At 37.3% G+C, this 72089-nt stretch overlaps 1 protein-coding gene across 2 annotated transcripts; it reads right to left on the reverse strand.

Annotated features, from left to right (window-relative positions):
* Positions 1 to 22384: 22384 nt before the first annotated feature.
* On the reverse strand, positions 22385 to 44371 carry LOC103972780 (uncharacterized). Of its 2 annotated transcripts, XM_009387136.3 has the most exons (11): positions 44242 to 44371; positions 44066 to 44133; positions 39849 to 39930; positions 34913 to 34996; positions 33662 to 33701; positions 31751 to 31796; positions 30518 to 30576; positions 29423 to 29490; positions 23334 to 23417; positions 23165 to 23229; positions 22385 to 22689 (listed from the first exon to the last, which is right to left on the reverse strand). In XM_009387136.3, exons 1-11 carry the CDS (start codon positions 44295 to 44297, stop codon positions 22607 to 22609), a joined length of 735 nt encoding a protein of 244 aa, XP_009385411.2. In that variant the 5' UTR covers positions 44298 to 44371; the 3' UTR covers positions 22385 to 22606. The 2 variants fall into 2 exon arrangements, with proteins under 2 accessions (XP_009385411.2, XP_009385412.2); XM_009387137.3 differs by lacking the exons at positions 23165 to 23229; positions 23334 to 23417.
* Positions 44372 to 72089: the final 27718 nt, after the last annotated feature.

Genomic DNA, 72089 nt, shown 5'->3' on the forward strand with positions numbered 1-72089 from the left:
GGTCCAATGGATTGGATTCCCCTGTATCGTCTGGGGACTGCGGCGTAGTGGCCTAATACGCCCGTAGTCGATGAGTCGAATGAATTATTATGGAGATAATAATTCACTGAGCTAGAAGGAGTTCAGATAGGTATGACCCAGGGCCAGCTCGATATTGGGCCTACAAGGTCACACACATATGGTAGGCATTGTGATGAGTAGAGGTTCGGATATGAGATATACGTCGGAGCCCCTATCTTATTGGATATCCAATAAGCCCATGAATTATTAGATCTTATGGATGAGATCCAATAAAAGCCCATAAGAGATTATTGGATAGAGATTCGTAGCTCTATTGTGTAGATCACCGCTAGAGAGGAGGACACTTGACCTCCTTCATCCTCTCCTAGAGATCTACAAGGATTTAGGGATATACAATCTCCCTAAGTAACACAATCTACTCTATACGTAATTTTAAGTTTCATGAATTTTTACGCACCAATCTTCGCACAACGACGAATTTTCGTTCTTTCGATGCGCATGTGATGTCGCCTCCAAGATTTTCCACAAAACCTACTTCGATTTAGACAATTATTACAAAGCTTGAATCATGTTGTCCGGCATGTCATTGGTTCATCGGCGCATCATCCTCTCTTGTGGCCTATTGCCCAATCGGCCAGTTGACCTCCGCAACTACGATATCCTTGGCGTAATTTTCGCTCTTCTTGGCTCGATGCCCGAACTCATAGCCGAAAGCCTTCTGCCGATACATCGACTAATCCTCTAGCTCGACGTCCAATCTTTTAACATGTTCTACTCCAGCCCAACATGATTCTTCCTGCTTTAATTGCCTCTCCTTGATCGAAACCTCCTGCGTCACTCAAACGCATATTAAATCATAAACACTATCAATTAGTTTCATCATCAAAATCTGAGTTTCAACACGCTTGATAGAGCTCGAAGTTCGAGCTCTAGCGGTACCACCACCTGACAAGGGCGGTACCACTGCCTGGCAGCATTAACTGTCGATGGTACCACCGCCTAGACCACTTGGGAGACTGAGTCACCAAGCGGTGCCACCACCGACCATGACTTCAAGTACTGAATGGGTTGTTCAACCAGCCCAATTCAGCCCTATTAAGGGCCCAGTTGGCCTCTAACTGATTTAGTGGGATCCCAATCCTAACTCAACTTAAGGCCTAACTATGATAATTTAAGACATTAACTAAGTAATCTTGGTCTGGTATGTCAATTGTTCTTCCGGCGAGTTTCTGGCCATTTTTCGACGAACTTCTGATAATCTCTTAGCAATGTTCCAATGGACTCCTGGCAAGCTACTAGACTTTATGACGATATTCTTGGCGAGTTCCGACAAGCTTCTTTGGTAAGCTCCTGGACTTCTCGGTCAATTCCGACAGAACTTTCAATGAATGTCCGGACTTCCGACGAACTCTCGAACTCCCAACGAAATCTCGATCTTGACTCCAACCCAATATATATACTTTATGCCTTACTACTATCGTAGTTAATACTGCACACTTTTCTCAACATATAGATTAGATCATACACTTTACCAATTGATTTCATCATCAAAATTCAAGATTCAACAATCTCTCCCTTTTTTATGATAACAATCAATTGATGACGGAGTTAACCTTAACTCCCCCTATCTATATGTCATACTTGAGAAAAGATATTCTTAAATTCAAGGCCTTTGAATTCAAGCATCATACCGATAAATTATATTCATTTAAACTTATCAGCACACACATCATGATACTTATCATGATTTACCAATTCAAAATACGATAGCATGTATTTATAAAGAAATGATGTCAACATCCATTTTCAAGTCTAATGATGATAAACAATCATCATTTTCAAGTATGATACGAATTTCAAATATGAAATTTAGCAAGATGATAAAGATAGCAATTCATCATTCCATGATAAGATATCAATTGTAAATCGTGAGTTGAGCTCATGATATATTATCATAATGAAAGATATTTATTAAGCATTCATGAAACATTTCAAGTATTTATAGTACATTTTAATATGTTTCAAGCATTTACGACAAGATACATTTTATACATTTGTCTTAAATATTCAATTTGTTATCAATTTACCATATTTATCCCCCTTTGTCATCAACAAAAAGGAGAACCATTCAACAATGCAAGTGTCGTAAACAAAATTAAGCAAGTTTCACACCAATTTATCCGATCTATAAAGGAAGGTAAGCAAAAACTTTTCATGATAACCTTTTTGGATAAGCTAGAGTTTTTACTCGAGGGCTTTTTGGTTCTTCATTAGATGTGCAAGTTTCATTCTTCCTTTGTCATAAAAATAAGAAGAAGAGGAAGAAGGGTAAGGAAAGAATCCATGAAGAACCAAATTTATGATTTGAAAAGAATCCATTTTATCATACTTCAATTTTAACAAAGAGAAGGGATTCATGAAAAGGATCAAGGTATCCATGTGAATTCAAATCGCCATTCTTGCAAGTAATTATCACACACTAAAATTCATCTTTCAGGGATCAAGATATACATTGGAATTCATAAAATTCATCTTTCACAAGAAGAGTAAGGAATAATTCATGGGAGAGGAGCATCAGGAATAAAACTTCATAAGTTAAATCCGTTTCTCATTAAAAATTCACAAGAGTGAAATACGTGAGAGATGCTTTTATCAATGAATTCTATAAGTGAAGTGATTAAGTGTATCAAGAATCATTAAGTGATGGAGCAAGGGTATGAAATAAATTTGATACCAAGTAATTTGATATTCCGGATTTCATAAAGGCCTTAGATACGAAATGAAATAATTTCATGAATGCTTAAAAAAAAATTGAGAAAGTCCGGAAAAGATGTACATCAAATTCATGCATTCAGACAATTTAACATCCCTAACTCTCTTTTAAAGGTTTTATGAAGATATCGGTTAATTAATGTTTCGTATCAATAAACTCTAAAGATATGTCATGGTTATTAACATGATCTCTTATGAAATGATGCCTAATGTCAATATGTTTAGTTCTAGAGTATTGAATAGAATATTTTATTAAATATATTGCACTCATGGTATCATATTTTATTGGAATGTTCTTAAGGTGAATCTTATAATCTTCTAATGTATTTTTCATCTATACAACTTGTGCACAACATGCACTTGCCACTACGTATTCGGGTTCGGTTGTAGATAGTGCAACCGAATTTTGTTTCTTAGAAGACCAAGAGACAAGTGCATGACCTAAGAATTGACATGTTCTGAATGTGCTTTTTCTATCTATTCGACATCCAGCAAAATCCACATCAGCATAAGCAATTAGGTCAAAGTTTTCAGATTTTGGATACCATAATCCTAGATTAATGGTTCCTTTAAGATATCTAAGAATTATTTTAACTGCTTTAAGATGAGATAGCTTAGGATTAGATTAAAACCTAGCACAAACTCCTACGCTAAACATAATGTCCGGTCAGTTGCGGTGAGGTATAGTAAACTACCTATCATACCCCTATAAGCTTTTTGATCAAAGCTTTCTCCACTTTCATCAATGTCTAACTTAGTAGAGGTACTCATAGGAGTATTGATAGCCTTTGAACTATCCATACTAAACCATTTTAGCAAGTCTAATGTATATTTTGTTTGACTAAGAAAAATACCATTACTAAGTTGTTTGATTTGTAAGCCTAAAAAGAAAGTTAGTTCACCCATTAAACTCATTTCAAACTCTTGGCTCATACTCTTGGCAAACGATTCGCATAAAGATTCATTTGTAGATCCAAAAATAATATCATTAACATAAATTTGAACAATAAGAAAGTTTTTTTTTAAATTTTTAATAAACAATGTATTATCAACCTTGCCTTTAGAGAAATTATTTTGGATAAGAAAGGAGCTAAGTCTCTCGTACCAAGCCCTTGGGGCTTGTTTCAATCCATAGAGAGCTTTAGTCAATTTAAACACATGATTCGAAAAATTATCATTCTCAAATCTGGGAAGTTGTTCAATATAAACTTCTTCGGAAATAAAGCCATTAAGAGAAGTACTTTTGACATCCATTTGAAATAACTTCAAATTATTACTACTAGCATAGGCAAGGAGCATCCTTATGGCTTCTAATCGTGCCACAAGAGCGAAGGTTTCGTCATAATCGATACCTTCTTCTTGGTTGAAACCCTCAGCCACTAATCTAGCCTTGTTTCTAACCATGATACTAAATTCATCTTGCTTGTTTCTAAAAACCCATTTAGTACCAATAAATAAATAGTCATTTGGCTTAGGAACAAGCTTCCACACCTCATTTCTCTTAAGTTGGTTCAACTCTTCTTGCATTGTGATAACCCATGAATTATCTTTCAAAGCCTAGTCAATGCATTTAGGTTTAATTTGAGAGAGAAAATCGGTGTTGGCACAAAAATTCTTAAGAGAAGAATAAGTTTGAACCCCTTTTGATGTGTCTCCTATGATTAGTTCTTTAGGATGAGCATCTATATACTTCCATTCCTTGGATAAAGATATTTCGGAAGAAGATGCATCCAAGTTGCTGAATGGAGAAAGGGTTTCATTTAAATTCAAAGCATCAAAATTAACATCTTCATCAAAATCATTTTTCTTAACTTCGAAAACTTCATTAAAAATAACATGAATAGACTCTTCTATAACCAAAGTTCTTTTATTAAAAATATGAAATACTTTAGAAATAGAAAAATAGCCAAGAAAAATTCCTTCATCGGATTTTGCATCAAACTTTCTTAATGTATCTTTTTCATTCAAGATAAAACATTTACAATCGAAAACTTCAAAATATAAAACGTTGGGTTTTTTGTTATTCCATAATTCATAAGGAGTTTTGGAAAGTAATGGTCTTCCTAGAACCCTATTCATGACATAGCATGTCATATTAACGGCTTCGACCCGAAAGTATTTGGGTAGGCTATGTTGAACTAATGGTCTTCCTAGAACCCTATTCATGATATAGCATGTCATATTAACGGCTTCGGCCCAAAAGTATTTGGGTAGGCTATGTTCGTTCAACATAGCCTACCCAAATAGGAAGAGGGGAAGGTTGCGATTGGGAAAGAAGAGAAGGAAAGGAAAAAGAAGAGGGAGAAGAGAGGGAAGAAGAGGAAGAGGGGAAGGTGGCTGCGGCTACGGCAGCGGCAACGGCGATGGTTGCAGCAGCGGCGGTGGCTGCAACAAATGTGTTTGGGAAAGAAAAAGAAAGGAAGAGAAAAAAAAAAAGAGGGGGGGGGGGGGGGGGTGGTGCTGCGACCGTGGCTGCGACTGTGGCAATGGCAGCGGCAGTGGCTATGACAATTGCGGCTGGGAAAAAGAAGATAGATACAGAAAATGAAATAGGGAAAGGAGATGGAGGAAAAGTAGAAAAAGATTTTAGCTTACACCTTCTTCGGATCTTTGGATCAATACCTTTGAAAGACAAGTGTTTCGATCTTTCCTATTGCAAGTATTCTATTCTTTCCTATTGCAAGTGTTCTATCCTTTCCTGTTGCAAGTGTTTTGATCCCTCCTATTGCATGGGTTTCAGTCTTTTCTATTGCAATTACATCTCTACTTTTGCCTTGAATATGAAAACTTTGAATTGCTCTAGCCTTGCAATTGATACATCTCTTGTTTAGACGTAATGATTTGAATCTGGAAAACTTTTGAGATTCTAACCCTTCCACCTTGTTTTAGCTATAAATCCCTGCATAGATTTCCAAACTTGACAAAATTATTTAATCAGAATATAGACTCGTAAAATTTCTTTTGACAACTTATTTGAATAATTTGGAGTAGATTTGCCTATCTAAACTTCTGTTTCGATTGACCCTATGGATTCTGCAAAACAGAGTCCGTACCTTCTGACCTTTTGATACTAAACTACTTATAAGTCAATGCTAGGAATTCTGATTTATGCAAAATTTACTTTGTTGGAGACTAGACTCCTATATATTTCTTTTGATGCCTAGAATGAAAGATTTTGAGTACGAATACCTGCCCAGCTATTTGTTGAATCTGATCTTATGAATTTGGCCAAACAGAGATTTTATTCTCCGACCTTTGTTTACCAAATTATTTGTAACTCTCTATTGGGAACTTCAATTCGTATAAAGATTATTTTATCTGAAAGTAGATTGAAATATCTTTTGAATGATATATTTCTGAGTAAATGGAGCATAATTGATAGTTTGAATCATTGGTTCAATGTGCCTATCATATTCTGTCAAAAATCGAGCTTTGGTTGATTTCGCCTGTTCTTATTCTATTCCCTTTGGATATTGATTTCATCTAGCATTTTTTCTTCAATTAAGCTTTATATTACTGCTTTAAATTCTTGTATGCTCTTTTCCTTAAATTATTTGCATTCTTGATAAAGTAAAGTTTGTGTTGTATCGTATTATTTCGTATGGACACATGTATGTTTCATTGTTCCGTATGTGCTTCCGATATGTGCCAAAATCCTTGTATGCTCTTGCCTTTATTTCCTTTCAAATTTGAATGCATTTGTGAGAGATTATGTTTGTATCGCATTGACTCATAAAGGCACATGTATTTTTTGTTGTTCCGCATGTGCTTCAGATATATGTTATTTTTATTGTTCACACTGTCCTTTTGTACTCTGGTGTTTGTGGGATATTTTAGACCTTTGCCAGAAATGGTAAAGGGATTATGCTTAGAGCCCGCGATGCTCTGCCAACCCCCTCTGGCTTCACTTAGACATGGGTGGATGGAGTTCCCAAACGTGCAAGACTTTTGTCTGGTGGTCATTCAGAAATGGATAAATCACGTTTTGTCTGTGGTTCCACTGCACCTTTTGTATGTTTGATATGATATCCAAAGCTTTGGTTATATGTTTCTATACATGCTTTGGATAAGAATGATATGAATGCAACGTCAAATACGACATTTGAGCTTTTGTTTCGTATTTGTTCTTTGATATGCTCTGAAATGGTTCATATGTCGTTGATTTGCTTTGAAATATTTCATATACCATTGATATGTTCTGAAATGTTTCATTTGTCATTGATAAGCTCCGAAACATTTCATACGCCATTGATAAGCTTTGAAACATTTCATTTGTTATTGATATGCTCTAAATTATTTTATTTGCTATTGATATGCTCCGAAATGTTCCATACGCCGTTGATATGCTCCGGAACATTTCATACGCTATTGCTATGCTCCAATTACTACCTATTCCATTTGTTATGAACCAATTATGTTTTGAATGAAATAACATTTACGAATTTGTATCTAATGAAATGTTATCCTTGAATCACTTGTATTTTGCTTAGCATTGTTATACCTTGTTTGTTTGAAAACTGTTCCTTTTTATTCTGGATATGTTTTATCACTTGATGAGCTATTTTTAGCTCATTCTGTTATCAATCTTTTAGGTCAACTTGTCACTCTCTGATATGTTTGTATTGGGCTGAGGCAGTGAAGAGCTATTCAGAATTGTGGGCTAAGTCTTGTTGGTTGTTATATTAATGTTGAATAAGCATATTTTGTATGTAATGAAAATGTTATCGATGAACCTGAATAGATATATTGTGTAAAAGTGTTAGAAGATCTCTCTTATTTGGAATTTCGGAATGTTAAGTTTAGTCTACAATGATATGGACCGGTGGTAAATGGTTGGAGTTCTGATTGTATAAATTGCTTTACTTGTGGAATTATAAGTGTTGTTAATATTTTGTTAAGTTGACTTGAGTTTCTATTAATGTGAATTATCGAGTGATGTGATATATGATTATAAATTGCATAGGTTTTATGGCTCTGAATTTGATTGAATGTTTCTTAGTGTCCTCAAATGTTAGTTTGTGGATCCTAGATTGATTTGTGATGAAAAATTTTAAAATTATCGATTTGAGGGGGCATGACAGAGGTGGTTTCAAAGCATAGTTTAAGGATCACTGAAATATTTCATATGTTGATATGCAAAATATATTGAGGTCTAGAAAACAATAGTGATCGAAGAAAATTTTATTTGATGTCTTTAGGAATCTAGGAGGACGAGGACATTTAGTCCTCCTACTTCATGTGCTTCTAATAAATTAAGGAGGATAAAAGGGTTGATCAGTGATATTAAATCAGAGTGATGCAACGGAAGCGTAATGAACCTAATACATTGGTGGTAGAATAGTGGTAGAAAAATGGATAATGCGAATGGAGAAGATATTTGATATATGAAATTATTCTGATAATCGAAATAATTTCTAGAGATCAAGGACAGGAATAGCAAGGACAAGTTTACCAATAAAAATATAATTGAAAATGAATTAGAAAATGATAACAAGAGAGTCAAGACATTTGGATTTGAAAAGGGAAGTCACCATAAAAGACTCAATCCTGTGTAAGATGCAGGCTAAATTATGAAATAAGTCTATGTTTTCAAGTGATTGGAGCCTATTTTGTTTGTGGAAAGCTATATCATAAAATAAAATACTGCCCTTTGAATAAGAAGAAAGAGTCACTACCTCCTAAATCATCAGCCCATGTTAGAGTGTATATTATCACTGAATATGATTCTAAAGCTTTTGAATTAGTGGTCGAAGGTATTATTCATGTTTTTGAAAGAATGCAAAAAAATTTGTTTGACCATGGGTCTCATCTATGATTTGATTCATAATATTTTGCTTATCACTTGGGCATTCAACCTAAACCACTGGATTATATACTATTTGTAAATACGACCATTGGGGATCCTTTGATAACGAACTTGATCTAGTCATCTTGTTTGATTTCTATTGGAGAACACGAACTTCTTGCTGATTTGGTTCTCCTAGAGATTTAGAATTTTAATATTATACTTGGTATGGATTGACTATCTTCCTATCATACCAGCATAGATTGTTATACACAATGATCAATCTTGCATACTAGATCATCCCATCTTTTATTTTGAGAGTAATGGGTATGATTTACCTCCTTCTCTGATGTATCCCAAGATGACTTGCTAGGATTACGTCCAGACAGAGAGGGTGAATTTGCTTTTGATTTGGTCTTTGGGATAATTTCAATACCTAAGCCTCTCTATAGAATGAAACCATTTGAGTAAGTAGAATTGAAAAAGCAACTATAAAGACTATTAGATAAAGGTTTTATTTGACCCAGTGTTTCATCATGGGGTGCTTCGGTGGTGTTAGCTAAGAAGATGGATGGAACATTGAGACTTTACATTAGTTGTAGATAATTGAATCAGGTAACCATTAAAAAAAAATATCATCTACCCAAGAGTAATGACCTGTTGATCACTTACAGGGTGCATAAATATTTTTCAAGATTGATTAGAAGTCAGGTTACCACCTATTGAAGATCAAGGAAGAGGATATTTCAATCACTCTTAGATGATTGTGTAATTGTATTCTATTGATAAAACTATTTGGGAGCTGGAGAAGGAATAGAAGAAAAACATAATCCTCATCTTTTCATCGATTGAGATATGACCAATTTAGATGACTAAATTTTCTTTAGGGGGGGAGAGTGTAATATCCCTCACGTCTGAAATTTATTTATAAGGACGTATTTGTAAATCGGAAGACCTATATGTAAATATAGCAAATATAGTTATTAAACTGTTATGCTATAGAAAAAAAAAGAAAAAAAAGGGAAATGGCGGTTTTATCCCATCGCCTCCTACGCACTTTGTTTCCCTGGGAAATATAGAGAGGATCTGTGGAGCGTTGGGGAGAAGAAGAGAAGTAGAGAAGAAGGGAAGAAAAAGAAGAGGGAGAAGAGAGGGAAGAAGAGGAAGAGGGGAAGGTGGCTACGGCTATGGCAGCGGCAATAGTGGTGGTTGCAGCAGTGGCGGTGGCTATAGCAGTTGTGTTTGGGAAAGAAAAAGAAAGGAAGGGAAAAAAAAAAGGGTTGTGGTCGTGGCTGCGGTTGCGGTGCAACTGTGGCAGTGGCAGCAGCGGTGGCTGCGGCAATTGCGGTTGGGAAAAAGAAGATAGATACAGAAAATGAAACAAGGAAAGGAGATAGAGGAAAAGTAGAAAAAGATTTGGGCTTACACCTTCTTCGGATCTTTGGATCAAAACCTTCGAAAGGAAAGTATTTCAATCTTTCCTATTGCAAGTATTCTATTCTTTCCTATTGCAAGTGTTCTATTCTTTCCTATTGCAAGTGTTTTGTACCTTCCTATTGCATGTGTTTCAATCTTTTCTACTGTAATTCCATCTCTGCTTTTGCCTTGAATATGAAAACTTTGAATTGCTCTAGCCTTGGAATTGATACATCTCTTATTTAGACGTAACAATTTGAATCTGGAGAACTTTCGAGATTCTAACCCTTCCACCTTGTTTTAGCTATAGATCTCTGAATAGATTTCTAATCTAGACAAAACTTGTTTGATCAGAATATAGACTCGTAAACTTTTCTTTTGACAACTTATATAAATAATTTGGTGTAGAATTGCCTGCCTAAACTTCTGTTTCGATTGACCCTATGGATTCTACAAAACAAAATCTGTACCTTCTGACCTTTTGATACTAAATTGCTTATAAGTCCATGCTGGGAATTCTGATTCATGCAAAATTTACTTTGTTGGAAACTAGACTCCTAGATATTTATTTTGATACCTAGAATGAAATATTTGGAGTATGAATACCCACCCAGTTATCTATTGAATCCGATCCTATGAATTTGCCAAATAAAGATTTTGTTCTCCGACCTTTGTTTATCAAATTATTTGTAACTCTCTGTTGTGAACTTAAATTCGTATGAAGCTTGTTTTATCTGAAAGTAGATCAAAATATCTTTCCAACGATATATTTCTGAGTAAATTGGAGCACAATTGATAGTTTGAATCATTGGTTCAATGTGCCTCCCAAATTCTGCCAAAAATCGAGCTTTGATCGATTTCGCCTGTTCTTATTCCATTCCCTTTGGAAATTGATTTTATCTAGCATTCTTTCTTCAATTAAGCTTTATATTACTGCTTTGAATTCTTGTATGCTCTTTTCCTTAAATTATTTGCATTCTTGAAACCTATTATATAAAGTTTGTGTTGTATCATATTTTTCGTATGGACACATGTATGTTTCGTTGTTCCGTAAGTGCTTATGATATGTGCCAAAATCCTTGTATGCTCTTGCCTTTGTTTCCTTTCAAATTTGAATGCATTTGTGAAAGATTATGTTTACATCATATTGACTCATAAAGGCACATGTACATTCAATTGTTCAGTTGAATCTCGTATTTTGATGATGAAACCACTTGATATGTGTTTATGTTTTAATCTGTGTTTTGAGTGACGCAGGATGCATCGATCATGATGAGACAATTAAAGCAGGAAAAATCATATTGTGCTAGAGGAACATGTCAGAAGATTGAACGTCGAGCCGGTGGATCAGTCAACGTATCGACAGAAGGCTTCGGGACGTGGACTCGGGCATCGGACCAAGAAGAGTGGGTATTGTGCCAAGGATATCAGAGTTGCGGAGTCAACTGGCCGATTGGGCAATAGGCCGCAGGAGAGGACGATGCGCCGAAGAATCGGACGAAGTGTCGAGGGACCAATGGCATGCCGGACAACTTAGTTAATTGCTTAGGATTAATTGTCTCGATCGAAGTTTTGTTTTACATGTGCAGGATTAACTATGATGGAAGTAAGACATGCAGCAGGAGTTACGCCAGAGTCATGACTATGATCACGTTGGGAGTTCGAGAGTTCGATGGAAGTCCGGACGGTCGTCGGAGGTTCTGCGGGAACAAATCCGAGAAGTCCAGGAGCTTGCCAAAGAAGCTCGTCGGAACTCGCCAAGTGGATCGTCGCAAGTCCAGGAGTTTGCCGGAAGTCCGTAGAAGCATCAACGAGGGCTCATCGAATGATCGACGGAAGTTCGCCGGAAGCTCGCCGAAAGAAACAATTGACTTACTAGAGCAAGTTGCAGTAAATGTCTTAAGAAATATCATAGTTAGCACGATGATTAAGTTAGAAATGGGAGGTGATACCATTAACTTAATATGGAGGCAATTGGGCCCTTGATAGACTCAAATTGGGCCGAATGGATCAACCCATTTGGACCAAAATTCCTGCCAAGCGGTGGCACTGCCCGAGAGATGGTCTCCTAGGAAAGCTGGGCGGTGCAACCGCCTCGGTTAGGTGGTGGCACCGCCCAGAGGCTCAGTCTCCGAGCTCTGCCAAGCAGTGTAACTGCCCCTGACAAGCGGTGGCATCGCCCAAAGGCTCAGTCTCCGAGCTCTGTCAGGCGGTGCAACTGCCACAGTCAGGTGGTGCAACCGCCAGACCCCAAAATTTTGGGAGATGACAGTTTTGAACTTGGAATTCAAACTAGTTTGGGGCCTATAAATACCCCACCCTTTCCTGCATGAAAGGGCACCGAAAGCTTGATCCTACTCTGTGATTTTAGAGTTCAAAAGTGTTGTAAAGTCTAGAAGTTCTCCTCCCTCGTTTCTTCCAAGTTTTGATCTTTCAAGAGAGGAGAGAAACGTTTGTAAGGGTTGTCTCCTAAGCCCGTCAAAAGGAGTGAAACTGTAAAAGGGTGGTTGGCCTTCGCCTATTGAAGGAAGGCCTCTAGTGGACGTTGGTGACCTCGTCGGTGGAGGAAGCCAAAAGTGGATGTAGGTCAAGATTAACCGAACCACTCTAAATCTCGGTTTGCATTTACATTGAGCATCTTATCTTTACTGCAAACCTCCTCAATAGCTTACTGCCTTCTACTCATTTACGAACGTGTTTCATAGTAAAGTATTTTTTGAATCAGCGTTAAGACGAAAATCGGTTTTATCGTATGAACATCATATTTCAGTTTGCGCTTACATTCTGATTTCTATCTTAACTGCAAACTACCTTCCTTACTTTACTTCAAATACGTTTCCGTAAGCTTTCAAAGTTATTATATGCACGAAATGACTTTTACGTCTGAATCAGATTTCAACGTATGAACGCAGTTTTAATCATCGAAAGTTTTCCGCTACACTAATTCACCCCCCCTTCCCCCCCCCCCCCCCCCCCCCCTCTTAGTGCTTTTGATCCTAACAATTGGTATCAAAGCCTGGTATTTCTCATTTCGGATTTACACCCGAGAGAAATGGCTCTTCATGGCTTTCAAGAGGGCTTTTCGGTTGTTTGTCCACCGTTGTTTAATGGATTGGACTACACTTACTGGAAAACTCGAATGAGAGTTTTCTTGATTTCTATGAATTTGGATTTATGGAATATTGTTTAAAATGGTTTTCAACTTCCCTCTAAACCAATGAACGAATGGTCGGATTTGGAGAAGTATTTTTCTTTAAACGCAAAGGCTATGAATGCCTTATTTTGCGCTTTGGACAAAAATGAGTTCAATCAGATTTCTACGTGCGAAACGGCTTTTGATATTTGGCAAACACTTGAAATCACGCACGAGGGAACTAGTAGAGTCAAAGACTCGAAAGTTAATATTTTATTACATGATTTTGAGCTTTTTCGAATGTAACCAAGCGAGACTATAGGCGACATGTACACCCGTTTCACAGATGTCGTCAATAATCTAAGAGTTCTTGGTAAATCTTTTTCGAATTTTGATCTCGTAAGCAAGATCTTAAGATCCCTTCCAAAAAGGTGGGATCCTAAAATAACCGCAATACAAGAGATAAAAAATTTAAATGATTTTCTATTAGAAGAATTAATCGGGTCATTAATGACCTATGAAATGACACTTTTGGAACATTTTGAACCCGATGAGCACTTGAACCACCTTCCAAAGAATATGAAGGATTTGGAACTCCGGATAAATGAATACCACTTGAGCGATGACTCAAGTGATGAGGACAATGATAAACTTGAATTTTGAACATTAAATCTTAATAAGTTTATTAAATAAAAATCTAAAATAAACAATGAACTTGAACGGAGGAAGAGACCAAAGAAGAGGAAGAATATAACTTGGGATGAATCGAACTCCTCCGAAGACAAGGAGAAAATCAAGAAAGGCAAGGTGGCAAACTACGCCTTAAGGACATTCAACGATGAGGTAATCGAAACCCCCTTAATTTATTTTGAAATTACTTGATATTTTTCATGATGAATTTTTCTTTTTTTTGTTTAGAATTAATTTTCTTGAAAATTACATGTTTTATAATGAAAATACAAAAATTAGGAGTCATGCTTATCATTCTAGTAATTTCGAAAATAATCATGAAAATTACATGTTTATGATAAACAAAATGATTAAAAATACCTTATGAAATCATGCTATATGTGGTTAAGAAGTAATCATGTGTATCATGTTTGATTAACATTGTTGAATGGTATCATGTTTGATTAACTAATTTCTCGATTTTGATTAAATGAAATCATGTTTGATTTGAAGTAATGCATAATGATGTAATGAAAATATTAAATATTTTGATACCATGATTGACAATTTTATACATGAGATTTTAAGTTGTACATGATGATAAGCATGTGTTATTTTCATGAGTGTATTTTAAAAACATATGGCAAAACCATGTCCGAATGAATGAAAGTGTTAAATTTTATTTTCGGATTTTCTTGACCATAAAAATTCATTTTTGAGAATCTATTGATCTTGATGGTTTTATGATGAAATTCATTTTTCGATCCTAAACGTTGATGCATGTTTTTATTTAACATAAATGAAAAAGCATGCTAACATGAAATCAATCACTTAAAATAAAATACTTAAAAAAAATGGGAAATATATTATCAATGAAATCATGAATCTACCTGTGTTATGAATTTTGTGAACCATAAAAAGTGATTTTGATGATTTGAATTTGAAATGAGTTTTATCAAAATCATGATATTGATTTCTTGGAATAACATGAGATTACCTTTGATGATCATTTTGATTCATGGAATTTTGGATTCATGACTTGGTCTTACATCTGTTTATGAGATGGTTGAAATCTTTGTACCTTTGAATTATTCCCTTCTCCTTTCAATTTTTTAATTTATGCATGTTATATGTCAAACATTTGAAACCATGTTTTGGTATCATGCATATCTAAGAAATGTTGATTTGATAAATTGAATGAGTTGAAAATGAATGATGATTTTTCTTGAATATAACTTGTGATATTTTTTATATAAATCATCATTTTGATTTCTCGACATTCGATACATGAGATTTTATTATGAATAAAAAATTCTCATTAATCGATCTCCTACGATTTATTTTCATAAGAGGAGATTTTCTAAATGAATCATGATTTTTCCTTGTGAGTTCTTGGATTTATTACTTGATTTTCTTTTAAAACAAGATCTCTTCTTTGTACTCCTATGATTTTCCTTGATATTTTATTTAAAGAAGATATTTACTATATGAATTATGTCTTTTGGTATTCAAATGATTTTATCCTTCATGACATGATTTCTTTGTATTTATGGCTTGCATGGCTTGAAATATTTTGGAATGATGTATGCAATACTATGATTTTTCCCTTAGATAAAAATGCATGCAACACTATGATTTTTCCCTTAGATAAAAAGGCATGCAACACTTTGATTTTTTTTGAAATAATGTGAAAATCAATAATTATCATTTTATGATAGAATGATGATTTGGAATCATGCATGTAATGATGATATTATATTTTATATACATGATGATTTGGCATTATGCATGCAATACTTATGCCTTTTATTATGATGTATGTAATGTATTGCATATGATGTGAATCATGATTAAAATTGCCTTAATTTGAATTCAAGGTTTATCTCAATTATGGAATTTTGAAATAAGAATGATTACTCACCTTTGTCATAATCTGAAAATTGATATAAGGGTCTTTCCTTCTTTTTGACAATGACAAAGGGGGAGCAAGAATTTCTAGCGTAAACATCATGAAAAGAGGCAAACTAGCTAGCTTGCACAATTCAAAACGAAAGCAAAAATTACACTTCTCAAAAGAGAAGAAATTGCTATCTTGAACATCACCGATAATTGCTAGTTTGAAATCTCAAGAAGAAGCAAAATATGCTAAAGTGCACATCTAGCAAACTTGCATATTTCAAGAAGCAAGAGTTGCTTTCTTGAACATCTCTAAATTGCTAGCTTGCATATTCTAAAATGTTGTAACATTGCTAGCTTGCAAGATGTAGAGCTTGCTATCTTGAACATCTTAAGAAACAAAAATTACAAAAGTGCTATCTTGCCTATCTCAAGAAGCAAAACATGCCAACTTGCACATCTAGCAAAGTTGACAAAATTTACATATTTCAAGAAGCAAGAGTTGTCATCTTGAACATATCTAATTTGCTAGCTTGCATGATATAGAAGTTGCTATCTCAAAAGAAGCAAAAGTGCTATCTTGTAAAACTTGCATATCTAAAACTTGATAGCTTGAGTGTTCTAAGCATGATGTAACACTTGCTAAATTTTCTAGATTCAAAACTGCATGATGATAAAACTTGATATTATGTTTTTCATGCAATGAGTTAAACTTATATTCCAAACACGAGAATAGTTGGACTTCTCCTTTTTGTTGATGACAAAGGGGGAGAAGTATGATGTTATGCATAAGTTCATGATGACGTGTTACAAGTATTCATGATGAATATTGCAATGACTTGAATTCAGTTTGAATTCAAGGTTCTATCAATATAGCATATTGATAGGGGGAGTTTGTTTAAACTCCGGGAGTTAAGTTTAACTCCATCATCAAGTGGTTGTCAACATCAAAAAGGGGAAGATTGTTGAATGTCGTATTTTGATGATGAAACCACTTGATATGTGTTTATGTTTTAATCTGCATTTTGAGTGACGCAGGATGCTTCGATCAGGATGAGACAATTAAAGTAGGAAAAATCATGTTGTGCCGGAGGAACATGTCAGAAGATTGGACGTCGGGCTAGTGGATCGGTCGACGTATCGACAGAAGGCTTCGGGCCGTAGACTCGGGCATCGGACCAAGAAGAGCGGGTATTGTACCAAGGATATCGGAGTTGCGGAGTCAACTGGTTGATTGGGCAATAGGCCGCAGGAGAGGACGATGCGCCAAAGAATCAGACGAAGCGTCGAGGGACCAATGACATGCTAGACAACTTGGTTAATTGTTTAGGATTAATTGTCTAGATCGAAATTTTGTTTTACATGTGCAGGATTAACTACGATGGAAGTAAGACATGCAGCAGGAGTTGTGTCGTAGTCAAAACTATGATCATGTTGGGAGTTTGAGAGTTCGACGGAAGTCCGGACGGTCGTCGGAGATTCTATGGGAACAAATCCGAGAAGTCCAAGAGCTTGCCAAAGAAGCACGTCGGAACTCGCCAAGTGGATCGTCGGAAGTCTAGAAGTTTACCAGAAGTCCGCAGGAGCATCACCGAGGGTTCATCGGATGATCAACAGAAGTTCGCCGGAAGCTCGCTGGAAGAAGCGATTGACGCACTAGAGCAAATTACAGTAAATGTCTTAAGAAATATCGTAGTTAGCACGATGATTGCAATAAATGTCTTAAGAAATATCGATCCAAATTGGGTCGAATGGATCAACCCATTCGGACCAGAATTCCTGCCAAGCGGTGGCACCGCTAGGGTCGGCGGTGGCACCGCCAGGGTCGGCGGTGGCACCGCCCAAGAGATGGTCTCCTAGGAAAGCTGGGCGGTGCAACCGTCCAGGTCAAGCGGTGGCACCGCTTGGGCTCAGTCTCCGAGCGAGACTGGGCGGTACAACCGCTCTAGTCAGGTAGTGGCACCGCTTAGGCTTAGTCTCCGAGCGAGACTGGGCGGTGCAACCGCCCCTGACAGGCGGTGGAACCGCCTGAGCTCGGTCTCCGAGCTCTGCCAAGCGGTGCAACTGCCCCTGTCAGGTGGTGGCATCGCCCAGAGGCTCAGTCTCCGAGCTCTGCCAAGCGGTGCAACCGCCCCTGACAAGTGGTGGCACCGCCTAGAGGCTCAGTCTCCGAGCTCGGTCAGGCGGTGCAACCGCTAGACCCCGGAATTCCGGGAGATGATAGTTTTAAGCTCAGAATTCAAACTGGTTTGGGGCCTATAATGTTAGGATCGGAGCGGCACTAAGAGGGGGGGGTGAATTAGTGCAGCGGATTAAAACGTCGGTTTTGACAAATCTTTCGTACGATAAAAATCAAACTCGGAAGTGCTTAACTTGAAAGCGTATTCGTAAAGTTGTGCAGCAAAGGTAATGAGGAAATAAAGCACGTAAGAAGGTTTGCAGTAATGTAAATAGCAATAATGAAATGCAAACTAGAGATCACGCCGATTTTAAAGTGGTTCGATCAAATGACCTACATCCACTTGCGAGGCCCTCTTCGATGAGGCTCCCACCTTCCACTAGCAAATCTCTTGAAAGGGAAGGGCAAATACCCCTCTTACAACTTTTTACAAGCGGTTCACTCTCTTACAGATTTTCAGCAAGAAAGAAGGAGGTGAACACTAGCAAATTGAAAACAAGACTTGTTAAGACTTTTCTAAGACCTTTCTCTCAATCAATTGCTTCTCAAAAAGTTGTTATCTCAGCTGAGATTTGAGGGGTATTTATAGGCCTCAGGAGGATTCAAATTTGGGCTCCAAAATTTGAATTCTCTTTGGTTTCCGATGTTGGCGGTGCCACCGCTTGTCAGTGTCTGACACTGACAGTGGACTGGCGATGCCACCGCCCAGCCAGGCGGTGCCACCGCCCAGCCAGGCGGTGCCACCGCCTGGCTCTCAGGTTCTAGGCGGTGCCACCGCCTGGCTCTCAGGTTCTAGGCGGTGCCACCGCCTACACTATTTCAGCTCACTGGTTGGGCTCCAAACTTGGCCCAAACCAGTCTGAACTCGGGCCCGATTGGCCCCTACTTGGGTTATAGGATTAACACCTAATCCTAACCCTAATTAATATGCTAACTATGAATTTAAAGACATTTCCTAAGCTATTACAAAGTCCGCAAGTCAAGACTTTTTCCGACGAGCTTCCGGCGAACTTCCGACGGTCTTCCGACGAACTCTCGGAAACCATTATGCGGACTCCCGGCAAGCTCCTAGACTTCACGATTTGATCTTGGCGAGTTCCAACGAGCTTCTTCGGCAAGCTCTGATCTTTCTCGGTGAGCTCCGCGAACTTCTAACGAACCTTCCGGCAAGCTTCCGAAAAACCCTTCGGCAAGCTCCCTACTCATTCTCAGCTAGTTCCGGCAGCATTCCCGACGAACCTTCAGACTTCCGTCGAACTCTCGAACTCCCAACGAATCCTTCGCGCTTGACTCCAGCACTTTGTTTCGCTTTATGTCTTCATCGTTATCGTAGTTAATCCTGCACACACAAACCAAAACTCTACTCCGATCTAGACAATTATTACAACGCGAATTGACATTCTATTGCCCGACACGTCATTGGTTGGCGCTTCGTCCGATTCTTCAGCGCATCATCCTCTCTTGCAGCTTGTTGCTCAATCGGTGGTTGACCTCCGCAACCCCGATATCCTTGGCACAATTCCGCTCTCCGAAGCATTCTGCCATCCAATATCCTGACATGATCTACTCCGGCGCAACGTCAATTCCTCCTGCTTTAATTGTCTCATCTTGATCGAAGCATCCTGCGTCACTCAAAACGCAGATTAAATCATAAACACATATCAAGTGGTTTCATCATCAAACTACGAGATTCAACATATAAATACCCCACCCTTTCCTGCATGAAAGGGCACCGAAAGCTTGATCTTACTCTATGATTTTAGAGCTCAAAAGTGTTGTAAAGTCTAGAAGTTCTCCTCCCTCTTTTCTTCCAAGTTTTGATCTTTCAAGAGAGGAGAGAAAAGTTTGTAAAGGTTGTCTCCTAAGCCTGTCAAAATGAGTGAAACTGTAAAAGGGTGGTTGGCCTTCGCCTATTGAAGGAAGGCCTCTAGTGGACGTTGGTGACCTCGTCGGTGGAGAAAGCCAAAAGTGGATGTAGGTCAAGATTAACCGAACCACTCTAAATCTCGGTTTGCATTTACTTTGAGCATCTTATCTTTACTGCAAACCTCCTTAATAGCTTACTGCCTTCTGCTCATTTATAAACGTGTTTCATAATTAAGTATTTTCCGAATCGGCATTAAGACGAAAATCGGTTTTATCGTACGAACATCATATTTCAGTTTGCGCTTACATTCTGATTTATATCTTAACTGCAAATTGTCTTCCTTACTTTACTTCAAATACGTTTCCGTAAGCTCTCAAAGTTATTATCAGCACGAAACAACTTTTACGTCAGAATCGGATTTCAACGTACGAACGCAGTTTTAATCGTCGAAAGTTTTCCACTGCACTAATTCACACTCCCCCTCTTAGTGCTCTTGATCCTAACATGTTCCACATGTGCTTCCGATATATGCTAATTTTATTGTTCACACTATCCTTTTGTACTCTGGTGTTTATGGGATATTCTGGACCTTTGCCAGAAATGGTAAAGGGATTATGCTTAAAGCCTGCGATACTTTGCCAGCCCCCTCTAGTTTCTCCTAGACGTGGGTGGATGAAGCTCCCAAACGTGGGAGACTTCTGTTTGGTGGTCATTCAGAAATGAATGAATCACATTCTATTTGTGGTCCCACTGCACCTTCTGTATATTTGATTTGATATCCAAAGCTTTGGTTATATGTTTTATACATGCTTTGGATAAAAATGATATAAATGCAATGTCAAATATGACGTTTGAGCTTTTGTTTCGTATTTGTTCTTTGATATACTCTGAAATGGTTCATATGCCGTTGATATTTTGAAATATTTCATATACCATTGATATGTTCCGAAATATTCCATTTGTCATTGATACGCTCCGAAACATTTTGTACGCCATTGATAAGCTTTGAAACATTTCATTTGTTATTGATATGCTCTGAAATGTTTCATTTGCCATTGATATGCTCCGAAATGTTCCATACCCCATTGATATGCTCCGAAACATTTCATACGTTATTGGTATGCTCCAATTACTCCATATTTCATTTGTTATGAACCAATTATGTTTTGAATGAAATGACATTTACGAATTTGTATCTAATGAAATATTATCCTTGAATCACTTGTATTCTGCTTGGCATTGTTATTCTGGATATGTTTTATCACTTGCTGAGCTGTTTTTAGCTCATTTTGTTGTTATCAATCTTTTAGGTCAACTTGTCACTCTCTGATATGTTTGTATTCGGCTGAGACTGTGAAGAGCTATTCAGAATTATGGGTTAAATCTTGTTGGTTGTTATATTAATGTTGAATAAGCATATTTTGTATGTAATGAAAATATTGTCGATGAACCTGAGTGATGTGATATATGATTATAAATTGCACAGGTTTTATGGTTGTGAATTTGACTGAATGTTTCTCAGTGTCCTCAAATGTTAGTTTGGATCCTGGATTGATTTGTGATGAAAAATTTTAATATTATCGATTTAAGAGGGCGTGACACCGTGTCAAAATACCACGTAAGGCCTAGACAACCTAGCACCTGATTTCTCATGTGGATAGGAGTCGAAGAGGTAACTCAAGTCGATCATCAAACTGCCTCTCCGATGAAATATTCATAAGAATATTCCTGAGAGTCTAGGAGTCGAAAAGGTAACTCAAGTCGATCATCAAACTGCCTCTCCTACAAAATATTCATAAGAATATTCCCGAGAGTCCAAGGGGCAACTCAGGATGGTTACGAATTGTCTCCCCTATAAAATATTCACATGAATATTCCCGGAAGTTGATCACAAATCGACTCCCCTACGAAATCTTTATGGGATATTCTGTCTCCTCAAGGTCAAGTACAAAAATACACCCTCAACTTCAAGTAAATGAGAGATAGAAAACTCATATACACCCTCAACTTCAAGTAAAGAAGAGATAGAAAACTCATATACACCCTCAACTTCAAGTAAAGGAGAGATAGAAAACTCAGAGTTGGAGAAGTGAACCTCAACATTAACTTAAGCATCAAAAGGACCGATTCGAGAGTCTTCTCTTGATTTCGTCTTTGTGTTTTCCACTTCAGACACTCCATAGATACGGAGCTACGTCAAAGATATCTTCCCCCAACAAATACGAAACTCATCCATTCATTTCACAAATAATAGGACTTCCCTATAAACAAACGTCGGAGGGGGGAACGAGGACAACTTTGGTCAAGGAAAACTGTGATTAATGCGATAGTCTTAAAAAAAAAGTACACGAATATATCCGAAACAAAATCGACATGACCGCAGATTGATTAGCATTGCAGGGACTTTTCTCTCGATCAACTCCATAAGTTGATGATAACTAAGCGCCTCACCATCAGCTCTAATCCATCGCATGATACGCATTGAAACACAAGCAAACTTTTCATTTCCATGCTCGCTCGATTCGTCAGTAAGACCAACCATCATTAAAGAATCTGCTAAGATAGCAAACTGATGCACCTATGGTTTTAATACTAAACCAATATCCAGAGCACCCACAACTAACGAACAGAATATTATACAGGAAGTGAGAGGCAAAAGACTTGATTTATATTGAATCTCATTATATTTGACCTGATCTCAAGGTCATACTTGCATCCATGAGCTAGTTGATTTCACATCACTTGTAGTAAAAAATATTCGCCACCTTGATTGACAATCAGCAGATAACTCAATTTCTTAGTTTATAGTGCATGCTTAAGTTTGTATATGACACAACATAGCATAGGATAGTGAACAGGCCTTTCTTTTCATGGAAACATTCCTTCTAGGAACTCCTCAAAATCTTCAACAGCTTCCGTCTCTTTAGTCACTGAAGCTGAAGTCCTTCGACCTGCCCAAATTTTCCATTAATGTTAAACTGATGAATGCTTGACAAGATTTGGTCCTCCTATAAGTAATAATTACAGTAAGTTGCAAAAAATCCAATATCACAAGTATGTAATAATGATAAACCTATTGAATGAGTAATATTATGGTTTCTTAAAAGGAACTAATGGTTGCCTGCAAAAACTCAAACAAGTGGAAACATTATTGTCTATAGAAGTAATCAATTAAATTAACAAGTATGTTATTAATCTTTCCTAATATATATTCTTCCCTGACAATTTTTAGTTCCAACAGAATTATACATAATGCCATTGTTTCTGGTTCATGGCCAAGATATAACATAAAATTTAACTTTCCACTGCATTATGATATGACTAAAAAAATAAAGAGATGATGTTAGATGGTCAGGCAAGCATATTGAAATTGGTTACACAAAATCTAGCCTCAAGATAGATACACAAATGAATATAAGGCCAAACCTTTTTTTATTGTATTTGAGTTCTTGTCATATTCATCATCAATGTCATTGTCCTTGTCTTTTTCTCTGAGAAAAAAGTTAGTGTCACACTAGAAAAAGCTAAGAATCCATGATACATTTAGTTCCTTTCTAAGGACAAAAATTCATTAAAAAATAAATTCAGCTCATGCCTCTTCCTTTTGCTTGTATCCCTGTCATTATCTTTCAGGCGCTCCCTCTCTTTCTGCCTTCTATAGGCAAGTTTCTCTGCACAACTTTCAAAATGAAAACCATCAACAAGTTTCAGCTCGTTCCCATAAAAACATTACTCCAAGCTCGTAAGAGTTTCAATTCATAAACTTATTAAATATCTCATTATAACTAAATTGATGAGTTGAGGTAGAATGTAACAGCTTATTCATTATGGAGGAAATAGTGGAGTATTATTTTTTATTAAAAGCATTTGTGTTAAAGTGGAGGGACATCAAGAGTTCTGTATTATCACCAAAAAAAATTTGATAAGACAACAGTGATTTCAATAGGCGCTCAGGCGCTCGCCTCGCCTCGCCCGAGCGCCTCGCTTCATTTCCAGGCGGCACGCTTCAAAGAGGCGCTGCCTGGGCGCTCGCCCGAGCCTAAGTGCCGGGCGCTTCGGGCGAGCGCCTGGGTTAAACTTAGGCGACCGAACCAACGTTTTAGGTCTAGTTCAGTCTTCGGTGCTTTAGTTGGTTCAATCGAACCAACTAAAGCAACGATATCAGCGCAACTTCCCCAACCCTAACCTTGCTCGCCGTTCACGCTACTGCTGCCGCTGCTTTCTACCACTGTTGTTGTCGCCACTCTCGCTCCCGCTCCCGCTGTTCGCTGCTACCGCTGCCGATGCCACTGTCGTCGCTCGCTGCTCCTGCTGCTTGCTGCTATCGTTGCCAATGTCTCTGCTCGCCGCTCCTGCTCCCGCTGCTCACTGTTGCCGTTGCCACTATCGTTGCTTACCGCTCCCGCTGTCACTGCTGCTACTTGTTGCTACCGCTGCCACTATCTTCGCTCGCCACGATCGCTCCCGCTTTTCTCAGTCAGCACCCTCGGTCTTCCCTTTCGATAGTATACTGTTAACAGTATGCAGTATGCTGTTAACTGTACACTAGTAATAGTATTTGTATTTATTAGATTAATAATATATTATTTTAATTTTAATATTATTAATTTTTATTTATTTGAAATTATTGTTAGGTCTCAGGATAAATGGCAAGTGTATAGAGCAACTCAATAGAGTCTCCAATGGCATCAAAAAAAGATCCTACATAGAAGTATAATTATCAAAAGGATCCGAAAGATCCTAATGCAGTGACTTGCATGTTCTGCGATAAGACTACTAGATGTGGTATTTTTCGTGCAAAACAACATCTAGTAGAAAATTTCAAGAATGTAGTAGCTTGCAAAAAGTGTCCACCTGAGGTAAAATAAGAGTTGTTGAGTTATATGAATGAAAAGAAGATGCAAAAGAAAATCTTATGGGAATTTACCAGAAGACAATGTTGAACATCTCAGGGATGAAGAAGAAAATTATTCTATGAATATTAACCTAAGTGGGAAAAAAGTATACGACAAAAAAGGAAAAGAAGTTATGAGTACTAAGAAGGGTAAAAAGGACCGATGGATCTATATATGTTTCAAGGATCATAGAAGCAACAATGGCAAGCAGGAGGCTCAAAATTTAGACAAACAAATATAAGTGATGCTTGTGATAAAAAAATAAGAGGAAGAACAATTCAGCACATTGCTCGCTTCATCTATCAGGCTGGTCTTCCCCGTAGTACAACTCGTTTAGATAGTTTTAAGGAAATGATTGAAGCTACTGGAAGATATGGTGTGGGATTAAAACCTCCAAGTTATTATGAAATGCGAGTTCCATTATTGCAAAAAGAGTTGAATTATACAAATGGCTTACTAAAAGGTCATAAAGAATCATGGGCAATACATGATTGCTTTATTATATCAAATGTTTGGACTGATAGGAGGCGCAGGAGTATAATTAATTTTATGGTTAACTGTTCTTTAGGGACTATGTTTGTGAAGTCAATAGATGCTTCATCTTTTGTAAAATCTAAAGATAAGATATATGATTTACTTGACAAGTTCGTGGAAGAAATTGGAGAACAAAATGTCGTTCAAATCATAACCGACAATGGAAGCAACTATGTATTAACTGGTAATATTCATCTTTTGAATTTTTAAATTTTTTAATTATTTTATGTTCAATTAAATATATTAAACTCTTTAAGTCTTATCATTTTTGTTATCCTTTGTCTTAGGTAAATTGCTTAAAACAAAAAGACAACACTAATATTGGACTCCATGTGTAGCACATTGTATTGATTTAATGTTAGAGGATATTAGAAAGATCTTAAACATAAAAAAAAACCATAGAAAGGGCAATTTTTGTTGTTGGAGTTATTTATAATCATATTGGGGCTTTGAATATGATGAGAGAATTCACAAGAACAAAGAATTAGTGAGATATAGTGTCACCCGATTTGCTACTTCATTCTTGACATTACAGAGCGTGCATCGTCAAAAACATGTAGTTTTGGAATCATGTAGTTTATATATTAAATGTAATGGGCCCTCTTGTTCGAGTCTTTCGATTGGTGGATAATGAAAATAAACATGCAATGGGATATATTTATGAGGCTATGGATAGAGCAAAGGAGACGATTAAAAGGTTTTTTAATGAAAATGAAGATTAAATCTGTTATAAGATGGAATTGTCAACTTCATCATCCCTTACATGCAGCAAGATATTATTTAAACCCTGAATTCTTTTTTAAGATTAAATATGTTGAGTTTGATGCAGAATTTTTGGATGGGTTATATCAATGCGTTGCAAGATTAGTTCCAAGCCTTGAGGTGCAAGATAAGATTATTCGTGAATTATCTTTATATAAAAATATCGAAAATCTTTTTGGAATTCCAATGGTCATTCGATCTAGGACAATTATATCTCCGGGTATTAATAATTTGATATAATTAATTTCATCTATAATATGTTACTATGTTATTGCTAATAATAACATAAATTTTGCAGTTGAATGGTGGAGTCTATTTGAAAATTCCACCTCGAACTTACAGCAATTTGCTATCAAAGTACTTAATTTGACATGTAGTGCTTCGGGTTGTGAGCGAAACTGGAGTATCTTTGAGCATGTAAGGATTACTAAATATTTTTATTTTAATTAATTTATTTATTTAAATAGATGTATTAATATATTTTAAAATTATATGACATGACAGATTCACTCAAAGAGAAAAAATCGGTTGGAACATCAACAATTACACGATTTTTTTTACATAAAGTATAATCAAGCTTTGAAGGCTCGTCATAATTTGCAAAATAGAATTGATTCAATCTCATTGCAAGATATTAATGATTCAAATGAGTGGTTGGTGGGAGAAATGGGTGCCAACTTACAAGATATCGAAGACGAGCTTATATTTGAAGATGATAGATTGACATGAGGAGATGTAGCAAGAGCTTCAGGTGCTAGAGAATTACAAACATATACAAGGTAGATGACAAAGAGAAAAATGAGTGCAAAAGCATCAAGCTCGACTCCTGCTATTGTTGAAAACATAAAGAATGAAACATATTTTGATGAAACGGAAGGACAAGAGAAAGAGGACAAATTCAATGAAGATGATTTGTGTGAAAATGACGATAATATTAATTATGATGAATGACTTTGATGTAAAATTTTATTGTTCTAAATTTTGAAATTTTTTGTTAATGTGACATTATGATATTGTACCTTAGATTTTCTTAATTTAATAGTATATTTTTATTTAAAATTTTAAATAATTATATTTATTAATTATATTATATATTTTTATATTTTAGCGCCTCACTTCGCTCGGGTGAGCGCTTGCCTTAGGCGTTTTTGGACCTTGGCGCCTTTTGGCACCTAGCACTTTTTAAATCACTGTAAGACAATTATTAAGCTAATAATGCATTATGAATGTAAATATTGAATACGTAAGAGACAGCATATGAATTAGTTCTATAACGCTAGATGAGACTGTTGAGGTTGATGCGAAGTTGAGATTAATGTGTCAAGTTAGTAGAAAAAAAATTACGAATACATATTCTCATTCATGAATAATTAACTGTAGATCTGATAGAGGGCCAAATAATCGAGAATTGTTTAGGATAGTATAGACATGCTAAGGAAACCTATGAATGATTAGTGCGATGAGAGATTCAGAAATACCTAAGAAGACAATATTAGAAATTATAAAAAAAATTACCTCATAAGACCTAAGAGATTCAACCAACCATAAACATTTTATAACAAATTTTCTATGGAAGTTACAAATCCTAAAAAATACACTCCATACAGCGTAAGACACCAACAAACTTTGTGCTAAGATACCATTGATTAACATCTTTTAGAAAATTTAGCAGGATAAGGGATCATAAACTCTAGAAGGAACTGGCCTTTGTATGACTAACAATCATTAGTATAACATTCTAGTCATTAAACTTCGTTACCAGTGTAAGCATATTCTCTTCATATCTTGAGAGTTCCGACTAGTTAGAAAGCTAGCCCAGAATCGTCTGAATCAAAATATTGTTTGATAAGGTTTGTCATTTAGGTCACATGCAAGTTATGCAGAATAATCCCAAGTGAGATTAAACTTATCTTGTAAGATTAGAGAAGAATGGGAAGAATTATAATTTAAATTTACAAAACAAATACTGGACAGGCACCACATCAGTGACAATCTTTTCTTCATTAACAATGAATTTAACTAGGATGGTAGTCAAAGTTCTGAACAGTTTGATGCACTTATTTTAGTAATTTCTCCTACTATTTTGAATGTTTAGCTAGGACGCTTGTTTTTCCTCATAAAAACATATTTTACAATATAGTTTGCTAAATAAGGAAGTATATGGTGTACATATATATGTCAGACCTTCACTGACTTTTTGATGTGACAATAACAATACCCCTTGGGATGGGCCCTGAACTATATGGTGTACATATATACAGCATGATTTATAAGACAACAGAGGAAAAGGTTGGGATGGTCCTAAACTCTATCGTCCAAACTTGAACTGATCGAACAGATTTTACTAATCAGCAAGGTTCGCCGTACCGTACCATACCGGCGTTTCAACTCGGACTCGGTACAGTACGGTATCGGTGTACCGGTCAGTACATGGCGTATCGAGTGGTACAACCTGGTGTACCGAACAATTTTATACTTTCCATACTGTAGCAGTACTACAGTATAGTACACCCCGGTACAGGCGGTACACTTCGGTACGACAAACCTTGCTAATCAAGATAGTTCAAAAATGACTCACAACGTGAGACATGATCTTACTCGAACCTAACCCTTGCCTCATTCAACACTTCACTTTAATCCCTAACTATCTTAATCCCTATCTAATAACCTGAATTCAGTGTTACCAGCATCCTCTCCCTCTCCTCTTCTCTCCTCTTCTCTCCCACCCATCCACCAATCCCCACCCAACCCCTCTATTTTTTTTCCCTTCCACTCTCTCACATTGGTTTGCCACAAAACTCTTACCCTCATGAATTGTCTCCTCCAAGTGGCAACTACCACCTCCTCCCATCGCCAGACACAAATTGCAATATTTTGGAGCAACATATCATCAATGCAGTGCCCTCAACTATTTGAATGGGAATCCCCAAACCTAGATGGAACAAGGAGGAGACACCTTAAATTTATTTTGAGTGTGGATGAGAATGGGAAAACCCAACCTGGTTAGCCTCATTTGCAATATCAAAAAAAATTCTCCATACCGATTAGCTGCCAAGAAGTTGATGACAGGTAAAAGAGGAGAGTTACATCATCCCACACTATTGAGGAGAGATACTCCTCAATGGGCTTAAATGTGAGAGTGATCTTTCATTACAAGTTAAAACAAAAACAGAAAAATCCTCCCATGGCTTACATTAAAGTAAGAATTATTTGTATCTACCTACACCTTTTTTTGGCTCCTTGCTTACATCTTATCTTCTCCTTATGTAAATTCTACTAGTTTTATTATTTCATCGACTGAGACCTTTAAAGTAAGAAGAAAACCATTTTACATAGTCATCAAAAGCTATGCCACCCTTTGCCAGACAAAAAAGATGCAAACTGAACATAGAGTCATTCCTGAAATAATTATACTTCAAAAGGAAACCAAAATTACAAACAGAGGTGATTTTGCAAAATGGATAAGATGCAGATGTTAAAGTGAAAAACTAACCCCTTGCAAGCTACCAGTTTCACAAGAGCCTGTTTATTTTCTCCCGCTTCAAGATATGAAAAATTTACCTACAAGAAACCAAATAGACAAGAAATTCTCCGTGAACGTGTCAATGAAAATTTGTAACTGGTAGTTTCAGTTTTTTTTCCCATGTAGCTGGAATGTTCTTTTTAAACTTCTCCTACTTTGTTGTATTAATTTTTCTGAAACTAACCAACGAGCAAAAGAAGACTACATCAGATACCAGATTACATAGGTAATATAAGATATACAGTTTTCCAGTGGTTTTATGAGACAAAAAATTAGGAGCTGAAAACAGTGCAAGATTGCATATTCAATAGACTATCTACATACACCTCAAGAACTAAGTCTGATTAGAATTCTGTAATCCAAGTAAATTCATTACTTTCCTCAAAAAGATAAAGTCATCATTTGCCATTTTAAATCTTCACAAACAGTGATGACATCAATAATATATATGGCAGTTGACACTGCAAAAGCATCACACAAAAAGAAATGTGGTGACCAAACTATCTATACAATCCAAAATCCAATACATATCAAATCCTCACAACAACAACAACAACAACAAAATCCAGAATGCATGGTAGCCTCCACAATGAGGTTGATGTTGTGTGGAGGGCCTGCCAACACTGTGGCTAAAGATCAAATCAGATGCAATCCATGCCAGGCACATAACTACCACACCCTCATGCTCCAAAATCTAAAATCTTGGCATAATCAACCTACAAAAAATATAATTTTTTCCACATATCTCCTTAGTTTGAAAAATTTTATATCAAGAATAACATTTGGCCATTGTTAGGATCATTTTTTTAAGAAAAGCAACATAACCTCATTTGATTTCATCGTTAATATGGATATTTAAAATAAATTTTCTGAAAGATTATGCGGGGTAGTTGTGTTAGTAACAACAGCTAAAACCATACATGTTATAGCATCAACAGAATCATAACAGTGACTGACAAAAACCAACATGTCTAGTTCTAGTCAGTTTTACCAAAAATATAAAGAAAATGTAAACAAAAAAATCATAATATTTCATGAATTATAACACAAGAAAAGAATGTGTACTTCATAGCTTCCTAGACCATCTTTCTCGTTGCATTTCTTGTCGCCACAGATAAATTGACCTGTTACAAACAAAAATAAGTTAATACTGAACAAGTTTTAGAATACCGGTTTGATATTGGTTTCAACAACATATTGGACTGGTAAATTAATAGTAAGCATTATACTAACCTATAACGTCCAGTATTGCTAAATTAAGTAATATAAAAATGAGAGGTATACTGAATTATAACAAAATGATGGCCCAATACTAGTGCTAGGTCAGACCATAGAATACAAGTCAATTCATACTGGTCCAACCAGTATCTGATACCATAATGCTGGCATCATAAAATTCTAAAGTCACTTTTTAGTCCACAACATGTGTTGTACATTCCACAAACTAGCACAGAACAGCAAGCAAAGCCACTCATTTACAATATGCATGGTAGGAAGGTATACCTCATGGTTATGCCATAACTCCTCTGACAAGGAGCATATTGATACATACCAGTGAGGTCTACACTCCATTTTCGCACTTGATGGTTGCATATTTTAACTAATAGTTTGTTTGATATCATTATCGTCAGTAAATGGCTCCAGAGGAGAGTTTGACCAAATTCATTTTGCATTATATCAAGTGATTGTAAAAAGAATATGTACCTAGCAATATTGGTGATCATATCAAGAATTGAAATATCGTAATGTACCAAAGTTTCGACATTCTCTTGGTACGGTATGGTATTATATACCGAGCGGTATATATATATAATTTATTTATAAATAGAAAAATACCGTCCAGTAGCGAGCGGTTCGCGTATCGATTTACTGTCGGACCGGTACGTACTGCCCGTATCAGGCGGTATCATTCGAAAATGTATACCTTGGATCATATACATTTCTCATGTGATAAGATAGGATGTTTTAACTGACCATTCACAAGTGATACAATACAAGTACCTGAACATAAACATCTCCATAAATTCCTTTTATCTGAAAGCTAGAAAACAATTAAAATCAAGACTAATTCACAAAAACGTTATTTAGCCAATATCACACAGCAGTCAAGAAATGTCACTAGTACAATTCAGTAAAAAAAATTATATGTCAGAATTCAGTTACAGAATTGTTCATAAAGGATATCTGATCCTACATGCTAAGGAATATTACACTTCCAATCATCTATATAGAGATATAACATCTGAGAAATAATACCTCCTTGTGAGAAAAAAGAAAATGATAAGTTACGAATTTCACCTTTCCCAGATACAACCTCTTTTTCTGTTCTCCACCTTAAGCCAATCTGAGAGAAACAAACCAATGCTCATAAGAATATAGATAAATTATAAGCAGATTACTGATAGCTGAAAGTGAATATTCCACAAAGTGAACTTTGAGCATTATGCCATATGAGAAGAGCTTAAAACCAGCTAAAGAAAATATGTTGATAAATAAATTCATAATTCCAAAGAAAACATGGATCTGGCAAAATAAATTTCACATTTGTATTTTATACGTGCAGTTTCATCCAGTGTCAATCTGCATGAGTGAAATTTCTTGTGGAGATCTCATCCACATCAAAATAACTTTGTTTACTGGCCTAGTTATGCAATGGCATCAATACCATTAATTGTATTTAGCTAATTTAGTAAAGGAGTAAGAATTCCAGCAAGCAGAGTTAATTGAATCCCTTTTCTCCAGTAATGATTATTAAGTTGTCTAACCCAAGCTCATTTGATGTGAAGAGATTCTGCAGAAATCTATCACAATACAGGCCTGTTAGCATCTCGACATGCTTTAGTATGAAGACAATTATGCACTGACAAAACTACTATGGTAATCACCTTTTGGCACATAATGTGGACCTTAGATACTTAAAAACTAAACAAGAAAATTTGTTGGATGGCACGAGAAAGCATGATTCCCAATTTCAGCCAGATCGATACATATCGTTTGGTAATTACCAGTCCGAGCTTGAATTGGCATGTGGATTGCCCATTTCGGGCATTCGGGTCTGATACAATGCTTACCGCCTAGTAAATCTATTGAACCAAGCTTACCACCAAGTATAAAGTTTAGTTTTTTTTTTTTAATTTATGGCTACCCCCCACCTCCCTCCCTCTCTCGTGCCGCTCACCGCCAGCCCTCCCGATACTTCATTAAGCATGCCCATCAAAAGTTCTAAACACTCTTAGGATACCTGGGAATTAGTTTGTGGTGATTCTCTTTTCCATGTGTTGTTGGTAACTACATTTACTGTAGAACAAAATTGATTACATTAAAAGAAATAATCAAGGTCATTACTTTCTTGGATTATCTAGTGAGCAGTGACGCTGTCTGCAATCAAAGCTAAGTAACCAAAGATGGTCCATGTAATTAACCCCAAATAGTTGGGAAGTAAAGTTTGTTAATGATATTTGATTTACAAAATGATGGAACTAAGGAGTAAGGATGTCCAAGAATTGATTTTAAATATCTTAAAATTTGCACTCCCTCACCCACAGCCATCTGCCAAGGGGATCTCAAAAATTAGTATAACTCAATCTAGAATCAAATTTGAAAAGAAAGAAAATAAGTATGAAGAAAATAAGTTAATAACACAAAGTAAATCAACAGTAATAGTGAGTCATCACCAAAGTAAACCAAAAAAACATAGCCAGACAGAAACAGTTGGAAACAAAAGTTTACTGCAACTCTGTCAGTACCCAAACTTTGAGTTATCCACCTGTTACTTGCATATTGTATTTCACATTCTTGAGTTCATCAAATTATCTTACAGTGACGAACATTCTGACTACAAGTTTATATTCTCATGTAAAAGTTACTCCTACGTTATTGCATTAAGTAATTATCTTTCTTTCTCTTTTGTTGCTACATACATATATAGAAGGGAATTTGGCAGTGAAAGATTCTTGTAGAAAACAAACACCTGGAAATCATAACAAAAATATTCAGCACTTGCATCCTAAATCTTTATCATTTTAAATCCAATATTTAAGTTTGATATTTCAAAATCATATGCATTAAGTTGTACAAAATTCATGCAATGCCTATCCACATAACAAAAAATTAAAAAAAAAATGTACTAGAATATCTAGCATAAACATTAGCATCCAAATTATGAAAGTGATCAGTTAATCTTACTGTCCTTTGCTAATTGCCATGTACCTTTCCTTGTTTGTAAAGCGACATATCAGCGATGCAATATCTTACTCAGTTAAAGTCTCAAACAAGAAAAATATGAGCATTTTAAGATGTGTATCATCTAAAGTGACATATAAGCAATGCAATATCTTTCTCATGCAATGCCTTTCCTTGTTTGTAAAGTGACACATTAGCGATGCAATATCTTTCTCATGTGATGCTTATCCTTGTTTGTAAGGTGACATATCAGCGAGGCAATATCTTTTATTACTGAAGGACATAAAGATGTGTAAGGCACAAAACCCATACAATAAGTTTCCAAAATATCTTGGCAGCCATAAATAGGAATCCTTCAAAGACTTAGCTGGAGAGCCTAGACAAACAAGCATCTGCCGAGAATAATAATAATAATATACATGTTCATGATATACACAAAACTTAAGCACAAACAATTTTCGATACTAAGTTGACAAGAAAACACATATTATCATATGCAGTCTTCCATTAATTTTAAAATGGAGTTCAAATAAGACAGTATTCTTAACACCCATTCTTTCATATTGAACATTCCAATTATAAATCTAGGATGATACAAATTTTCTATTCAACGTCTCATTATAGGTATTTGAATGAAAAAAAGGGTTGCCTACAAGACATTACAAGGCTCCCAACAGTGAGGTTATGAGGAGATGTTTTGATCAAAGATATACTGAAAGTACTAATACTAATAAAAAAGGACACATTACAACAATTTAGACAATGACATGCATCATGGTCTAAAAAAGTCATAAAAAAAGATATTTAGCAGACCAAACCAATATATTGACTGTTGTTAATTCACTACACGAGAACACAGCAACTACTTTTGCATGTAGAATCTCATTTCAAAATACTTGCACTTGGTGAATTACTTGTAATGATGTGTTATTTTCAACTTTACTGAATCAAACCTTATTACTCTTCACTAATTAGTATTTGCAAGCGGTTAGGAATGAGGTACACTTAGTGACATAGTTATCTTTTTAGGCTTTTAGCCTCCATCTAGGCGCTCAGACTTTTTGGTTAGAAACTCAAAAAGCACCATTGCCTAGTGGTAAAGTTAGCAAAATAAACTTAGCAGGCCACCTACGGAACCTAAGTAGTGCTTGTCAAAAAAAAGATGATACTAGATCATGAAAGTAGAATAATTGCAAATAAATACATGGTCAAAATAAAAATAGTCAGTAAACAGATGAGTAAGGCAACAAATATGAATGATCAAATTAGGAAGGATACTCTTTAAAAAGCTTATTATAATAGCGTTTCACCAGCCTCTTCTCCCAAGTTGACTCCATGTCATCATCTTCAGAAATTATGAACCTTTTTCACAAGACAGATTTCTATAAATTTTTGAACAAAGGAACCTTCAAATACAGGAAAACAAGATTAGTTATCAAAAACTGATTCCTAAAAGATTATAAAACCTCTCCTAATCTCATGAACTGGCTGTATGTCCAACACAAGCTACCAGTATACCAAAAGCAGTCAAACATATATACCAACACATTTAACTACATCTCTCCTATAGTGTAATTGGGCCTCATCTGGTTCAATCTTTACTAGTATTATAAATTGTAAAACACAATGCTAGCCAAACAACTATTCTAGCTCATGGAGACAAATAAGAGAAACAATAAGTGGCCACCACTACCACTGGGTTTCTTTTTAGAAACTAAGGAAATTTTGGGTTAATGCAGCCACCAATATAGATATCCTATTAGTCAATTTTCCTTGTAAGGTAATTTTTTACCTAGTATAATTTAACTTGCTAGACATTTGGCACCAACTAAAAAGAATGTCAGATAAACAGCTGGTCATTAAATTTTCATAGGATCTTCCAGGAAGCATCCTCATGTTTGGGTTATGTTCTATATCTGGTCCCTCATTCATAGGAAAAGACTCAAATAATGATATGAATTATAGTGAAATGCCCACCATTTTATCAACTTAATTAACTGTGCCACAAAAGCTGCTGTAAGAATTACAACATTTTCAACCACTCAATTTCCAACAGTCCTTTTCCTTTCACCTAATAATTATCCACCTACATAGTCATCCCTGGTCCCTTTATGCTGATTCATATTATATGATATATCACTACAAGATAAATTTTTTCCTAATTCACATGCAATCACAACTAATCTAGTATAGTCATACTAAATTTCACATTTTTGTATATGTCATGTAATATATAACAGATTTTTCATATTACTACACCAAAATCTTCTCAAAATTATAAATCTGGCAAACTAACTTACATCAAACCAGTTTATCTTAAACACAATCCTGTTCAATCACAATAACATTCAGAATATCACATATATTATTTGATGTAGTACGAGACCGCAATGAACAAAGCAAGTGTTTTTTTTGTGAAACGAGAAAGAGAAAGATAAATATAATAAAAGTTAACTTCTAGACTCGCCCTGGCTTAAGACGTAACTCTCAAGATGAAAGCCTCTGGCGCCCATGTAGATTCTCACAACCAGGTGTCGTTGGCATATGATGTGGGAACTGCCTCTCTTCTTTTCTCCATTTCTTAAAAAAGGACCTAGACCTCCTCCTTTCTTGGGAAATTTCATTGAAGAGGGCCTAAGGGCCTCCTCATCCTCCTCCCCTCCCACGAAAACAGGATCGATCACATCCAGCCGGAATGAACAAAAAGAACTTTTGTCTTTGTTTTACGACAAAGCTTCACTTCCTCTTGATCCGTTTGGGCAAAAGGATTCGGTGATCAAATCCTTCCTCTGAATGGATTTACACTTTGTGGGAGGATTGATAGGGACGCTAGAGGAAGAGAAATCTGAAAAAGAAAAAGAAGCTTATTGAAAATGGAATACCTACTCATGCAATTGCAAAGAGACTTTAAGCAACAAGCTCCAAACTCGGACTTCTTGAGCATGTAAACTTGGCTTCTTAAGGCTTCTCTCTTGTTGTCGCCTCTCTCTTTTTTTCCTCTCTTCCTAGGGCTGCCACCCTGTTTACTTATAGTTGTAGAGGGGGAGGGCTACTAACCAGAGGACTCTCAATCAGAGTCCAACTCTTAGACCACACAAGGGACTCCTAATCAGTTAAGTCTTCTAAATTTGAGTCTAATTCAAATTGAGCTTGGGCTAAAGTCTTTAGGCTAGCCGAACTAGGACTTGAGCTGGGTTGATCCTCCCTAATCAACAGCTCCCCCAATTTGGCATTCAATTCCTGTTGAATCTAGAATTGAAGATGGGAAACTATGCTTCGCTGACTTCTTTCGTGAACATTTTGTGGAAGTCAGTTTTTTCCCTTTACATCCTATTCGAAAAGCTATTTTAATGCCTTGTCTTAAAGCGGTAACCTTCTTTTTGACAATGGTATCTTCATCCAAAGTGCCAGTCACCAACTTATCTAATCATCTATCAAAGGAAATATCTTGTACGACTTGTCATTAGCATCAATGGCTCGAACATCTTCAAGTTCTCCACATTCACAATCGAGTACATCTCCATATATGGAGGCAACTCGAGTTGGCAAACATTGTCTCCAATCCACTTCAAGACTTTGAATGGTTCATATCGAATGTGCTTGAATTTCTTTTCTTCTCCTTTAGTTATTTCTTCCCTAAGTGCAACCAGACAAGGCCATCTTCTTGATACTGACCCTTAGCGCAGTGTTGATCATGTCACTATCTGTATTTCTGTTGAGCACACTGAAGCTATGTTGTTCAACTTCCTAGCGCACCCATCGGATGTGCTCGTGAAATTTCTAGGCTTGTAGCGCTATGTTACCTTCTTTGGAGGTTTGTAATATTGAATCAATCATAACTGCATATCAAAAGGGCTTTGGTGTAAGTAGCCCAAGTATACCTTGAATGGTGATTAGGTTGTGAAGCTGTACACCACTTAATTAAATGTGAATTACAGATACGATAGACTTTCGTCCCATGTCTTCAAATGTTGGGAGTTATATCCTCATAGTAGATGAAAAATCATGTGATTCACTACTTTGGTTTGTCCATTCATATGCAAAGTGATCTCCAACAGCTGCTTAAGAACTATCCATCTTTGTTGGACATGATTGAGCTCAAAAGCTCGAAGTGCGTACACTCAAAGTTTTGACATACCTCTATGAGGGAGTACGTTAATGGCACATCAATGACGAAGAAGTTTCGACAGAGATATTGGCATGCCCCCATGAAGCTCCAAACCTTTGTTACTGTCCTCGTCCTCAGCCATATTCTCAGATCACCTAATGAACCGCCTTGTGCCAAGTGTACTGGCTAATTTACATAGTATGTGTATCTGTAACCTGATAAACCGCTAAATAATGTCTGTATCAAACCGAACTGGATGATATTGCAAATCTTGGTCTAACCTTTGTTCCTAATCTTCTTAAAGAAATGCTAGAGCAAAATATCACAATGGTAATAACTAATAACATAGTTTATCAAATTAAATCTCATAAAAAGATATATACAAGTAATATTGTAAAGGGTATTCACATTCAACCACTTATGTTATTTGTTTAGTATAAAATCCTATGCCTAATAACTATGTATATCCTACCTTAAAGGTGCATCAAATCAAATGTCTCCCCCTACCAAAATCTGTCACTTAAGCCAAATCTACCTTTGTTTATCTTATATTTCAAAGATTGAAAAGATTGCATAACATTGTTGGCTCCCTTAGCATGTCACACATCTAATCTATGCTTAAATTCAAGAGCTCTCAAGCAAAGGAGCTTCAAATCCAATCTCTTTTCAATGTGATTATTGTTTATCCATGATGCAATAAATCATCGCTATTGAAGACTAAGATTATTTGTGGATTTGAGGATAGGAAGTTTGAAGCTCAATAACCTTTTAACAATGAGTATAGTCGGTAAAAATACTTAGAGAAGTGACTTGGGGTTTCACAATAGTTGGCTATTCTTTTTGTAAAATTCTTGTTGCACTTTTGATACTTCCATGTTGGTTTGAGTCCTCAAGTTTTTCTGAGGAGCTTTTCTCTTAATCGTCCTTGTTCTAGTGAAATGTTTTGGAATAGTATTTGGTAGAATGTTTTTATTGATTATTGGGATTTCTTCTCATTTTTGGATTTTGTTGGAATTTTCTGTTCAAGTTTTCCTGTTTAGTTTGTACATATATTTTACACATTACTTGTTAATGTGTTCAGAAAACATGGATGCCTAAGGAGTAGAAAATGGTTATCATAAGTGACAAATAAATCGAAAAGGATGAGCTATATAGTTGGGAGAAAAAGGGAGTTGGGCAGGAAGAAGAAATCATTATGATGAAAGATAGTAAGGCCAAGGGGGGCACGATATGCTTGGCAGAAAGAAAGGATCTATAGTTAGGAGAAAAAGGGATTGAGAAAATGAGGAGAAACAAAATGAGAACAACAGGGAGAAGCAATGTTCACTGAACATGGAAGATAAAGGTGGAAAATAAAGGGAAAAAGGGTTGGCTAGGAAACAGGGAACATTGGGGATGTTTATCATGAACAAATATAGCAATTTTCTCCATTACATTACAATAACAGAATTTCAAAGTAGCAAACAAGGAGTATTCTGAATTTATGCTACAACTATTACTTGATGTTGACAGTCAAATTTCTAAAGCATTTTAGAAGCAGGGAGATTTTTATAATAAAAAATTATGTAGGGGTTTGTATGCAAAATCTTAATATGAAGAAAATAAGGTGGTGTATTGTTTGCAACTAAATCTGGAATTAGAGTTGTAATCATATTTGGAATAGCCATTCCCTTCACACGTTCAGTTCATGCACTCCTGAACTGGAATTAAAATCTTATGTAAAAGAATTACAGGAACATTTTGTTGCAATCAAATTGAGAGACCAAATAAAAATTATACAGAACATTCCTTTCACATGTTTGGTTCATGCATTCTTGCCCCAAATTCAAAACCTAAGCACTATTTTGACTCGAACTCAGAAATGAGTTGCTAAATTTTACTATAAACAACCATAAATCATAAAAGGAATGCCACAACAATAATATGCACAATAAAGAGAGACAAAGTAGTCAAACACACTATACAACAAATAGACAAAGCAAAGAACACAGAATAAAAAGAACAGCAAATTCCCTAGGGTACTTAACAATATAACACCACCAAAGGCATTGTGTTTGATTTAACATCCCTACAATCATCAAACGGAAAACATGAGATACTTCAAACCTGTAGCCTTCTCGAATTGTGTCTTGGTCAGTCTTTATTGGCAATTTATCATGTGTATGGCTTGTCTTTCCATAAAATTGTACTGTGAGATGCACAAACTAATAAAATAAAAGAAGTAATAATGCATAAAATAAATCAAAAAATTATAAATATTCATCTAGACATATGAATTGAATGAAATAAGAATCAACAAAGCAAATGCATGACTAAGCTTTCAATATTAGTGTAGTTTATACACATGTTTTGGCAATCTCGTGAGGTAATCACCCATAATAATTAAGATTATCGCAATGACATTGAATTGTGCAGGCAGTGTTCTTTATTTTCTCTTAGGGAACTATCATGCCACTGTGCAATGCATCAGATGCAGGGTGATATGGTTTTTCTCAACATCAGATACATGTAAATTACATTTTCACCGCCAATCAAGTGGGAGCCTCTCTCTCTAATAGGGGTACATTTTTTCTCAATATCAGATACATGTAAATTACATTTTCACCGCCAATCAAGTGGGAGCCTCTCTCTCTAATAGGGGTACATTACACTTTGTCTGTTTAAGGGGAAGGCCTTTTCTTCCAGTGCTGATGTTTCTAGGGATCCAAAAGTATAGGCAAGTCAAACCACCTATTTTAAGCAAAATACTCATTCTTTGGCCCAAGGATTTAGATATTAGTCAAACTAATACATACCAACTGGTATTCATTTAGCCAACCAAATACTGATATCAAAAGATATGACTGAATATTGGTATATGGTCGGTTCATTTTGATTTTATTTTTATTTTTTTAACTTTACTAAATAAAATTGGTTGTTATGGTCAGTATATTGCGTGTATACCGGAATGAAACAAATCCAATAAATTACCAAAACTGATGTTGGACCAGCATTTAAAACCTTATTCTCTCTTAGCTTCAAGGTTTAGCAAATTGGATTCACGAACTGACTGTGTTTAGAAGACCAAACAGACCAGTCTTGATTTGAAAACCCAACTTAACAGTTTTATCAAGGCATATATTATTATCAACCCGTAAGAAGCTGCTTCAAAGCTTTGTCCTAAAGAGGCTTCATTGTGAGGAGTCATCAACTGACAGTCTAGAGGAGGCCTCAAGCATCAAAAGTCGGAACCAAGAATAATATAGTTTACATTTTTATGGTTTCCAGTTTCTTACTTTCTTTCCCTTTTTTTTTTCTTGGTGGCACTCCTAAGTCAGCACTTTGTTGTGTCATATGTTGACATCCTTTTGTGTCATATGTAAACATCAACAGTCCATACATCAATCAACAAGAAATTGAAAATACCATCGAATATCGATATCCTCAATACTTTAAGGACTCAAGAACCAAGATCTCCTATCTCATCAGAAATTACTCATCAAAGCAGCATGTTGTCCCCAACTCTTTCTTGGACACAAGGAATGACATCATTTTTTTTTCTTAACATACTGAAGCACAATAATGAAACATAGCACTGTAACCCTATTCCAAAATGTGCAGATAAACGTAACCCCCTAACCCTTTCTTTCACAGAGAGGGTTGTTCATCATCTGATTTTTTTAAGACATTAGGAACATAACATATGAACAGCTCATTATATGCAAAGCTTTTAAATGTCCCTTGACTTTTTATTTAAAATTGCAAAAACAAAATATAATACCTATGTTTGTGTCAAACATGACAAAGAACTTAGAAATTTGAGTCTCAATGTAGTATGATGTAAGTTCCCAACTATCATAGATCTTTTCCTGCCACTGAGCTCCTTTGATCATTAGCTACTTAATTCATGTCAAGTAGCAACCTAGGCTCATAATGCAATCTGTAGATAACCATGTTCAACATTAATCAATATTTGTTATTATAATGTCCAGATGCATGTAGCCCTCTACCTCTTTCTTTGATATAGTGGGTTGTTCATCATCTGCTTTCTTTAGGACATCAAATATCTTGCATATAAATATCTCATTATATGCATTATTGATAACGTCCATTTTGTATAAAACTTGAACAAATTTCATCAGTACATTTGAGCTGAAACAGCACTATGAGACTACAGCAGCTGAAAACACAAGCAAACAACACAAACATGAATCTAAATCCATCTTTAGGGTTTCAAACACCAACTCTCAGTACAGATATAATTAGTAAAATATGATATCTCTAAGTTGTTTTGCTAGATGGTTAATCAAGTGTCTTTTTCTTGAAACAAAGAAAAATATAACTAGTATTGACTCACAACATAACCTAGCAAATATGCTAGAGAAAATGTAATATCTAATTTTTGGAGAGGATTCCCTCCTAATAGACGCAATCAAGATAGCATCAAAATTATAACATTGAAACATATTTAGCCTCACCAGCCAGGACTTAAAACAGCAAAGATCACAAAACTTTTTAAATAACATGTAAAACTTCAAATAACAGTATAAAATTATAGTCATATTTTTCCTTTACTGGATTGCTGCCATTCTACTGTCTGAAGTAGTCACGGAAGCTGGAACAAAAAGGAGGTATTGGCCCATCCAGTACTTAATTAGGGCCACACTAGGGAAGAAACCCTTAGTACAACATCAAAGAAGTAAGATATTATTTCTAACAGAACTACCTGTTTTGAACCATTATCTACATGAAATTCTTGATCAAATTTGTTCCCTTAACCAGGCCACTGCCTATGAGTCACCAACTCATTCTTCAATAGGTATGCAGTTAAAAATCACATTATCCTCGATTCCTCATACTGCTTGGGAGCTCATGGTTATATGTTCTATGTCACTCCCTGATGGGGTTCTTTTCACCTTTCACTCCCATTACTACTTATCTGTCGGTCACCCAAGACTATTTGACCTTGCAAGATGGTCCTTGCTAATTCATTTGTATGCACAAGTTGTTAATTAATCATGATAATATTTTCCTTTTAAGAAAGATCCCTTATCTTCAACCATATAAAATCCCTTGCCAAGAACACTTGCCATCCACACTAATAACACTTGAATAATATTGAAGACCACAAAATTGTTAATTGCAAATCATGTTCCCACTTCGGAATAATATGCTTTCAAGTCATTGAACAATTGCATTCAATTTCATTTACAAATTGTCATTACTTCTATTGCAATTAAGAAGAAGCAATGTACCACAAGATATTTAGGAAGACAAGGCCATAAACTACTAGAGCTATGTACAATTTTACAATTGCTCACTGTCAAGACTAAAGTTGCATAAAGCTATTTATGAAGCAAAGTTATGGCTGTAATAAGGTCACCTATTGTATAACATAAAAGAGAATTTATGACATATACCAGCAACAAATGAAAATTGTTTTTGCCATTTTGTGTGTGCTTATACAACTAGTACCAATAATAAATAATTCGTGTTCACAATAAACACCAAAATGTGAACTTAAAATTCAGGTGTATGTCACAGGTATAAGGAAAAAAAGAAAGTGATATTTAGCAAAAGAAAAAGACTTTTGCATGACAAAAATGATTCTCTAGTGAGTGATAGAAGGGAAAATGATCGAGGTGCAATCTCCAATGAAAAGTTAATTAAAGCTTATTATCGTTAAAAATGAAAAAAAAACACTCTTCTAATATAAGTGGCATTACACCTCTATTAATCCTCTCACCTATTGAAGTAGAACTATACATGAATAATTATTACAAATAAAGATTTAGAAATTTCTGGTTTGATTGAATGTTGTTTGTGGATATCATTTATCATCTAGATGTTTAAAAATTCAGACCCACTAGGAGAATGAATAAGGTAGGAGATATCTTACTTTAGTTCACTTTTACGGCAAATCACAAGCATATTAGAAAACATGGAATAATGGGAAAGATTGTTATACATCTCACTCATTAATTTATGTTCCGTATAAACCTACATGAAAATATTTTTTATTATTAAACATGTCTCTGATACAGCTAGTTATTAAGCAACAAATATGGTATTACCTACTGCATTCAATGTGAGATAAATCTTCAAAAAAAGAGTCAAATTCCCAAAAGACTAATAAGCATCAATAAGACAGAGACCTAAATTTCCTTCACCTCCAACCCCAAAAAATTTACCATATTCAGTCATATGAACAAGATAAAATAAAGAAACCCACGTCTAACGGAAACTTGTATGTACATTTATCCATGAAGAATAGCCGCATATATCCTCTCAAAACATCAATTATTTAAATTCTTGTTGAACGAACTAGAAAAGCAATGACCCACCATAATCCTTCATGAACTTATTGTGCCGATCGTAGGCATTGAGCCCCCTAATCTGAGATTGGTATTGCCTGCGGGCAGTAGACCAATAAGCAAATCGATATTTTCGTCCAAGAAAACCATCTCTAAAAGACAAAACCAAAAACATATACTTCGGAAGAAACCAAAAAAATATATACATCTTCTTCTCCTCTCTATCGTAGATTGAGGATTTCAGCGACCGGAGCGACGCCATCGCTTGTCCTTCTCCGCCTCCAACGAAACCCTAGTGTTCAAGATTCATGAGGTGATAAAGCTTTTGTCTTTTTTCATATATAACCCTTTACATGGCATTATTCACATATATACTCCTCAAAGATTTATATAAATATAATAATTATAATTATATTATAATTCTTGTATCAATATTCCCAGGGAATTTAGGGAACTTAATTAATATTGACCTTTAGATATGTAGCCTTAATCTTTATAATTGTATCTCTATATATTCCATGAAATATTAATTTATTTGTGAGAAATATTTATAACCTTAATATTTTTGCCCATGTCTTTAAAGTTCTTTTTTATTTTTAGGAATGGACAACGTAACGTTCCCACAGTATATAAATTGTAAAGATTCAAACGACCATTAAATGGCATAAGAAAATTATTTTTTATTTTAAATAATTTAAACTAATAAACTTATAAATAGAAACAACTCATTATCTTACCTAAATTAAGAATGCTCGAGTTTTTGTGGTTTTAGATTGTTAATCTGACAGAACGAAGTTGACCCGATATCACTTGCTTTTAGAATGTACTGTGATTGAAGATCGGATGACCCTCGGCATGGCCAAACTCGTTGTTCGTTAGTGCTTCCTCGCTTGTAAGGGCTGCTTCCAAATTAAAGGATCATGCAAAAGCAAGTCTTCTTGACACTTCAGTTAACAGCCTGATCAAGAAAGCAAGTCTTTTTGGAAGTGTTCGGAGTATCTATATACGTGGAGAGGCCATCATTCTAGAAGCTTAGGCTGTAATGGTGTGAGGTATTGGGAATATTTTCTTCTATATCTCATGCTGATCGGTGTTCTTCTTGGTGGGCTGTCGGCGTGCATGCTGATCACAGGAAGGATTCTCCTAGGAGTCGGCGTGGGATTTGCTAATCCGCTTGGTTAGCTCTCTCTCTCTCTCTCTCTCTCTCTCTCATAAGATCTTGAATGTATGTTGCTTTCTATCTCTCTCTCCTATGTCTCTCCGTACGCTTGGTTACTCTGAGATCACACCTGTTCATATCCGTGGAGTCTTAAACATCCTCTTTCAGCTCGATATCGTCATCGGAATATTCGCGACCAACATCATTAATTACTTGGTGTCCAATATCCACTCCTTCGGATGGAGACTGATGCTTAGACTAACTGGGCCACCATGTTTTGCTTGGGCTCTTTTGTGATTGTCAAGACCCCCACGAGCCACGAGCCTCATTGAGCGCAAGCAGCTGACAATGGGCTTGGCTACGCTTAAGAAGATTCAGGGGACTGACAACATTGATGCAGAGTACAAAGAGATCATGAATACATACATGCGAGAGGGCATGATATGTAAACCGTTTAAGAACCTCATGAAGAGATCGAGCCGACTATAGTTAGTGATCACCATCGTGACGCAGGTCTTTTAGCAATTCACTAGGACCAATGCCATCATATTCTATGCACCGATCCTCTTCCAGATCATTGAATTCAAGAGCAAAGATGCTTTCGTTGCTCTCTGTCATCAACATCGAAATCATCAATATGCTATCCATCGTCGTGTCGGTGGCTTTGGTGAACAAAGTCTGCAGGAGATTCCTACTGGGCAGATGTTGATCACACAGGTTCAAAAGTTAATGGGTAATACCTCGACATATTAAACATGTCTAAAATCTTATGTTATGACATTGATTATCTACATGCATCTAGGTAGGTTATTATTATAGGAAAATATATGGATGACATCATATGCACAGTCGAAAAACATAAAATAAAACTTTAATATTTTTTAAAAATGTGTTCGTTGTCGTACGAAAGATTGATACACAAAAACTTACGAAACTTAAATCCACATGTGAGATAAATATACATAAATATATTGTGATGTCGGTGCTTAAATTTCGTAGTTAACATATAATTGAGATTGGAATTGGGCCAACCCAATTAGGGGCCAATTGGACCCATGTATGGACTGTGTTGGGCTCAATGAAAGGCCCAAATAGTGACCCAACAGGTGGAACCATCATGGCACAATCTTCGAGACTATGTCAAGCGGTGATACCGCCTAGACTCAGTCTCCGAGATTGTCAAGCGATGGTACCGTTAGTCTGGGCAGTGGTACCTGTTAGAATCAAGAGCACTAAGAGGGGGGGGGGGGTGAATTAGTGCAGCGGAAAACTTTCGACGATTAAAACTGCGTTCATACGTTGAAATCCGATTCCGACGTAAAAGTTGTTTCATGTAGATAATAACTTTGAAAGCTTACGGAAACGTATTTGAAGTAAAGTAAGGAAGGCAGTTTACAGTTAAGATAGAAATCAGAATGTAAGTGCAAACTGAAATATGATGTTCATACGATAAAACTGATTTCCGTCTTAACGCCGATTCGAAAAATACTTAACTACGAAATACATTCGTAAATGAGCAGAAGGCAGTAAGCTATTGAGGAGATTTACAGTAAAGATAAGATACTCAAAGTAAATGCAAACCGAGATTTAAAGTGATTCGGTCAATCTTGACCTGCATCCACTTTTGGTTTCCTCCACCAACGAGGTCACCGACGTCCACTAGAGGCCTTCCTTCAATAGGCGAAGGCCAACCACCCTTTTACAGTTTCACTCCTTTTGATGGGCTTAGGAGACAACCCTTACAAACTTTTCTCTCCTCTCTTGAAAGATCAAAACTTGAAAAAAAAGTGAGAAGAACTTCTAGCCTTTACAACACTTTTGAGCTCTAAAAATCACAGAGTAAGATTGGATTTTCAGTGCCCTTTCATGTAGGAAAGGGTGGGGTATATATAAGCCCCAAACTAGTTTGAATTTGGAGCTCAAAGATGTATGGGGTCCTAGCGGTACCACCTCCTGACTGGGGCAGTACAACTACTTGGCAGCTCAGAGACTGAGCCTCTGGGCGGTGCCACCGCCTGACAGGGGCGGTTGCACCGCCTAGTCTCGCTCGGAGATTGAGCCTTGGCGGTGCCACCGCCTGGCAGAGCTCGGAGACCGAGCTCAAGCGGTTCCACTACCTGTCAGGGGCGGTTGCACCGCCCAGTCTCACTCGGAGACTGAGCCCAAGCGGTGACACCGCCTGCCTGGGGTGGTTGCACCGCCCAGCTTTCCTGGGAGACCCTCTCTTGGGCGGTGCCTCCGCCGACCCTAGCAGTGCCACCGCCTAGCAAGAATTCTCGTCCGAATGGGTTGATCCATTCGACCCCAATTTGGGTATGTCAAGGGCCCAATTGCCCCATATTAAGTTAATGGGATCACCTCCCATTCCTAACTTAATCTACATGCTAACTACGACATTTCTTAAGACATTTACTACAGCTTGCTCCGGTGCGTCAATCGCTTCTTTCGGCGAACTTCCGACGAACATCCGATGAACCTTCGGCGATGCTCCGACGGACTTCCTGCAAACTCCTGGACTTGCGACAATCCACTTGGCGAGTTCTAACGAACTTCTTTTGGCAAGCTCCTGGACTTCTCGGATTTGTTCCCGTAGAACCTCCGACGACCGTCCGGACTTCCGTCGAACTCTTGAACTCCCAACGTGATCATAGTCTTAACTCCGGCGCATCTCCTGCTGTATGTCTTACTTTCATCGTAGTTAATCCTGCATACTTATCTCAACATATGGATTAGATAACAAATGATAATTGACTTCATCATCAAAATCCGATATTCAACAATCTCCCCCTTTTTTATGATGACAATCAATTGATAACGGAGTTAACCTTAACTCCCCCTATCTATATGTCATACTTGAGATAAGTCATTCTTGAATTCATGGCCTTTGAATTCAATAGACTTATTGATAAGTTAAGAACTCTTAACCTTGTCAATTACTCCCATCATGATTCCTATCATGATGTATCTTACTGAAAATGATGTCAAGACTTGACATCCATTCTCAAGTTTTACATTTCAAATATGAATAATGGTAGCAGTTCAACATAAGATATCAACATGTAAATTTACAATTTAAGCTTTTGATATCTTAATATAAAGCAAACATTTCAAGTGTTTAGCAATTGTAGCATTTCATCACATGCTAAGATATCAACACGTAAAATTACGATGCAAGTTCTTAATATCTTAACATGATGCAAACATGGCATAATGCAAATATGGCAATCATAGTTATCATCAATTCATATATTTTTGATGATGCAAGCATGGCATAATCATAGCATCAATACTCATAGCATCAATTTATATATTTCTCCCCCTTTGTCATCAACAAAAAGGAGAATGATATAACAAATTTTAAGCATAACTAGGTTCATGTCATTTTCCAACAGTGAGTGATAGGATACCAATTATGCAAACATCTCAAGGAAAACATGACATAGAGATAGCTTTTAATACTTCTTCCTTTTCATTTGTTATTATCTTTTTGCATGAAGGAGGAAGGCTATTTGTGATACCAACTATTTGTGAGTTTACTTTGAATGAAATTAAAATCGATGAGAGATTAAATCATACTCCATTTTTACAAGGATCAAGATATGTATGTGAAACAAATCCTTGCAAATAAAAACACTAACATCCATATTTCAAGAAGAAATTTACAAGCAGGAATCATTTTATCAAATCCATTTCTCAAAAAAATATTTTTCACATGATAAGTGTATGAGAGATGTTTTTGCTAGTTGATTCCATATGTCAAAAATCAATGATAAGAATCAAACTCGATATAACATATGCTTATTAAGTTCGGAAAAAGATAATGTATCGAGATAATCCGATTGTTAGGATACCACTAGTTAAGAGAATCCGAAAATGAAATTAACACTTTCATGCATTCGGACAAGACTATACTATACATTTTCAAATACAATCATGAAGACAAAACATGCTCATTGTTATGGAAATTTTTGTATCCAAAAAATATAATTTCCAATATGTAATTTTAGGCATGTAATGGCAATCAAGTGATTTGATCATTCAATCAATAAAGTCCGAAAAATGATTTTAACAAGTTTATGCATTCAGACACATTAACATTCCTAATTCTCTTCTAATGAAATCAAATTGTTCTTCGCTTAGAGGTTTTGTAAAAATATCAACTAGTTGATGCTTAGTATCAATGAACTCTATGATTACATCATGATTAGTGACAATCTCGTATGAAGTGATGTCTAATATCAATATGTTTTGTTCTTGAGTATTGAATGAGATTCTTTGTTAAACATATTGCACTTATGTTATCACATTTAATGAGAATATTTTTAAGATAGACTTTATAATCTTCTAAGGTGTTTTTCATCTACACAACTTGTGCATAGCATGCACTAGCTGCAATATACTCAGCTTCGGTTATTGATAGTGCAACCGAGTTTTGTTTTTTAGATGACCAGGAAACAAGGGAATGTCCCAAAAATTGACATGATCCTAATGTGCTTTTTCTATCTAATCTACACCCAGCAAAATCCGCATCAGTATACGCAATTAACTCAAAATTCTCGGATTTTGGATACCATAATCCTAGATTTGTGGTACCTTTAAGATATATAAATATTTTTTTAACCTCTTTAAAATTAGATATCTTAGGGTTCGATTGAAACCTAGCATAAAGTCCTACACTGAACATGATATCTGGTTTAGTTGCAGTGAGGTAAAGTAAACTTCCTATCATACCCCTATAAGTTTTTTGATCGAAGCTTTCTCCACTTTCATCAACTTCTAACTTAGTGGAGGTGCTCATAGGAGTGTTAATAGCTTTTGAGCTATTCATATTAAATCTTTTTAGCAGATCTAAGATATATTTAGTTTGACTAATAAAGATGTCATTGCTTAGTTGCTTAATTTGTAAGCCTAAGAAAAAGGTTAATTCTCCCATCAAACTCATTTTAAATTCGAGACTCATGGTTTCAACAAAAGATTCACAAAAAGATTCATTCGTAGAATCGAAGATAATATCATCAACATAAATTTGAACAATGAGAAAATTATTTTCAAAATTTTTGATAAACAATGTAGTATCGACCTTGCCTTTTGTGAAATTATTTTCAATAAAAAAAGTACTAAGTCTATCATACCAAGCCCTTGGGGCTTATTTTAAACCATAGAGAGCTTTAGTTAATTTAAATACATGATTAAGGAGGCTATTATTTTCAAATCCGGGAGGCTGTTCAACATAAACTTCTTCAGAAATAAAGCTATTAAGAAAGTCATTTTTAACATCCATTTGAAACAACTTAAAATGATTATTACTAGCATAGGCAAGGAGCATCCTTATGGCTTCTAATCTAGCCAAAAGAGCGAAGGTTTCTTCATAATCGATACCTTCTTCTTGGTTGAAACCTTTGGCCACTAATCTAGGCAAGGAGCAAATCAAGGCATGTTTTTTACCTTTCCGTCTTCAAATACATTTCCGTAAGCTTTCAAAGTTATTATCTGCATAAAACGTCTTTTAAGTCGGAATCGGATTTCAACGTACGAACGTAATTTTAATCGTCGAAAGTTTTTCGCTACACTAATTCACCCCCCCCCCTTCTTAGTGCTATTGATCCTAACACAGAAGGCAGTAAGCTATTGAGAAGGTTTGTAGTAAAGATAAAATGCTCAAAGTAAATGCAAACCAAGATTTAGAGTAGTTCGGTCAATCTTGACCGACATCCACTTTTGGCTTCCTCCACCAATGAGGTCACCGACATCCACTAGAGGCCTTCCTTCAATAAGCGAAGGCCAACCACCATTTTACAGTTTCACTCCTTTTGACGGGCTTAGGAGACAACCCTTACAAACTTTTCTCTCCTCTCTTGAAAGATCAAAACTTGGAAAAAGAGAGAGGAGAACTTCTAGCCTTTACAACACTTTTGAGCTCTAAAAATCACAGAGTAAGATTGGATTTTCGGTGCCCTTTCATATAGGAAAGGGTGGGGTATATATAGGCCCTAAACTAGTTTAAATTTGGAGCTCAAAAATGTCTTTTCCCGGATTTCCGAGGACCTAGCGGTACCACCTCCTGATTGGGGCGGTACAATCGCCTAGCAGCTCGGAGACTGAGCTTTTAGGCGGTGCCACCGCTTGACAAGGGCGGTTGCACCACCTAGTCTCGCTCGGAGACTAAGCCCTAGCGGTGCCACCGCCTATCAAGGGCGGTTACACCGCCTAGTCTCGCTCGGAGATTGAGCCCAGACGGTGCCACCGCTTGTTTGGGGTGGTTACACCGCCCAGCTTTCCTGGGAGACCCTCTCCTGGGCGGTGCCAACGCTTAGTAGGAATTCTGTTACGAATGGGTTGATCCATTCGGCCCAATTTGGGTCTGTCAAGGGCCCAATTGCCCCTAGATTAAGTTAATGGGATCACCTCCCATTCTTAACTTAATCTACATGCTAACTACGACAATTCTTTAGACATTTACTATAGCTTGCTCCGGTGCGTCAATCGCTTTTTCCGGCGAGCTTCCGACAAACATCCGACGAACCTCCGGCGATGCTCCGACGGACTTCCGGCAAACTCCTGGACTTGCGATGATCCACTTAGCGAGTTCCGACGAGCTTCTTTTGGCAAGCTTCTGGACTTCTCGGATTTGTTCCCGCAGAACCTCCGACGACCGTCCGGACTTCCGTTGAGCTCTCGAACTCCCAACATGATCATAGTCTTTGACTTCGGCTCAACTCCTGCTGCATGTCTTACTTTCATCGTAGTTAATCCTGCACACTTATCTCAACATATGGATTAGATAACAAATGACAATTGACTTCATCATCAAAATCCGAGATACAACAATCTCTCCCTTTTTGTTGATGACAATCAATTGATAACGGAGTTAACCTTAACTCCCCCTATCTATATGCCATACTTGAGATAAGTCATTCTTGAATTCAAGGCCTTTGAAATCAATAGACTTATTGATAAGTTAAGAACTCTTAACCTTATCAATTACTCCCATCATGATTCCTATCATGATGTATCTTACTGAAAATGATGTCAAGACTTGACATTCATTCTCAAGTTTTAATTTCAAATATGAATGATTGTAGCAGTTCAACAAAAGATATCAACATGTAAAATTACGATGCAAGTTCTTGATATCTTAATATGATGCAAATATGACATAATGCAAATATGGCAATTATAGTTATCATCGATTCATATATTTTCGATAATGCAAGCATGACATAATCATAGCATCAATTCATATATCTCTCCCTCTTTGTCATCAACAAAAAGGAAAACGATATAAATAATTTTTAAGCATAAGTGCGATTTTATTCATGCCATAACTAGGTTCATGTCATTTTCCAACAGTTAGTGATAGGATACCAATTATGCAAACGTCTCAAGGAAAACATGACATGGAGATAGCTTTTAATACTTCTTCCTTTTCATTTGTTATTATCTTTTCGCATGAAGGAGGAAGGCTATTTGTGATACCAACTGTTTGTGAGTTTACTTTGAATGAAGTTAAAATCGATGAGAGATTAAATCATATTCAATTTTTACAAGGATCAAGATATGAATGTGAAACAAATCCTTGCAAGTAAAAATACTATCATCCATATTTCAAAAAGGAATTTACACGCATGAATCATTTTATCAAATTCATTTCTCAAAAAATATTTTTCACATGATAAGTGTATGAGAGATGTTTTTGCTAGTTGATTCCATATGTCAAAAATCAATGATAAGAATCAAACTCGATATACATATGCTTATTAAATTTGGAAAATGATAATGTATCGAGGAAATCCAATTGTTATGATACCACTAGTTAAGAGAATCCGAAAATGAAATTAACACTTTCATGCATTCGGACAAGACTATACTATACATTTTCAAATACAATCATGAAGACAAAACATGCTCATTGTTATGGAAATTTTTGTATCCAAAAAATATAATTTCCAATATGTAATTTTAGGCATGTAATGGCAATCAAGTGATTTGATCATTTAATCAACAAAGTCCGAGAAATAATTTTAACAAATTTATGCATTCGGACACATTAACATTCCTAATTCTCTTCTAATGAAATCAAATTGTTCTTCGCTTAGAGGTTTTGTAAAAATATCAGCTAGTTGATGCTTAGTATCAATGAACTCTATGATTATATCATGATTAGTGACATGATCTCGTATGAAGTGTTGTCTAATATCAATATGTTTTGTTCTTGAGTGTTGAATGAGATTCTTTGTTAAACATATTACACTTGTGTTATCACATTTAATGAGAATATTTTTAAGATGGACTTTATAATCTTCTAAGGTGCTTTTCATCCACACAACTTGTGCACAGCATGCACTAGATGCAATATACTCAGCTTCGGTTGTTTATAGTGCAACCGAGTTTTGTTTCTTAGATTACCAGGAAACAAGGGAATGTCCCAAAAATTAACATGATCCTGATGTGCTTTTTCTATCTAATTTACACCTAGCAAAATCCGCATGAGTATACGCAATTAACTCAAAATTCTCGGATTTTGGATACCATAATCTTAGATTTGTGGTACCTTTAAGATATCTAAGTATTCTTTTAACCGCTTTAAAATGAGATATCTTAGGGTTCGATTGAAACCTAACACAAAGTCCTACACCGAACATGATATCTGGTCTAGTTGTAGTGAGGTAAAGTAAACTTCCTATCATACCCCTATAAGTTTTTTGATCGAAGCTTTCTCCACTTTCATCAACTTCTAACTTAGTGGAGGTGCTCATAGGAGTGTTAATAGCTTTTGAGCTATTCATATTAAATTTTTTTAGCAAATCTAAGGCATATTTAGTTTAATTAATAAAGATGTCATTGCTTCGTTGCTTAATTTGTAAGCTTAAGAAAAAGGTTAATTCTCCCATCAAACTCATTTCAAATTCGAGACTCATGGTTTCAGCAAAAGATTCACAAAGAGATTCATTCGTAGAACCGAAGATAATATCATCAACATAAATCTGAACAATGAGAAAATTATTTTCAAAATTTTTGATAAACAATGTGGTATCGACCTTGCCTTTTGTGAAATTATTGTAAATAAGAAAATTACTTAATCTATCGTACCAAGCCCTTGGGGATTGTTTTAAACCATAGAGAGCTTTGGTTAATTTAAATTCATGATTAGGGAGGCTTTTATTTTCAAATCCGGGAGGTTGTTCAACATAAACTTCTTCAGAAATAAAGCTATTAAGAAAAGCGCTTTTAACATCCATTTGAAATAACTTAAAATTGTTATTACTAGCATAGGCAAGGAGCATCCTTATGACTTCTAATATAGCAGTAGGAGCCAAGGTTTCTTCATAATCGATACCTTCTTCTTGGTTGAAACCTTTGGCCACTAATCTAGCCTTGTTTCTAACCATGATACCAGATTCATCTTGCTTGTTTCTAAAGACCCATTTAGTACCAATAACTAAATGGTCATTTGGCCTAGGAACAAACTTACATGCATCATTTCTCTCAAATTGATTTAACTCATCTTGCATTGCGATAATCCATGAATCATCTTTCATGGCTTCGTCAATACATTTAGGTACAATTTGAGAGAGAAAAGCGGCGTTGGAATAGAAATTTTTAAGAGAAGAACGTGTTTGAACCCCCTTAGATGTATCTCCTAGGATCAGCTCCTTAGGATGAGCATCTACATACTTCTAATCCTTGGGTAAGGGTATTTCAGAAGTGGATGCATCCAAGTTACTAATTGGAGAAGGGGTTTCATTTAAATTCAAAGAATTAAAATTAACATCATCATCAAAATCATTTTCCTTGATTTCGGAAGTCTCATTGAAAACAACATGAATGGATTCTTCTATAATTAAAGTTCTTTTATTGAAATACAAAAAGCTTTAGAAACTGAAGAATAACTAAGAAAAATTCCATCATCGGATTTAGCATCAAATTTTCAAGGCATCTTTTTCGTTCAAGATAAAACACTTACACCTAAAAACTTTAAAATATGAAACATTGGGTTTTTTATTTTTTCACAACTCATAGGGAGTTTTAGTGACTAAGGGTCTTACTAGAACTCTATTCAAAATATAGCATGCAGTGTTTATGGCTTCAGCCCAAAAGTATTTGGGTAGACTATGTTCATTTAACATGGTTCTTGCCATTTCTTGTAAATTTCTATTCTTTCTTTCTACTACTCCATTTTGTTGAGGATTTCTTGGAGTAGAGAAGTTGTGGTTGTATCCATTAGATTCACAAAATTCTTGGAAATCACGGTTTTAAAATTCTCCACTGTGATCACTTCGAATTGATGAAATCATAAAACCCTTTTCATTTTGAACAAGTTTACAAAACTTGGTGAAATATTTAAAGCATTCATTTTTGTGTTTCAAGAAGTAAGTCCATGTGTATCTACTATAGTCATCTACAATGACAAAGGCGTATTTGCTACCTCCTAGGCTTGATGTAGAGATTGGTCCGAACAAATCCATATGGATCAATTGTAAGGGCCTAGAGGTGCTTATTTGATTCTTAGATTTGAAACTACTCTTAGTTTGTTTTCCTAATTAACAAGCATCACACACATTATCTTTGATGAACTTGATATGAGGAATTCCTCATACAAGTTCTTTGGATGATATTTGAGTGATTAGTTTCATGCTAGCATGACCTAATCTCCTATGCCAAAGCCAAGCATCCTTATTCAAAATCGAGAAACACATTTCATTGCAAAGATCATTGATGTCAATGGTGTATACGTTATTATGTTTTAATGCAATCATAGATGTATTTTGGTGTGGTTTTTCAATGATGCAAGCATTAGATTCGAATTTGACGATATATCCTTTATCACATAATTGACTAATACTTAAGAGGTTATATTTTAAACCATCAACTAACAAAACATCGTCATTAAAGAAGTTGGATTTGTTACCTATAATTCCTTTGCCAATGATTTTACCCTTGTTGTTGTCTCCGAAGGTGACATAGCCTTCGTCTATGCTAGTGAGCTTAGAGATTTGAGATGGATCTCCGGTTATATGCCTTGAGCATCCACTATCAAGGTACCATCTCTTGCTCTTAGCTTGTGGTGGTGAATGTCTCTACAAGAAAGGATAATTTTTAGGTACCCATTTACTTTTGGGTGCATCAAAAACTGATCTACATTGTTTATTATGTTGCATAGAGTTTATCATGGTTCCTTTAGGAACCCAAATCAGTTTGTTCGGACTAATTTTCTTGAATAGACAATGATACGTTTTATGTCCATGTTTGCATCAAAAGTTGCATTTGCTTTGGTGTTAAACATATAAGATAGTGCCTTTTATGAAGGTGGTTGGATTTTGGTGAGAACTTCTCACAAATCTGATTCCACTTTTTTTGGGAACGTGACCCTTGTTTGCAAGGATCATGTTCAAAGACTTGCTACCAACCTTAAATTTCTTCAAGGTGTCCTTAAGTAGCAAGTTTTCCTTTTGGAGAGTTTCTAGATCATAGCATTTTTCACATTGAGCTAAACTATCGTGATATTCAGTTTTTAATTTATCAAAATTGCTAATAAGACTATCATGCTTATTTTTCAACAATTTATATTTTCTATTAATTGTTTTACATTCATCAAATAAGTCATGGAAGACATTTAATAGTTCATCAAATGATAAATCTGCATCAATTAAATTTGTTACCTCTTCTCCGATGGCCTTTAAGGCGTAATGAGCAACTTGCTCGGTGTTGGACTCCTCTTCTTCGGACGCGCTCGAGTCATCCCACGTTGCTTTGAGCGCCTTCTTCTTTGATGTTCTTTTCTTGGCTTGGGGACAATCACTTTTGTAGTGTCCCGGCTTTTTGCATTCGTAATAAATAACTTGGTCCTTTTTGGGTTCAAGTTTATTTTTTGTGTCACTTTTAAACTTGTTTTTCTTAATGAATTTTTTGAATTTCCTTGTTAGAAGTGCCAAGTCATCGTCACAGTTCTCATCACTTGAGTTTTCTCTCAAGTGGTCATCTAAAGTTCTAAGTGTCATATCCTCCCTGTTCTTTGGAAGGATGTCTTCTTGCTCTTCATGAGCCTTGCAAGTTATTTCATAGGTCATTAATGACCCGATGAGTTCTTCAAGAGAGAAGTTATTTAAATCTTTAGCCTCTTGAATAGCAGTGACTTTAGGGTCCCAACTCTTAGGAAGGGATCTTAGAATCTTATTTACGAGCTCAAAATTCGAAAACTTTTGCCGAGTCCTTTTAGACAATTGATGACATCCGTGAAATGGGTGTACATGTCGCCAATAGTCTCGCTCGGTTTTATTCGGAAAAGTTCAAAAGAATGTATCAAAAGATTGATTTTTGACTCTTTCAATCTACTTGTGCCTTCATGAGTCACTTCGAGTGTATGCCAAATATCAAACACGGTTTCACAAACCGAAACACGATTGAACTCATTTTTATCAAGCGCACAAAATAAGGCATTCATAGCCTTTAAATTAAGAGCGAAAGTCTTCTTCTCCAATTCATTCTAATCGATCATTGGAAGAGAAGACTTTGAAAATTCATTTTCGACAAGATTCCAAAGTTCAAAATCCATTGAAATAAGGAAGATCCTCATTCGGGTCTTCCAATAGGTGTAGTCCATCCCATTGAACATTGGTGGACATGTAATAGAGTGGCCCTCTTGGTTTCCGACGTATGCCATCTCTCTTAGGTTTTAATCCGTATGAGAGTTAACCCCGCTCTGAAACCAATTGTTAGGATCAAGAGCACTAAGAGAGGGGGGGGGGGGGGGGGGGGAATTAGTGCAGTGGAAAACTTTCGACGATTAAAACTGCGTTCATACGTTGAAATCTGATTCCGACGTAAAAGTCATTTCGTGCAGATAATAACTTTGAAAGCTTACGGAAATGTATTTGAAGTAAAGTAAGGCAGGAAGTTTGCAGTTAAGATAGAAATCAGAATGTAAGAGCAAACTGAAATATGATGTTCGTACGATAAAACCAATTTCCGACGTAAAACCATTTTTGGAAACTCAACTTGAAAGTGAGTTCATAAAAGAGCAGAAGGTAGTAAGCTATTGAGGAGGTTTACAGTAAAGATAAAATGCTCAAAGTAAATGCAAACCGAGATTTAGAGTGGTTCGGCCAATCTTGACTTACATCCACTTTTGGCTTCCTCCACCAATGAGGTCACCGACGTCCACTAGAGGCCTTCCTTCAATAAGCGAAGGCCAACCACCTTTTTACAGTTTCACTCCTTTTGACAAGCTTAGGAGACAACCCTTACAAACTTTTCTCTCCTCTCTTGAAAGATCAAAACTTGAAAAAAGAGGGAGGAGAACTTCTAGCCTTTACAACACTTTTGAGCTCTAAAAATCATAGAGTAAGATTGGATTTTTGGTGCCCTTTAATGCAGGAAAGGGTGGGGTATATATAGGCCCCAAACTAGTTTGAATTTGGAGCTCAAAAATGTCTTTTCCCGGATTTCCGTTGTCCTGGTGGTACCACCTCCTGACTAGGGCGGTACAACCGCCTAGCAGCTCGGAGACTGAGCTTCTGGGCGGTGCCATCGCTTGACAGGGGTGGTTGCACCGCCCAGTCTCGCTCGGAGACTGATGTTAGGACTCTAGCTAGGAGAGTCCTAATTGAGAGGGACATTCATGTAAAACCTACCTAAGTCGACCCCTATTAAAGAGGTGAAGAGGCCGGCTAGGGTTAGGAGGTTGTTTCTTGCAGAAGAATTAGGAGTTGTAAAGGAATAGGAGTCTTGAGTAGAAGTCCTATTAGGAGTTGGTTAGAAGTAGGAGTCTTGAGTAGGAGTCCTATTAGGAGTTAGAGTTTAGAAACCCTATAAATAGTCATGTATTCCTCCTCTTTTGATAAGCAATAGATGAATATTTTCTGCAGCCTTTGAGCAGCAACTTGGAGGGAGGAACCCCTATAGAGTTCCAAGGAGGTCGATCCAACCCCTATAGAGTTCCAAGGAGGTCGATCCCCTAAAGAGATCAACCCCAAGTTTAGAATCTGCAAGGGTTCTAACACCTGGTATCAGAGTAGCATTCTTGGCATCTTGTTGCCCTTCCACAGCCATCCATATGTTAGGATAAGAGCGGCACTAAGAGGGGGGGGGGGGGTGAATTAGTGCAGCGGATTAAAACGTTGGTTTTGACAAATCTTTTGTACGATAAAAATCAAACTCGGAAGTGCTTAACTTGAAGGCGTATTCGCAAAGTTGTGTAGCAAAGATAATGAGGAAATAAAGCAAGTAAGAAGGTTTGCAGTAATGTAAATAGCAGTAATGAAATGCAAACCAGAGATTACACCGATTTTAAAGTGGTTCGGTCAAATGACCTACATCCACTTGCGAGGCCCCTCTTCGATGAGGCTCCCACCTTCCACTAGCAAATCTCTTGAAGGAGAAGGGTAAATACCCCTCTTACAACTTTTTACAAGCGGTTCACTCTCTTACATATTTTCAGCAAGAAAGAAGGAGGTGAACACTAGCAAATTGAAAACAAGACTAGCTAAGACTTTTCTAAGACCTTTCTCTCAATCAATTGCTTCTCAAAAAGTTGTTATCTCAGTTGAGATTTGAGGGGTACTTATAGGCCTCAAGAGGATTCAAATTTGGGCTCCAAAATTTGAATTCTCTTTGGTTTCCGATGCTAGCGGTGCCACCACCTATTAGTGTCTGACACTGACAGTGGACTGGCGGTGCCACCGCTTGGCTCTCGGGTGCTGGGCAGTGCCACCGCCCAGCTCTCGGGTGCTAGGCGGTGCAACCGCCCAGTCTGGCGGTGCTACCGCCAAACTCTCCGGTTCATTGGTTGGGCTTTAAATTTAGCCCAAACCAAGTCTAATTTTGGGCCCAGTTGGCCCCTAACCAGGATATAGGATTATCTCTTAATCCTAATCCTAATTACATGTGAACTACATAACAAAAAACATCCTAAGCAAGTTTTCAACCGCGAACGTCGAGTCTTGTTCCGGCGAGCTTTCCGACGAACTTCTTCCGACGGACTCCCAGCAAGCTCCCGATCTTGTGATGACTTTAACGAGTAGCCAAGCCTTCTCGGTGATCTCCATGAACCTCCGACGATCTCTTCGGCGAACTTATACTGTTGCCTTAACCCAAATATGTGCTGCAGAAAATTTCAGCCGCATATTGTTGCCTTAACCCATCTATTTGCAATCTTTTTTGAATGAAATTTCTTATACACTTCATAGATCATCTTGGCTTCCATCTAAGATTGATCTATTAAGAAATTCATCTCTAAAAATAATTTTGTGTTGCTGCAAATTTTCGTTGTAACCCCCTGAAATTTTTCGACGAGAATTCTGCAATCGCAACTTGCACCAATTTCCTTGCTATTATACTGCCAAAATTTTCTTGATTAAATTAGATATCCTTGCTGTCATATAAACTATGATTTTGTTATCAATTCCCTCATCAATTCTCTCAAGTCTTTTGTGGAAATTACGTCGAGAAACCGTTGTTTCTTCGACGATAATTCTACTCTTACAATACAGCACATACTTGCTGCAACTTCCACTGATTTCTATCAAACCTTTGCTACCATCTACCACAGATCCAAAACTTTCACCTATGGCCCTAAAACTCCACCAAACCACACCCTCAAACTGCACCCAAAATAGCCACAAAACAAGCCTAAACCGTAGCCTATATCCGCCAATCCACCAACTCTTTCGACCATCACCTCTCTCAACCAATACATGTCTTTAACCCGACAACAAAAGAGAGATCTTAACATCATAGATTTGGCGGCATATACTATGGCATCTAAGGAGGTAATCAATGCTAAATTCGAAGCCTTCGAGGCACGAATGGAGGATAAGATTCAGACGCTCTTTACCAAACTCAGATTGGGCCGACCACTAAGCCCGAAGAAATCACATCAAGGAGAGAGCTTTGCCCAATCACACCAAGCCCGAAGATATGACTTCCAAGAGAGGGGAAGCTCTATGACCGACCCTAACTATCCATGCATGAGAGTGGACTTCTCTAGATGGGAAGAAGGAGACCCGATTGGTTGGATCTCGCACGCAGAGCGATATTTTCAGTACCACAAAACTGCGAATGCATCTATGGTAAAAATTACAGCTATACATCTTGAAGGGGATGCTATACAATGGTTTGACTGGTTTGAACATACTTATGGAGTCCTTTCATGGCAACAATTCAAAGAAGGACTGCTGATCCGCTTCAGACCAACCGATTACGAGAATATTGACGGACAACTAGCAAAGATCCGACAAACCTCCACCATTTAGGAGTACCAAACCAGGTTTGAAAGGTTATCTAATCAAACTCGTGATTGGTCTCAAAAACATCTATTGAAGACCTTCATTGAGGTCTTGAAGCCGGAGATCCGAGGAGAAGTTAAAGCGCGACAATCGTATACGCTTATGGCAGCCATCTCTTTCGCACGATATCAAGAGGAGCAATTGAACCATAAAGCTCGGAGGATTAGAGTCGCTCCTCAACCAGTAATATTGAAGTCCTCAGCCCCCCCTACTGCCGACCAAGTCCCTACACCAAAGAGGTTAACAAGAGAAGAGCTTCGGGAGCAATATGCGAAGGGGTTATGTTGGCATTGTGATGAGCCGTGGAGCCGTGAGCATCGATGTAGTAAAGGGATACTTCTTATGATTGAACCAATATAAGAATGATTGAACCAATATAAGAAGAGGTTATTGAACATCTAGAAGAGAGCCTTGAACTTAAAGAAGAAGATGCAGAAGAAGAGCCACAACCGACCGAAATTACGGTACATACACTAGCCGGCTACTCAAACCCGCAAACGATGAAAGTTGGAGGCCTTCTCAAACAACAACCTATCACTATTCTCATCGACACGGGCAGTACTAATAACTTTCTAAACAGTAAGGTTACTATCCAGATGGCCTTACCTATCAAGAATTGTAAAAGGTTTGAAGTTAAGGTCGCCGATGGATGGATTTTGAAGTATGATCGTAGGCGCCCGCAAGTGAAACTATTGCATATCATGAGGCCTTACCAAGAGATAATTACATATTTCTTCCTTCTTCCTCTTGATGATCATGAGGCCATGCTCAAAATTAAATGGTTGACGACATTAGATGATATTTCTTAGAATTTTATGTAACTAATTATGAAATTTTACAGTAAGGAGAAACAGGTGATACTGAATGGGAAACATGGGGGCGACATAACGACGATTTGTACACAACAAATAAAGAAGGATTTGCATAAAGCATGCAGTGGCTTTTTGGTACAACTTGAGCAGCAAACTAAGGGAGAGCCAATAGAATTTGAAGATCCAAACCTACTTCCCTTGCTTGCTGAATTTTCAGATATATTTGACGAACCGCACAACCTATCTCTTACCCGTCGGCATGATCATTATATAACGATTCTTTCAGGCAAACCTCCGGCAAACACTCGGCCATATCAGTATCTATATCTCCAAAAGGATGAAATAGAAAGGATTGTAAAAGAGATGCTCGAAATAGGAGTTATTCGGCCAAGTTGCAACCTCTACTCTTCACCGGTGCTACATGTACGCAAGAAGGACGGAATATGGCGAATATGCGTTGATTACCGAGCTCTCAATGGCATAACCATCAAGGACATATACCTTATTCCAGTAGTAGATGAATTGCTAGATGAAAGGGAGCACAAATCTTCACAAAGCTGGACCTTTGATCCGGGTATATCAAATACGAGTGTGCGAAGAAGACATACCGAAAACCACCTTTTGAACACACAACAACCACTACGAATTTTTGCTTTCTTCAACAGAAGGTGGAATATCTTGGGCATATCATATCAGAGGAAGGTGTGGCAGTGGACCCCTTCAAAATTGGAGCAATGCAAAACTGGCCGACCCCGAGAAACATAAAATTGCTACATGACTTTCTGGGTTTAACAGGCTACTACCGCAAGTTCGTGAAAAACTATGGAAACATCAGTGCACCACTTACTTCCTTACTGGAAAAAGATGTCTTCGAATGGTTGGACAGAGCCTCTGCTGCCTTCAACAAACTTAAGGTAGCCATGACGATGACGCCGGTACTAACACTACTAGATTTCAACCGACCCTTCATTATTGAGGCCGACGCATCTGGAGTCGGAATTGGAGCCATTCTCATGCAAGATGGTCAACCACTCGCATACACTAGCAAGGCATTATCTCCCTCCCATCAAAATAAGTCAACATTTGATAAGGAGATGCTCGCCATTGTGCGCGCAGCAACGAGGTGGAGACCCTACTTGATTGATCGATGATTTTAAATTAAAATCGACCATAAAAGCCTCAAGTACTTTTTGGAGCGAAAGATATCATCCCCTGAGTAGCAAAAATGGGTAACAAAACTTCTTGGATTTGATTATGAAATAACTTACAAAAAGGGGAAAGAGAATGTTCTTGCAGATGCGCTTTCGCAACTACCCGAGCAAACTGAAGTTTCAGCTATTTCACTTCCGACCAAGCGACTTCCTTGAGGATATTAAGATAGAATGGTAGGAAGATTCAGAGACTAGTAAGATTATAAAAAAATTGGAGGAAGCACCAAGCTCCGTGGCTCATTACAATTGGAACTCAAAAGAATTACACTATAAGGGACGCATTGTGCTTATGATAAATTCTACTTGCATCTTCACGAGCAGATTTTGGACAAAGTTATTCCATATGCAGGGTACTAAATTGAAAAGGTGTATGACATATCACTCACAAATCGACGGCCAGACAGAAGTTGTAAATAGGTGCTTGGAGACAGCCCAAAGCCACCCACCAAATATGACTATCCAACGAGAACTCCAGACTCAGCCAAGTGCCATTATTGATTAATGGATCGTGACTCGACGACGATGACCCACTAATAAAGTGCTAATACAGTGGGTGAACCTACCAATAGAAGATGACACTTTGGAGAACTATAATGACTTAAAGATCAAATTCCCAAAATTCATGAATCGTCAGCCTCGAGGACAAGGCTGATTTGAAGAGGGCGGGTCTATTAGGACTCTAGCTAGGAGAGTCCTAATTGAGAAGGACATTTATGTAAAACATACCTAAGCCGACTCCTATTAAAGAGGTGAAGAGGCCGGCTCGGGTTAGGAGGTTGTTTCTTAGAGAAGAATTAGGAGTTGTAAAGGAATAGGAGTTTTGAGTAGAAGTCCTATTAGGAGTTGGTTAGAAGTAGGAGTCTTGAGTAGGAGTCCTATTAGGAGTTAGGGTTTAGAAACCCTATAAATAGCCATGTATTCCTCCTCTTTTGATAAGCAATAGATAAATCTTTTCTGTAGCCTTTGAGCAGCAACTTGGAGGGAGGAACCCCTATAGAGTTCCAAGGAGGCCGATCCCCTAAAGAGATCAACCCCAAGTTTAGAATCTGCAAGGGTTCTAACAACTGAGCCCTGGCGGTGCCACCGCCCAGTCTCGCTCGGAGATTGAGCCCAAGCGGTGCCACCGCCTGCCTGGGGTGGTTGCACCACCCAGCTTTCCTAGGAGACACTCTCCTGGGTGGTGCCACCACCAACCCTGGCGGTGCCACCACCAAGCCTGGTGGTGCCACCGCCTAGTAGGAATTCTGGTCCGAATGGGTTGATCCATTCGGCCCAATTTGGGTTTGTCAAGGGCCCAATTGCCCCCCGATTAAGTTAATGGGATCACCTCCCATTCCTAACTTAATCTACATGCTAACTACGATAATTCTTAAGACATTTACTACAGCTTGCTCCGGTGCATCAATTGCTTCTTCCAACGAGCTTCCGGCGAACTTTCGGCGAACATCCGACGAACCTCCAGCGATGCTCCGACGGACTTCCAGCAAACTCCTAGACTTGTGACGATCCACTTGGCGAGTTCCGACGAGCTTCTTTCGGCAAGCTCCTGGACTTCTCGGATTTGTTCCCGCAGAACCTCCGACGACCGTCCAGACTTCCATCGAGCTCTCGAACTCCCAACGTGATCATAGTCTTTGACTTTGGCTCAACTCCTGCTGCATGTCTTACTTTCATCGTAGTTAATCCTGCATACTTATCTCAACATATGGATTAGATAACAAATGACAATTGACTTCATCATCAAAATCCGAGATGCAACATTTTGCTCATTTACGAACGTGTTTCATAGTTAAGTATTTTTTGAATCGGCGTTAAGACAAAAATCGGTTTTATCGTACGAACATCATATTTCAGTTTGCACTTACATTCTAATTTCTATCTTAACTGCAAACTACCTTCCTTACTTTACTTCAAATACGTTTCCGTAAGCTTTCAAAGTTATTATTTATACGAAACGACTTTTACGTCGGAATCGGATTTCAACGTACGTACGTAGTTTTAATCGTCAAAAGTTTTTCGCCGCACTAATTAAACCCCCCCCCTCTTAGTGCTCTTGATCCTAACAGACTTCTCACAAATCCGATTCCACTTCTTTTGGGAACGTGACCCTTGTTTGCAAGGATCATGTTCAAAGACTTGCTACCAACCTCGAATTTCTTCAAGGTATCCTTAAGTAGCAAGTTTTCCTTTTGGAGAGTTTCTAGATCATGGTATTTTTCACATTGAGCTAAACTATCATGATATTCAGTTTTTAATTTATTAAAATTACTAACAAGACTATCATGCTTATTTTTCAGTAATTTATATTTTCTACTAATTATTTTACATTCATCAAATAAGTCATGGAAGGCATTTAATAATTCATAAAATGATAAATCTGCATCAATTAAATTTGTTACCTCTTCTCCGATGGCCATTAAGGCATAATGAGCAACTTGCTCGGTGTTGGACTCCTCTTCTTCGGACGCGCTCGAGTCATCCCACGTTGCTTTGAGCGCCTTCTTCTTTGATATTCTCTTCTTGGCTTGGGGACAATCACTTTTGTAGTCTCCCGACTTTTTGCATTTGTAGCAAATAACTTGGTCCTTTTTGGGTTCAAGTTTATTTTTTGTGTCACTTTTAAACTTGTTTCTCTTAATGATTTTTTTGAATTTCCTTGTTAGAAGTGCCAAGTCATCGTCACAATCCTCATCACTTGAGGTTTCTCTTAAGTGGTTATCTAAAGTTCTAAGTGACATATCCTTCCTGTTCTTTGGAAGGATGTCTTCTTGCTCTTCATGAGCCTTGCAAATCATTTCATAAGTCATTAATGACCCGATTAGTTCTTCAAGAGGGAAGTTGTTTAAATCTTTAGCCTCTTGAATAGTAGTGACTTTAGGGTCCCAACTCTTAGGAAGGGATCTTAGAATCTTATTTACGAGCTCAAAATCCGAAAAACTTTTGCCGAGTCCAGTTAGACCATTGACGACATCCGTGAAACGGTTGTACATGTCGCCGATAGTCTCGCTCGGTTTCATTCAGAAAAGTTCAAAAGAATGTATCGAAAGATTGATTTTTGACTCTGTCACTCTACTTGTGCCTTTGTAAGTCACTTCGAGTGTATTCCAAATATCAAATGCGGTTTCACAAACCGAAACACGATTGAACTCATTTTTATCAAGCGCACAAAATAAGGCATTCATAGCATTTGCATTAAGAGCGAAAGTCTTCTTCTCCAATTCATTCCAATCGATCATTGGAAGAGAAGACTTCGAAAATCCATTTTCGACAAGATTCCAAAGTTTAAAATCCATTGAAATAAGGAAGATCCTCATTTGGGTCTTCCAATAGGTGTAGTTCATCCCATTGAACATGGGTGGACGTGTAATAGAGTGGCCCTCTTGGTTTCCGGCGTATGCCATCTCTCTTGTGTTTTAATCCGTTTCAGACTTAACCCCGCTCTGATACCAATTGTTAGGATCAAGAGCACTAAGACGGGAGGCGGGGGGGGGGGGGGGGGTGAATTAGTGCAGCGGAAAACTTTCGACGATTAAAACTGCGTACGTACGTTGAAATATGATTCCGACGTAAAAGTCGTTTCGTGCAGATAATAACTTTGAAAGCTTACAGAAACGTATTTGAAGTAAAGTAAGGAAGGCAGTTTGCAGTTAAGATAGAAATCAGAATGTAAGCGCAAACTGAAATATGATGTTCGTACGATAAAACTGATTTCCGTCTTAACGCCGATTCGAAAAATACTTAACTATGAAACACATTCGTAAATAAGCAGAAGGCAGTAAGCTATTGAGGAGGTTTGCAGTAAAGATAAGATGCTCAAAGTAAATACAAACCGAGATTTAGAGTGGTTCGGTTAATCTTGACCTACATCCACTTTTGGCTTTCTCCACCAACGAGGTCACCGACGTCCACTAGAGGCCTTCCTTCAATAGGCGAAGGCCAAGCACCCTTTTACAGCTTCACTCCTTTTGACGAGCTTAGGAGACAACCCTTACAAACTTTTCTTTCCTCTCTTGAAAGATCAAAACTTGGAAAAAGAGGTAGGAGAACTTCTAACCTTTACAACACTTTTTGAGCTCTAAAAATCACACTTTTTAAGCTTGCTCGAAGACTGAGCCCAGGCGGTGCCACTGCCTGCCTAGGGCGGTTGTATCGCCCAGCTTTCCTGGGAGACCCTCTCTTGGGTTATGCCACTACCGACCCTGGCGGTGCCACCGCCTAGCCGAAATTCTGGTCCGAATGGGTTGATCCATTCGGCCCAATTTGGGTCTATCAAGGGCCCAATTGCCCCCAGATTAAGTTAATGGGATCACCTCCTATTCCTAACTTAATCTACATGATAACTACGATATTTCTTAAAACATTTACTACAGCTTGCTCCGGTGCGTCAATCGCTTCTTCCAGCTAGCTTCCGGCGAACTTTCAGCGAACATCCGACGAACCTTCGACGATGCTCCGACGGACTTCTGGCAAACTCCTGGACTTGCGACGATCCACTTGGCGAGTTCCGATGAGCTTCTTTTGGCAAGCTCCTGGACTTCTCGGATTTGTTCCCGTAGAACCTCCGACGACCGTCCGGACTTCCGTCGAACTCTCGAACTCCCAACGTGATCATAGTCTTGACTTCGGCGTAATTCCTGCTGAATGTCTTACTTTCATCGTAGTTAATTATGCACACTTATCTCAACATATGGATTAGATAACAAATGACAATTGACTTCATCATCAAAATCCGTGATTCAACAGTACCGCCCATACACAATCTCTCAAGTGGTGGCACCGTCAGACTGAGCGGTGGTACTGCCTAGTGTCAGTGCTGCAGACAATGGTACTGCCCAGCATAAGTGATGGTATCGCTAGGACCCGGAAAACCCAGGATGAGACCTTTTTAGGCTCCAAGTTTGAATCAACTTGAGGCCTATAAATACCCCTCTCATTCCTGGTAAACAGACATAAGGACTGAGAGTGAAAAAGAAAGAAAACACTATTGTAATCTTGTGTGAACTCCTCTCAGACTCTAAGCGTTAGAGAAGCTTAAGAGAGGAGGTTATGGGGGGGTTATAAAGGTTCTCTCTTGAACCTGTCAAAAAGAGAATCGAGTTGTAAGGGTAGTTGATCTTTGTCCATTGAAGGAAGATCATTAGTGGATGTCGATGGCCTCGACGGAGGAGGAATCGACGGAGTGGATGTAGGTCATGACGACCAAACCACTATAAAATTCGGTTTGCATTTCGTTTTAAGCAATTTACCTTTATTGCAAACTGTTTTACCTTCTAACTGCTTTCACTACACTCCCATACTCTTTCAAGTTAATATCTTTATGAAATAGTTTTCATCGAAATTGGATTTTTATCGTACGAAGTTTTTCAAACCGAAGTAATTTTTTTACTACACTAATTCATCCCCCCAACCCCCTCTCTTAGTGCCGACTCGTTCCTAACATCATGATCATTTGATGTGATTACTCACATGATGTGTGATTACTTGTATACCTACTAGATATGTATATATATTTACATGCGATGTAGATATATATTAAATATGTATGTGTGTGACATGTCATATTACGAGACTAAATAAAAAATTTCATCTCTTTATAATATTAAGTCAGTAAATGTAAGATAATTAGATTGATCCATGTGGCCTTCCATCGTTATAGGTAGGGATTAATTCCCGACGTAGGTTGAGTTGGTCGAGTCACTCAAGGCTCACATATTTATTGATTTGTTATCTTACCTATGACATAGAGATATCATTAGTGACCTGAGGACATAGTTTGCTTGGTCGAGTCACTCGAGGGCATATTGTTGAATCAGACTCATCTTGTAACGATGGCGATGACTTAACCGAACACCATGGTTAGTCGAGTCACTTGAGGCCATGGTGGTTCGAAGGCTGAATAGGACGGGAATCATAAGGAATTGTGAATAACAAGAGTTTCCTACCTTTATGAACTTAGTATGATTGGTCGAGTCACTCGAGGTTATGTTAAGATGCCGATTGGATCCCTAGATTAAGATAGAAGTCCTTATCTTAATTTATTATTTTTGTACAATCTATATGTTATTTATTTCTATTGTATCTTTATTTTTAGAATAATATAGCTTTCAAATCCTTTACGTGACATACTTGATGTCAACCACCTCACTGATCTAAATTACATTGATTGACTTTGTAACCTGAGAATCGTTCTCATGATAGAGAAAATCGTGTATGTCCTTGATATAATGATAACTACGCCCGAGGAAGAGATAGGCGAGGATAAGATCGTTCGCTACATGAAGTACATATGTAATATCCCTCACTTTTGAAATTTATTAATCTTTATTTGTAAATCGGAGGACCTATATGTAAATATAGAAATTTTAAGGACTAAACGGATAAGTTACAAAAAAATAAAAAAAAAGAAAACCGAAAATTTCGGTTTTATCCCACCGCCCCGCATGCTCTCTGTTCCAAAACAGAGAGAGGAGTTGTGGGGCGTGGGGAGAAGAAGAAAAGAAGTAGAGGGAGAAGAGAAGAAAAGAAGAAGAAGAAGAAGAAAGGGAAGAGGGAGAGGAGAGAAATGTAGCTGCAGCAGCTAGGGCTGCAGCACCTCTATTTCCTGTAGGAGGAAACATAGGAGTGCATGTGTGGGGCATCGGGGAGGAGAAGGGAAGAAGAGGAGAAGAAGAAGAAGAAGAGGAAGAAGAAAAGAGGAGGGTGGCTGCGGCAAGGGCTGCAGCGAGGAGCTGTGGGGCGTTGGGGAGGAGAAAGGAAGAAGAGGAGAAGAAGAGAAGAAGAAGAAGAGAAGAAGAGAAGAAGAGAAGAAGAGGAAGAAGAGAGAGGAGGGTGGCTGCGGCAAGGGCTGCAGCAAGGAGGTGTGGGGCATCGGGGAGGAGAAGGGAAGAAGAGGAGAAGAAGAGAAGGAGAAGAAGAAGAAGAAGAAGAGGAAGAGAAGAAGGAGAAGCGGGAGAAGAGGTTGTGACACCTCTGTTTCCTGCAGGAGGAAACAGAGGAGAGGGTGTGTGTGGTGCCGGGGAGGAGAAGGGAAGGAGAGGAGAAGAAGAGAAGAAGAAGAGGAGGGAGGAGGAGGCTGCGGCACCTCTGTTTCCCGCAGGAGGAAATAGAAGAAAAGAGAGGTTGTGCGTCGGGGAAAAGAAGGGGAGGAAGGAGAAGAAGAGAAAAGAAGAAGGGAAGGAGAGGGAAGAAGAGAAGGGAAAGAAGAAGGGGCTGCAGCTGCGGTGATGACAGCTGCAGCTAGAAGAGAAGAAGGAGAGGAAGAAGAGCAGGGGAAGAAGAAGAGGCTGCGGCTGCGGCGGTGGTAGCTGCAGCTGGAAGAGAAGAACGAGAGGGAAGAAGAGGAAGAGGGGAAGGTGGCTGCGGTAGCTGCGGTAGTGGTATTGGCTGCAGCGGCTGCTTTTGGGAAAGGAAAAAAAAAAAGAGGCTGTCGGCCATGATTGCGGCTGCGGCTGCGGCTGCGGCGGCTGTGTTTGCAGCAGTTGTGTCTGCGAAAGAAGAGGAGGAAGAAGGCAGTGCGGTGCAAGGGGATGCGACTATGGCAGCAACAGCGGCGGTGGCTGCAGCAGTTGTGTTTGGGAAAGAAAAAAAAAGGAACGAGAGTAAGGGAGAGCAGGTGAATGTGCCCCTATGTTCTATATGAGCCATAGTTGTGGAAGAAGAAAGAAGATTGGTGCAGAAAATGAAAATAGGGAGAGGAGACAGAGGAAAAATAGAAGAAGGATTCGGGCGTACATCTTCATATCAAAATCTTTGAAAGGCAAGTGTTCCGATCCTTCCTATTGCAAGCTTTCTAATCTTTCCTATTACAAGTTGTCTTGATCTTTCTTTACTGTAATTTTATCTCTACATTTGCTTTGAATATGAGGAACTTTGAATTGTTCTAACCTTGCATTTGATATATCTCCTGTTTAGACGTAACAATTTGAATATATGAAACTTCCGAGATTCTGACCTTTCTACCTTGTTATGGTTATAACTTTATGCACTGATCTCTGATTTGGACAAAACTTGTTTGATCTGAATATAGACTCATAAACCTTTCTTTTGACAGATTATTTTAAGAATTCGGAGTAAGTTTGCCTATCCAAACTTCTGTTTCAAATGAGCCTACGAATTCTGAAAAATAGATATCGTAATTTCTGACCTTTTGATACTGAACTGCTAAGTCCCTGTTGGAAACTTTGATTTATTCAAAACTTATTTCATTGGAAACTAGACTCATAGATCTTTCTTTTGATACCTGGATTGAAAGATTTAGAGTCCAAATGTCTGCTCAGTTATCTATTGAATCCGACCCTATGGATTCTACAAAACAATGATTTTGTTTTTTGACCTTTAGTTACTAAATCAATTGTAACTCTTTGTTGGAAACTTCGATTCATACGAGACTTGTTTTATCTGAAAATATATTGAAATATCTTTCCACAATAGCTTTCTTGAGTATATTGGAGCACAATTGATAGTTTGAATCATTTGTTCAATGTGCCTCTCGAATTCTACCAGAAATCAAGCTTTGGTTAATTTCACATATTCCGGTTTCATTCCTTTGGAAATTGATTTCATTTAGCTTTCTTGTTCAATTGAGCTTTA

The sequence above is a fragment of the Musa acuminata genome, chromosome BXJ3-11, assembly GCF_036884655.1.
Source record: "Musa acuminata AAA Group cultivar baxijiao chromosome BXJ3-11, Cavendish_Baxijiao_AAA, whole genome shotgun sequence".
NCBI classification, from domain to species: domain Eukaryota; kingdom Viridiplantae; phylum Streptophyta; class Magnoliopsida; order Zingiberales; family Musaceae; genus Musa; species Musa acuminata.

Coding starts and splice junctions, on each gene's coding strand:
- LOC103972780 (XM_009387136.3), bottom strand. CDS start 44,297: ATGGCGTCGCTCCGGTCGCTGAAATCCTCAATCTACGATAGAGAGGAG. Junction 39,931..44,065: donor TAAGTTCATGAAGGATTATG/GTGGGTCATTGC, acceptor TGCATCTCACAG/TACAATTTTATGGAAAGACA. Junction 33,702..34,912: donor TATAATAAGCTTTTTAAAGA/GTATCCTTCCTA, acceptor TAACTGAGTAAG/ATATTGCATCGCTGATATGT.